This window comes from Amphibalanus amphitrite, unplaced genomic scaffold, assembly GCF_019059575.1.
Source record: "Amphibalanus amphitrite isolate SeventyFive unplaced genomic scaffold, NRLGWU_Aamphi_draft 000746F_arrow, whole genome shotgun sequence".
NCBI lineage: Eukaryota > Metazoa > Arthropoda > Thecostraca > Balanomorpha > Balanidae > Amphibalanus > Amphibalanus amphitrite.
Genome location: NW_024882240.1, coordinates 263,233 through 334,637, shown reverse-complemented (window position 1 = coordinate 334,637; position 71,405 = coordinate 263,233). Strand labels below are relative to the sequence as shown.

The window sequence follows — 71,405 nt, the reverse complement described above, 5'->3', positions numbered from 1 at the left end:
AGCATTGGTTATAGCCAACGCTATAGCTGTAATATTTTTCAATTCCCTCATCGGTTTTTGTGACTTCCAATGCTGGCAGCCCTCTAGCTGAGAGATGTTCATCTTGGTGACTGTCACGTCGCTGTTGACACGCAGGCATGTTCCATATGTAAATAATACATCATCTAAAAAAATACATAATCTCCATATGCGCAGATTCGCATCAGATGCCTTTTTATCGGCTGCGGTCTCTACCTGTGGGTTCCACTATCATTCAATGCTTCCGTCAGTCCGCACCAGGTGGCGGTAGCTCTCCACACCAGACCTCAGGTCCATCAATTGCGGTGAGCTGCAGCGGCCCGCCAATCTGATCCCGGTTCGCGGTAACGGAACGACGGACCGGTTCCCACGCGTAGATGGCGTGGTCCAGGAGTGGGTGGGGAGTGGCAAAGCAGGGTGCTTCCTCTGGCCAGTGTCGTCCCCGCGGAGAACTAATTTGCGTAGATGGCGCTGGTGGGGACAGGACTTTCAGACCCATCGAAGATGCCTAAACGATACCTGGATTGGATAACTATGTCAATGTATGAGTGTGAGATATTAGATAACTGCTGCTGGTGCTGCTTATGCATGATAAGTCTATGTTCGCCGAGGAAAAAGGTTTGCATTTACTTTAACCCGCGCCCCGCTGGGGATCTTCGATTTCCACCGCCCTGCTGGTTGGGGGGGGGGGGGGTCCCTTCGTGCTGGCTGTAGTCCGCGAGGAGAGGGATAGGTAAGTCCGATGGATAAAAATTATACCAGAGGATTTCTACAATTATGCTAAAATATACAATTCGTCAATGCAATATTGCGAAACATTACCCATATCGAGGGGGTACCGGACTGTGCACAGCTCGGTCCCCTATACACCCTAGCCCTTTATCAGCCCCGGCGGACCACGCCTCGACTGTCGAGAGTGACGACCAACCCGTGCCGGGCGGAGCACCGCTGCACGTGCATGTAGCACACCGCTACACGGATGCACGTGGTAGTAGCGACGGCGCGGAGCAGACTGAGCTCAGTCGGTGTGTATAGGGTTTCGCTGGCGGCTGCTTGTCTCTTGCGACGGACCTCGCAGGCGCCGGTGTAGACGTCTCAGACTGGAGCGGAGGAGCTGAAAGTGGTGGTATAAAGAGACGGAGGTAGAGGGAGAGGAAAATCGTCCGGAGTCAGAGCTAAGGCCGAAACAATGGAGACTATGCGGCTGGAGCCGTATGCGTCAATTGTCAGGTTAGTCTGCCGCTCTCAAATAGGCACAACATGGTTTTGCGTGAATATTTGGGAAAGCTCTAAAACCAGCGTGCTTCACTTTTGCTTCCTCATCATCATTTAGCATTTTTATTGTACCTATCACTACCAAATGCCATGGTGTCAGCACGTTTATTTCTCGAGATGTATAGCGGCAGCGCAATAAGAAGATGTGATTAGAACTTTGTCAAATTGTACCTAGGTAGAGCGCTAGGGATTGGTGTTGGAATGAAATCCGCGCATGAATTTGAATTGATTGTAAAAAAAAATGGCAAAGAATGTGAAGCTCAAGACATTAAAAATGATTTTTTATAACGAATACCCGCAGTATTCGACAATCATCACAGAGTCCGATATTCAGTTCAACCTTTCCTATCCTTTCGACGTAGCTATAGCTAAGACACGGAGCGAGGAAGTCGTAGACGCATACATCTAACGGGTGTCTACTAAATAATGAGAAAAAGTTATGGTGGTTAATACGAACCTTTAATGGTAATACATAATCTGCATATCTCACATGCTGAAAAACATGTCTGCGAACGTTGATCAAGCAAAACGAGAACTTTACATCCCATGGCCAGTCGCCATGAGGACGTTAAGCAAACAATGGTTCCGAGAAATCCTCGCCAATTTTAAGAAAAATTGCCTTTCTACAGTGGAAATGGCACTTATGACTCTCCTAGTGCAAGTTAACCCTCGCCCGCACATGGCGGGGGGGGGGGGGTGGTTGCCACCCCCCCAGGCAGTCTTTCTGCTCTGCACTCAACATTTTTAGAGCTAGAAGGCTGATTTTTCGTATAGCTGCTCGTCTATCCTTTCTTGATGTCCACTGAAAATTTCAAGTTTCTGTGATTTTCGGTTTCGGAGATATGACCTTGTTTTTCAGGTCATGTCATGACCCAAATGGCCAATTCTCAACATCTCGCGTTTGCCATGGGCCTTGTGAGCTTTTGACACCCTGATTTCGGCCTTTTTTGCCAGTCTTACCTCCCACCTATCATGGAACATGCTGTTCGACGATGTACAGGGGTCAAGGTCAGGGTCAAGGTCAACCTAGGTCATCTAAGATAATTGCGTTTTAGGCAAGCTGAATTTACTTTTTGTGAAGTTTTTTGACTGCATTTTTGGTAAAAGCTTCTCAGATCATGATTTCATGTGATATTGACCCAAAAACAATCGGTGCACACATCAGTATACACACAGACACACACAAACATACAAACACATATAATTGACCTTGACCTAACTTGACCTGAAATGACCTCAGCAGCAAAATTCTGGTCGGATAGTGTGACAAAGAGGTTCTAGCTGGCTTGGCACCAGAAAACAGCATCGTCATCGGTATTTGATAAGCAGCGCACTTGATATCCAACGGTGACCCAAAACAGCAACATTTTTTAGTTTGATCTGACCTGGAAGGTCAATGACTGACCTGAGAAGGTAAAACTGGGTATCATTGGATTCGTCTCTTCCCGAAGAATCTTTTTGTTCTTTACTGCTAAGCTCTATCTCCAACAGGAACGAAATGGCGCGGGGGGGGGTGGCAACCCCCCCCCCCCATGTGCGTTCTAGGATGGGAAAATGGCATGTGCGGGCGAGGGTTAAAGGTATTTAGTCAAGTGCCAATCGCATGCTTATGATACTTGAGTTACGGCTTCATACCCGCCCGTTCTTATCACCGTGCGGCGCTACCGCCGACTTGAAATGCCCTGCAGGCTGGGTCACGGGGTCAGTGCAGTCTTCCTTTCTGGCTGCCGATGGCGAATGGTGGAGAAAGGCTAAATGTACCGCGAGAGAACCGCGCAGCGAAACTGAAGGGATATGGCGAACCGCAAAATGGCGATGGCTTCCACACCGAGACACGAGCAGTCTTTACATGGAGGCAGTTTTAAATGTTATACCGACAGGGTCTCCGGCCAACTGTTAGAAGGAAAGTTTGCTAGGTCCCTTTGGGACTCGTGTCCGATGGTATCAGGTAACGGCCAAGATGTGCAACTGAGAAACCCAATCGTTCAGTGCCTACTCCGTGCTGAATTCTAGCTCCAAGACTTCGCCGATACTTTGGGATGGCTATGCTTCCGGCCTCGGGCCGGTGCCTTATGGTCAGCACTCAGAAGTCACTCATTCATTGATCTCACACAATAATTGGCGCTCATCTGAATCGTTCCTGGTAGCTATTTTGCCCTCGGCGGCGCGGGAGGATTTGACGTGATTCCAGTTCCTTGGTATTTAGTCCTAATGAAGCCTGCCGCGCAAAAGGGAAACGAGCGGGCCGTCGAATGCGAGACGAGACGAAGACAACGGTGTTCAAAGTTTATTATATGTTTCCTAGACATAAAACACATCTTATCCTACTCATTAGCTCTCGCTCACTTGACCATAATCTCAAAAAATAAAAATAGATAGTATCGGCTTCGGTAAGCCCAATACGCATCAGATTATTGCGTCGGGTTCTAAAAGCTATGGAGACTGCATCTACGCACAGAAACGTAACTTGCTTTTCGATGGTGACTTCAATTTGGCACATAACACTATAGTCCATTTTTTTTTCTTCAAAAGGCTCATGGCCCGAAGTATTATTTTGGAGTTGGCACGTGCGAGACGCTAGAAAATAACGCAAGCTGAGATGAATTTCTCGGCCATTTTTGAAAGATAAGCACAGTGCAACGGAGCAAGTTGTTCAATTTAGCTTATAAATCGTGTTATATTGCAGAATGTTAGTAAATTCATATATTTGAGCGGTTGAGCCATTCTGTTGAATTGGCATGCTAATCTAACGTCACTCCTAGATTAACCTTGATTCCACAGCCAGGCCATCACTTGAGAAATAACAAGCGGCAAATCCTTAAAGGTAGTGTGCCACCTTTGAAAGATTTCCCATTTTATTTTTCCTAGGATAAGAAGCTTCTGTTTTTACCTAAAATCGCAAAAAAAAAAATCAAAAATGGGCCTGGAATAGTGCCTTTTTCGCCTAAAAGTTTTTCGGTTTTTAGATATGTATAACAACTGTAGTGGGCTCACCTGCAAACAGGCGTCGGGCAACAATCGCGAATGCGGCGCACTTGTGACAATAAGCAAAGGTCATTATAGTGTTACGACCATACGACGTACGGGAATGAGTTATCAGCTGTCTAATCGTAGACAACACAATGTCGAGCCTTAAACTGTAAGCCCGTATTGGTATTGTTTCTTTTATTTGGCTGTCGAACATTATTTATGGTTTGAAATATGATTTTATGTAAAATAATTGATATGAAAAAGCCGTCTTATAAGTTATGACCCCATTTCACCACACGCAAGTGGCAGAAATGACAATGATCAGCTGACGCATTTTTATTGGCCGAAGTCAGAGCGCGCGGCCCGAGCACCACGCGTATTTGGAAATTCCGACCTCGACGAGCATCAGAAGCCACCTAACAGGCGTGTTCGAAACCGCAGGAGATGATGATGAACGGGTTTATCGAAACTTGATTGGATGAGCATATCGGTAATAGCGATTTCAGTGTGTGCATTTATTGTTCATAGTGGTGTGAAATGTGGTTGGGGTACGACCGACAACCCGTCGGGGCGAATTTCGCACTGGGGTACTCAAAATTTGAAGAATTTAAGACGTTTCCATGAGTTTTGAAGGTATGGATAAGTTCTAAAAATCCGGTTCTCCTTATCTGGGCCATTAACTCCATACGGTCCAAGAAAGCTGGCACACTACCGATAGTATCGGCTTCGGTAAGCCCAATACGCATCAGATTATTGCGTCGGGTTCTAAAAGCCACGGTGACTATAAATACGGTGATCTCATCTGGATTTGGTCACGTGATCATTTTCGAGCGCAGCGCACGTGCAGTTGTGGCGAGGGCACTTCCAGAAATTCTGGATCCATGCGATTTTGGAGCCAATGTAAAGTCTATGGGGAAATGGTTCATTTTTATTTGTTTTTCTTATCACACCTAAACTTTCAAGTTTTTCTCAAAGATACACCCTGATTCATGTGTAGAATTGATTGGTCTTTCATATGGTATCAATTTTAGATTTTTATCGGATAATTTCAAAAACTACTTACCATTTAAACAACAAAAAGAGGTGATTGCGGCTAAGCATTGCGACAGCCATGTCATGTCATTGGGAAATTACGATTTCTTGTGCATCTTCATTTTAACTGTTCTCGAAGCCAGTACCTACTGGATGATTCATGCGTAGAATTTGTTGAACTTTTGTCTTTTGTCACTGTTAATGCCTTTATGAAATAATTCATCAAATCATTTCGCCTCGGCCGACATGAACGCCGCTGTGAGCCGGTTTTGGCGTCGGGGGGGAGAGAGAGAGAGAGGGAGAGAGAGAGAGAGAGAGAGAGAGAGAGAGAGAGAGAGAGAGAGAGAGAGAGAGAGAGAGAAGAGAGAGAGGGACGGGGACGGGGACGGGGACGGGGACGGGGACGGGGACGGGGACGGGGACGGGGACGGGGACGGGGACGGGGACGGGGACGGGGACGGGGACGGGGACGGGGACGGGGACGGGGACGGGGACGGGGACGGGGACGGGGACGGGGACGGGGACGGGGACGGGGACGGGGACGGGGACGGGGACGGGGACGGGGACGGGGACGGGGACGGGACGAGAGAGAGAGAGAGAGAGAGAGAGAGAGAGAGAGAGAGAGAGAGAGAGAGAGAGAGAGAGAGAGAGAGAGAGAGAGAGAGAGAGAAGACCAGGGGCCATCGGTGAGGCGGCGTACCCGCGCGGGAGCTCCACGCCAGGTACTGGGAGCGGGCTCGCCTTTTCCTCGTAGTGACCCATCAAGGCTGGGCGGCGGCGGTACTAGTTTCGCAAGGGACAGACATGGAGCGACTCGGGACTCGTCTCAGTCCGGCCGCTACCCAGCCGCCCGCCGCGCCTGGCCGGGCTGCTGCTTCGCCGGCCGGGTGGCGCAGGCGGCCCTCCCGGCTCCCGCCCGTCTGGGATGCGCTCCCCAACCGCAGGGCGTCGGCGGCGCCCAAGAGGCACAAGAATAACGGCGGTGCTGCGGGCGGCTTGTGGGGTGACGGTGCCGCGCTCCTTCCCCGGCCCCTCGCCGTCCGTCCCCCCTCCCCGGTGCCGTTTTCTTCCAGGGGAGGCGCCCCGGCCGCCGTGCTGGGGCGTAGCGCAGTCTGTGCTTTAAGTACAGCAAGATATTCACCCAGGCTAGATTAAGGCCACAACAACCTAGGATTAAGGGTGGCTACAGACTTCAGACTTAATGCAGGCATTATATATGCAACTAAATGACACACATGGTATTTGTTCTAACCTTCTCAACAGAAAGTGAACATGTCAGGACAGCACCCCTCGGTGACCATTATACTCAAGGGGTGTAGGCACTGATTCCCCAGGGGTGAAGTGATAGGAGCACAAACATGAGTCACTAGTTGGCTCTGTGTCTTTCCTCCTGCAGGAAAAAATATATGTGTGATGCCCAATGTGAGGTAACTGCATATTATAAAGCTGGAAATATTGTACAAAGTTATGACAACACAAGCAAACTATGCATGTTACTGCTCTTGTTATTGCTATATTGATATGAGACCTCACAAGACACAAAAATATGCATGGTAAAAAAGGGAGCAACAATACATTTCAAATGTAGCTTGACATTAAAATGATCATGAATTTCACTACATAAAAAGTGAATGAAATTAAGTGATAATCAAAGACTGGAAAAGAAGATCAGCATAACTACATAATATGTCTTGTTTCCAAAGCTAAAGTATGATCCTCAATGTTGCAAAAGTTGGTTGACTTTTACAATAACTTTGAATAAAAAACAACATATGGTAAACAGTCACACTTCAAGGAAATCGCAAGATCCATCCAACCTTTGACATGCCCTGTTTGGAATGCTGTTAACATGCTATGATCTTCACAGAATAGGTAAAATCAACTCAAAATATTACATTCTTTTATTGCAAATAATATCTTCCCATGAACTTCATTATGGTGACTGCAGAGCTCATTCAGTCAATCAGAGACTGTGCAGAGACTTCATCATTCAAACAATCAGAGAATCAATGTGCAGAGACTAACACTTTAAAATCTAGTGACATTTCACAAACATCTTTTATGCTACAAGCTTATGCTTACCAAACACTTTTTCATGACTCAAATATGGTGGTGTTTATTTTAAGTGAAAACATTCATCCAGCACTAAGCAGATTATTTCTAAGCTCCACGAAGTCCCAATTTCTGTTGGATTTTGCTTGGAGTCACTTCATAGTTTGAACTCAAAGTGCCTTGTGGATTTACCTCAGTTATGTAGGTAAATCCACAAGGATTGATGGGCTTTACCTCAGTTATGTAGCTGCTCCCTCAATTTAAGTTTCTCGTTAAATTTCATTGAGGCGTTGCAAGATGGGCTGTAGCCAAATTCTCTTCCCTGTTTGGCTGATGCTCATAATACCTGAACATTTTTAATTCCAATTTTTGTAGCTGTTAACAATTGATGAAGGTCCAAGTACCTAGACAACAATGACGTTACAGAGGAAACCCCTGGCTGTGTTTCACGAGCGCGCTGGCGCTGCCAGCGCATTCTGTGAGCTAGCGTCAACCTCTGGTAGTGTTGGAGGTATAGGCTTGTTGATGTCTCTATGGAAGTCAAAAGTGGCTGGCAAGTGTCGCGAAACACCACCCTTATTTTTGCACAATAACAATAATGGTGTGATAACTGTTGCTGCAAGAAAATATAAGGTGAAGTGAAGACGTGAAGTAAAATCAGGTCAGACATTAATATATACCCGAAAATAGCAGTGTATGGAGTACCTATATTCACATTACCAATAATATGATGCGCAACAGGCCATAGAAAAACAGGTGAATGTTGAATTGTAACCAAATTTCAATATCAACATGGCACTTGGCATTAACAGTAAAACACAAAGTTTTTGATGTTAAATCAACAGAGAAAACTCCTGAACATAAACAAAATGATCAGAATGTATAATAAGGATAATAGTATAAATAAAAATCGACGAATCAGCCTATCACCGCCCTTACACATTCACCACTCCCCATTCCACGCACAGATTGTTTAAAATCGACGAATCAGCCTATCACCGCCCTTACACATTCACCACTCCCCATTCCACGCACAGATTGTTTATGGCTTACCCCGTGTTCGCAGTCTCCCGGACGACGAAGATTGTATACGCCGTCGGACCAATCACGTTCAAGATCAGCGGGGCTTGGCCGCGGTTCTCGAACGCCATTGGCCAGATTACGCAGAATCTTCGTCTTCAGGAAAGCTGTGAACACGGGGCTACATTTTTCGCTATGGTAACAAAAGCGCCAGAATTGACTACCAGAATTGGATCCGAAGGTCAAATGGGTCACGTGACTGTGCAGTTCAGATGGACAACACCTGCTAAAAGCTATGGAGACTGCATCTACGCACAGAAACGTAACTTGCTTTTCGATGGTGACTTCAATTTGGCACATAACACTATATAGTTCGTTTTTCTTAAGTTTGCCCCTCACTGTAAACGTCTTTTTGAACACAGCACGAGAATTGCTAGCTGAATTACTGAGAAAACTGATTGGCGCACATTGATTTCACCAGATTTCACAGACGATCAATTTTATCAAATTTGTTTACTATTTCACAGACACATAGCTCGTAGTTGCCCATACCTACAGTTCCACAGTGATAGACGACTTCTCAGGAATTATGTCTGAACTAATTAATAAATTGCACGGCGTTTAACATTAACGTTACATCGTTTGTGCTCAAAACTTATTTTGAAAATATTGTTCATATATCCAATACATTGTGCGCCAACCAGTTTTCTCAGTAATTCAGCTAGCAATTCTCGTGCTGTGTTCAAGAAGACGTTTACAGTGAGGGGCAAACTTAAGAAAAACGAACTATAGTCCATTTTTTTTTTCAAAAGGCTCATGGCCCGAAGTATTATTTTGGAGTTGGCACGTGCGAGACGCTAGAAAATAACGCAAGCTGAGATGAATTTCTCGGCCATTTTTGAAAGATAAGCACAGTGCAACGGAGCAAGTTGTTCAATTTAGCTTATAAATCGTGTTATATTGCAGAATGTTAGTAAATTCATATATTTGAGCGGTTGAGCCATTCTGTTGAATTGGCATGCTAATCTAACGTCACTCCTAGATTAACCTTGATTCCACAGCCAGGCCATCACTTGAGAAATAACAAGCGGCAAATCCTTAAATAATCAAGACAGAACAATATTTTTTGCTACAAGGCTCTGTCGGGCGCCAGAATTCTGAACGGCAGGCTCACTCATCATGTCATTGTTAGCTGCTGAAGCTGGTGACGTTCCATATTGTTGTCTTACATTGTGTTCTCGCATGCTACGTACAAACTTCAGTAGTCTTTTTATGAGTCTTTCCAGATTTAGTAGGCGCTTACCCGACTTCTTCCCAATGCAGGAATCGATCGATCAACATTGTACTAGATCGACAGATATGCTGGCTCATGTTTCTTTTTGTACTCAACAGAAATAAACGTAAAACAAAATGCCAATCCGTGTGTTACTTTTGTAGGTCTGCAAACAAGTCATCCACGTAATCATCTTAATCATTTGTTTAGTGCCTATGGCTAGACCCCGTGTGGAAGCATTTTCGATTCACGGTTCCTCATTATGAGTCGTATGTCTATACTTCTCTCAAAACTATCGCAAATCAGAGACCAGCCGGCAGCCGACCAGTCTGATTTCGAAACGTGCCAAGCCGGTGTTCATTGATTTCTGTCAAAGCCATCACTTTGCACGTGACAATTCTAAAATCGATTTTCGGGCCGTGCGCCTTTTGAAATAAAATGGACTATAACTTTGGTGATGATCGAGCGTTTAGATACTAGACAGCGAACTCAGGTGTTGCCTCGGAATGACGGGGAATTTTTCGGCATTTTTTTTTAGGGCAGGTCAAAGGTCAGGTCACTAGAGGTCATCAAAGGTCATACAATTTGTCTATTTCAACATTTTTCAACAAACACCCGACGCATAACTCGGGAACCAAGAGAGCTACAGTGCCACGGAAAAGCGCATCGGTAGCTCTTTTACATGCCCTTCTGAGCACTGTTCTCAGATTTGACCTTAGGTAAACACTAAACAGTTAAGCCTCCAGAAGGCAAAAACTAAAATTAAACGTTTTTACAATGTTTTTATAAATATTCGCGAAAAAAAAAACTTTTGGGGGGGGGACGTGAAAACGCTCTCTTCCCAGCACGGCGCGGGCTAACATTCTGGCTGTGGCTAGTGCCCACATAGTCCCGGTCCCCATTGGGACATTACCCATGAGACCCACAGCGCGAGACCCTGAGGAATGCACCACGCCCTGGGAAGTGACCTGCTTCCTCTACGGGTGTGGTTGCTCGTAGTCGTATCGACAGATCGACAGAGAACCCCGGAAGGAATATCTCCTCTCCCTCTCTCTCTCTCTCTCTCTCTCTCTCTCTCTCTCTCTCTCTCTCTCTCTCTCTCTCTCTCTCTCTCTCTCCTCTCTCTCTCTCTTTCCCCCCTCTCTCTCTCTCCCCCTCTCTCTCTCCCTCTCCCTCTTCTCTCTCTCATATCTGTAGCGGCGCGTAGCGGTGCACCACCCCGCTGTCCCGGACGGCGCGGCTGCAGCCTCCTCTCCTCACCGTGGGTGGGAGGGTCACCGGCCGACGCTCTGCAGTTCGCGGGTCACAGCACGACCTGCTCGTGGCACTTGCACGGTCGTTCTCACCCGCACCCAGCGCTATTGAGAGCAGCGCCCGACCGCCGCCCATACCCCGCCTTCCAGCTGACCTCAATTGTTAGTTGCTATGTTGATGGTGCCCGGCTGCATTGCAAAGGGAAGAGAGACGAGGTTAGGTTATCGAATGTCCACCGTCCAGTTACCCTGTTGGGCTCATGTGACACGCCACTGTCTGTTCATCGTATGCTCTTAGGCCATAACTTATATGCGCTAGCCTTATAGTGATTATAATCACTATTCAACCCAATTAAAATGATTTTAAGTATGATTAATTGAGAGCATGAATCATTCGCGATTCATTAAAAGTGCTTGAGGGAATGGCTACCTTTATGGTCTCCACACGGGTTGCTGTGTGCAACTGGTATAGATGCCACCGTGCTACGATTACCAGACGTCACAATCAAATCAAAATATGCACTCTGACTCGTTAGTTGTCATTGTGCTGATTCTCGAGAAGGGGACAGGTCCGGGAGGAGGAGGGGGCGAAGAACCCCCGTCGCACCGGCTCGGGTCAGTGGTACCACCCTCCCCCCCCCCTTCACAGCGGGGGGCTTGTTTTTGCGGCCTCACCACGGACAGAGCCGGTCGGTGGGACGGCGAGATGACCCAATTAGCCTCATTCGCCCGTAACACGGTGCCCAAGTCATGCCTCTCATTTTTAAATTGGTGTAAATTAGCTAGTTCCGTAGTGAATGAGTGACGACTGTGGGGAATGCCGCTCTTTGTTACGGGAAGGGTAAAAAAGACTGTCAATTGGTCGTACCCTACCCAAGATTACTTTACTACTCGTACCCTACCTATAAGTAATAAGTATGTATTTCCACCGAACGTTATGCACGTTTATCGTGCCGCGCCGCGCTTTTGCAGATCGGACCACGAAGCATGCGGTATAACATGGCCGATGAACTGTAATATTAATAACAAGTTTGATACCAATAGCACGGGGAATTACGCTGTCTTCTCTGCGGACGCTTCTGTCAGCGAATTGGGCACCGGTCGACGATCGGACGGAAGATTGATTATCGCTCTTCAGCTCAAAGGTGCAGCGTAAAAGCAAGATATAATAAGATTTACAGTAAGCCTTACTAGCACAACTGTGCATTACGATAACTAACATACACCTGCACAACTTTAAAAATGTAATGCTGTGCAGTGTGCTCTTGCACACATGCATATGTTGATCCACTTTCTTTACATCCGCGTTTGCTTTGAATAGCTCACGTTCAGGAGATGCATCTGATACTGCCGGCCAGCGAAATACTGTCATGTTTTCGATTAGGCGAGCGATAAAAGTTAACCTCCTTAGTGGATGGGCTGGGTCGTGATCAGCGGTATGCAATAAAGGCTCAGCGAGGGCGAGGTCCGAGTCGGTCCGACAGCTGGTCCTACATTCTCCTGAGTCGGCTGATCCGTGACCGGACAGAGTGAGGCGCCGTGTCGTGGAACGAGAAAAAAATGTTGCTAATGTGCTCAGTGTTGTGCGGAGAGAGCCGGTGTAGACTCGACCCCATAAACTCTTTCGGGCCTCAGAGCGCAATAAAAATGAAGATGGCAGTGAATTTTACATTGCATCGTAATATATAAAGAATTAGCAATCGCACTGTGCCTAAGAAAGGTACTAAAAAATAATAATAAGGAGCAGCACTCAGTCGATCATCATCTATTTACGAGATCAGTTACCTACAATAGTTGTATGTAGTCGTTTGGGTGGTGGTCCCACGTCTTTTTGCTGTAGTATTTGTCCTGGTGTACATACGCTGACCCCGAAAAGCATCGGCCGACGTGACCCACCGCATAAAAATAGCAGGGGACGCATGAAAACGTTTAAATGGCAGGTGAATGCCGATTTTGGGTCAGTCACCACTCACCAGTAAATTCCTATCCCAGCAGGATGCCTTTTGAAAGAAGGCAACGCTTCCCGGAAAACAGCTTTGTTTGTCAGTAAGTGCTGAATCCTTCCCGAATAGCCTTTCCCACGGGAGGGGTATGGTTCCGGGGTACGGGGAGTTTAATTTATGCGGCCCAATCGGCGCAGGTGTCGCATTGGTAGGAGAGGTAACATTGAACTGGGCGGAGCGTTTGAGGGTCAGCAGGGCGGGACATTCACGGATCCCCTTGAGCCGACTAGAAACGCCAGTGTGAGAAGCCAGGTCGGCGGTATCATATAGGCAGTGTATTGCGGGGGACAAGATGGAGTAAATTTGGCCGATCAGTCGTCCGATCTGTTTCAGGAGTGGAGCGGGCCGCAAGATGTCATGGTGGGGCGTGCTTGTTCTTCTCATCATATTGGTGTTCGCTGGACAGACATGCAGTGCCTTGGAAGGTGAGGCGTATGATTAATATCTATGTATGACTGGGATGGCAACTGCTTGATAGTCATATTTTGAGGCATAGGGCTTGGATGGCATCGCATTTTTTACAGTCCGTTCCTATAAGGATATTTGGAGTTTGTCGTCATTCAATTGTAACATCTCTTTCGCTTTTTTGGCCCACGTTTTTAAAGTAACATTTTTTATTGTCCATATATTTTTATTTTGTTGACCCGTGCCGTGCTTGGGGGTCGTTTTTACGCCCCCCCCCAGTTTTTTTAGAATATGCCACTGTTTCTAGCACACCTGTTTATAAATCTATCTGCACATGTTGTGAAAATCTTAGACCCGGGTCGTCCAAGCCTCAAGGTCAGGTCACCAGGTCACGTCAAGTGACCTTACCTCATAAAAAGTTAGAATGCTCGCTATACCTAAACCGACTGAACGATCGCTAGCCTTCGGCGATTGATAAAAGTAACAGTATGTATAAAATATATATCTCGGAATTTTGATATCTGTGACCTAAGGTCAGGTAAAGTTTGCGACCTCTCTTTTACCTGTATATCAATGGGAGAAAATTGAAATGCGCCCCTTTTGGATGAACTTCGTTCTAAACACTCTCAAACATTAGTTTATGGGTAAAAATGACACACTGAATCGGAAAATTGCACCCGTGACCCCTCTTTGTGCCCCTGAGGTCATCTCAGGTCATGAAAGGTCCTTAGCAGTTTTTTGACAATAAAATAACTTTTGATAGAGACATGCTAGAGCGGCGAAAACACCTCATATGTGTCCAGCTCGAAGCTACGGATCGACTGATATGCAACATTACCTTTCCCGGTCAGGTCATAACCTTGACCTGAGGTCATATTTCAGAGTGACCTTTCAAAGTTTTGTTTTTGTTCATTCGACGCGTCTCGACGAGAGAAACACGATGCTGGCAAAAGTAATGTTGTGACTCTCTTGAGTCAAAAGTTATAATGGGGAAAAATGTTTTTCGTAAGAACGTTTTTTTTTTTAGTTTTTGTCCTCTGGAGGCTAAACCGTTGACCTGAGGTCAAATCTGAGGACATGTAGGCGAAAGAGAATTGAAAGAGCTATCGAATCCGGTTTTGCGCGGCGCTCTAGCTCTATTGGTTCCCGAGTTATGCGCCGGGTTTTCGAAAATTGTTGAAATAGGCAAAATTTGACCATTGATAACCTCTGGCGACCTGACCTTTGACCTGACCTAAACAATGGCCGAATTGTTTTCCTCATTATTTTTTAGGCTCTTTCGAATGCCGCTTACCGCGTGTCTCTACGTGGCCCAGGAGCCGATTTAGACGGGGGGGGGGGGCGTGAAAACGCCCCTTCCACCACCCCACCCCCCAGCACGACACGGAAAACTCGGACCACCAGTATGGCGGGGGTTAATCATCAGCATATTCACAAACAACGTTTATTGTCTTGCCTTTTCTAGCAGAGTAAGGAAAACAGAACATAGACATTACCCACTCCGTGATATACTCATTATTCTACTCGGTGATTTACCCCGCGTTCGATGTCTCTCGGACGACGAAGATTCTACGTCGTCCGGCCAATCACGTTCCATAACCGCAGCCGAGCCCCCGCTGACCTTGAACGGGATTGGTTGGACGGCGTAGAATCTCCGTCGTCCGAGAGACATCGAACGCGGGGCTAGTCATTATTTCTCCATGTTTCGTCCATTCCTTACGAACCTTCGGGACCGGTTGTGTTTTACGTTTTGGCTCATATTTCGGCACGTATGTCCGTCTGGCACATCTCTAACTCTGTACTCTCCGCCAGGTGACCTCGGTGGCCCGGCTGACCTCGGCTGCCCCGCTGCTGACCCGGCGCTCACCCTCCAGTACCGCGCTGCGCTGCTCTACTTGCACTCGGAGGGCGTCCGCCGGGTGATCCAGCTCCAGCGCCATCCCGCGCGCTGCCCCGCTGTCTCTGATGACCTGACGACCTCTCTTCTGCGAGTGACGGGTCTGAGGAGGCTGGGTGAGCCTCTAGTGGTGGCGGGAGGGGAGGACTGGATCCGGCTGCACCGCTGGATGAAGCAGGCTGGAGAGGATGTGGCCGTACTGGCACAGGACGCTCAACTGCTGGAGGAGGGAGTTCGGAGGAAGGAAGCAGAGGGATGGAGGAAGGCCATCTGGTTTGCGCCGGGAATAGATGTGAGAAGTTCAGCCGATAAACGGTTCGGTCGTAAATTCAAAATAATTACCACCAGTATTGCGGTGTCGGGAAGAAATCTGCTTTCGCATGAGATGGAGACCTCAGAGGCGTCTAATTTGTTTTTCGACCCTGGCATAAACGGCTTCGGCTACAACATCAGCAACAGCTGGGACGTGTTGTCGCAGAAAATCCACCAGTCTCCGACCACCGGCGGCGGAGGGTCTGCGGAGGCCCCTGCCGGCCCCGTCTCAGTCCTGGTGGCGCGCTGGGCGCCGGCGCCGCCGACTCCGGCTCCACAACTGCTGGTGCTGCGCGCCTCTCCGTGGCTGCTGACCGGCGTGTACCGTCCTGGACAGACCTCTGTCGAGCCGCCGCCGGCGCTGATTGTCCAGCGCAGTGAGCTGCGGAGCCGTCTGTCGGCCGCCGGCTGCGCCACCTGGCGGGCGGAGCTGACCGGAGCCGACCCGCTGACCGGGGAGCCGGTGAGACGCTCCTACACCGAGCGCTCTCTGCCGGCGGTGGCGGCACTGCAGGGCGCCGGGCCGCTGACGGTCGCCGTGCGCTGTCCCCGGATTGGCACCACGCTCCGCTGCACGGTGGAGGCGCGCCGGCAGAGCTGCGCCTGGGGCAGGGGCGGCGCCAGGCGGCGGAGTCGGGAGGTGCGTCCGAGCTACCACCGCCCTGGGCCGGCCCGTTGGGCTCCGCGGAGTCGGTCTCTGAGAGCTCAGCGCTGGATTGGCGGACGGCGAGTCTCTGCTACTGGCCCGCACCGGCCTGGGACAGTTATTGCGCGCCGATCGGGGAATGCTCACCAGTTCAGCCCAGCCGACCGACCTCATCCGTCTCAGCGTGTCCACCGGTCCGGAGAAGCCAGCTCCGTCGACAGCAGCGCCACCTACCCCGAAACCCCCGATCCTGCCGTCTACCCTGCCGAGAACAGATACTCAGCCGGCCGTAGCCACCCGCGTCCCGTGGCGCACCCTAGCGTCCACCGCAGCGCCACCTACCCCGTGCGGCGCAGCAGCAGAGGCTTCCTCAGTCACTTCCACCGGCGTCACCGGATCACCAACGACATCATGCTGGCGGTATCTCCAAACTTCATCTCCTGCGGTGGGGCGTTCGGGGGCTGTCTGATATGCGCCGTACTGCTGGAAACCTCCAACTCCAAGGTGCCGAAGGAGGCGTGTATCGGTCCGTGTGCGGTGGGCTCAGCTATCTCCTGTACCGGTGCCATGGCGAGCCTGCATAAAGAGATGGTGAAAGCGCGTCAGAAGATGTCCCGTCGGCGCGGCAGACTGTATTAAGGATCGTTACGTTCAACGCTGACGTGATGTTACTCAATCCAATCGGTGACGTTACTTGTTCCGTGTTCGTCGATCGTTTTGGTGTTTCTTTACGGGATCGAGTGGCCTTCAAGTAGCAGGTGAAGCGAGACTGTAGTTCCTTGTCATTTCTCCAGCGTACTAGGGCTGTTCTGCAGCTAATTTCTTTCGAATTGCAAGATCGGCATTCGGCAGGACTTGCTGTCATACACGATGGACGGTGGCGTTTGTTCTTCGTGCTACGTTTGGACGAGAGTATGGACACATCGTGTGTGCTCTGTGACTGTGTTGTCGGTAATGTAATAAATGATCTGAGCGTCATTTTGATATCCATAGTTTATCCCATAATCAGTCATCAGGGAAGACATGCTAAAACGATGAAAATCCATCTCAGATTTGTTCGTCAACAATGCGGATCGATTGCTGTGCAGGATTACTGTTACCCTGACTGTTTCCGTCAGGTTATGACCTTGAACCTAGGTCAGATTTTCAAGCTGACCTTTTATTTCAAGAGTCTCATCAGATCAAGGTTATTTACAGATTAAATGATAACATATGCGACAAATTTCGATGAGACGGACACAGTGCTGTGTGCAGTGATTGTAGAAGCGTTTTTTAACCCGCGCCCCGTAGGGGGGGGGCCGAAACGGCCCCCCCTGTCCTTTTCGGTCGATATCTCCTAAACGGCTGGAGATATCGCCACCAAACTTGCAGGACCCCTCCGGGCATCAATTTTACACATTGTGACCAAAAATTTTACCAGAGGCTATGATAGGTTTGCCACAAATGACGTCAGAGTGACGTCATGTTCTGTCATTTTCGACCGAAAAAAGACCTTCGCGAGAAGACCTGTCAGGACTACAGCTTTGAAGATACAGAAAAATGATCAAGACATAAAAGGTGTAGAATTGACAGGGCTACAAAACTGCTATCTCGAATTTTTGAAATTTTTGAGTTTTGACCCCCAAAAATCAAAAAAGCATTTTTTTTGGATATACTCGCCAAAAAATCCAAAAAGTTTTTTGAGTTTCGAAAAAACCGGAATATATGTGATAGTGCCTTTCGTCTTCTATCTACATACCAAATTTCAGATCGATACCTCGTTTTTTGGCCAAGTTATAGCGTAAAAACTGTTCAAAAATGATGACGTCAAATTTTCAAACTCAATTTTTGGCAATTCTAGAACTCGTAGAGCAAAACAAAGACCACCATTAGACTCCCCGTGACGAGCTGCATCGAATCAATACCCATTTTATGCAAAAATATCAACTTTGAAATTTGACCTAATTTGACCTGACCTTGACCTGACCTTCACCAAAACGTGACCTAGGCTGGCCCCAAAGGCTGCCTAACCCACATAATCGCATTTGTCATGTAAAATGGACCATAAAACATGTATCACACGACACATTCATATTGTGACCCCCGGTGACCTGACCTCGCTGTGACCTGACCTGGTATCAGTGACCTCAGATAGCAAAGTATGTGTTTGACGAACAATGTACCATCGATGGTTTTCAATAAATTACCAATTTACTCGCTTTCACAGCACATTTCTTGAATTGCCTGTGAACGGTGAAAATCTGACCTTTGACCTGACCTGTGACGTCATCGGTTTGACCTAGGTCAATGAAATTTGGTCACAAGGTAGTTCCCGGGTGGGGCTATCGAACGCCGTTTGAATTTTGAAAATCGGCCGGTAACTTTCCGAGATCTTAGGGGGGGGGCCGAAACGGCCCCCCCCCTACGGGTGGTAGGGTCCGCCGGTAGCCCTACGGGGCGCGGGTTAATGATGTCCATGTTGACGGTATTTGTCCTCTGGAGGCTTAGCCGATAACCTTAGGTGAAATTTGAACATAGAGGGTATTTATCGCAAGAGAGCCATGGAATGCTTGATTCTCAATGTTTTATCATCCAAATGTTGTATGGTCAGACACGTGCGCTATTGAATTTCAAAATACCAGTGACGTCATTATTATGGTTTTATTTGTAGACTTGCTTTCTCATTTCGAAACCTTGAGTATTTGTCCTCAATTCGGCGCCGCCACACAAAACATAGCAAGCACGGCGTGTTGTGAGTGTTTTGGAGGTTATATGTTATTACGGCCTCTTTTTGGCAATTTATATGGTTTGTATTTATTTAAGGTCCTTTGCTTTGCATATTTCATGTTCTTTATGATCATACATTGCTCTCTAACTTTTGGAGCTTGGTTAAGAGAAAATTGTGATGTCTATCCAAATTCCAAACATAACAATTAGGTTGTTTTCAATGCTATTTAGCTATTCATTGGTTGAAAATAATTATTTACAACATTCATAACTAGGGCATTTGATATAAACTTCAACTATGTCAAACCTGGTCATCATGTGCCTTTATACTGATGCTGATACGCTTTGAAGTAAGTAACGTAAATTTTCAGCCCAATTTGTTTTGTCCTGCATCAGTTGAATCAACACATTTACTGAATCCTTGGCCTGGCACCCATGCAATCAAGGTTTGTGTTTGTGTTTTGTAGGTCATAGAAGACAGCTGGTTTAGTTGTGGTTGTCATGGCCACATCTTCCAGTGTCAGTTCGGACATCAGCAGAAGAAACCCACAGGACGACTATGAAATAATTCAGCGTATTGGAAGTGGAACTTATGGAGATGTCTATAAGGTATTTTAACTTTATTTTTATGTGTGAATACTTAACAGTATGAAACCCTTTTCCTATTTGTACCTAATGAAGCCATTGATTTAGCTCAAGTTTATGTGGTTTTAGGGCTTATCATTATTTTTTTCTTTTAAATGTTATTGCCACTCCAATATGGGTGCTGCACATCTACAATATGGGCTCTACACATCCAATACTTTGCGCCTGGGTGTTGGGGAGTATTACCTTTACCTATTTTGTCCTTCCCCTGACCTGGCCATTGCCCTCAGGCTACGAGACTGTCCACCAATGAGCCGGCCGCCATCAAGGTCATCAAGCTGCAGCCAGGTGAGTGCTGGTTCTGACCTGCCTTGGTCCCAGCTAAACTCTGATTAACTGGGCACAGGTGACCTCAGAAGCATGGGTGCCCTAAGATCACATCAGACTTTAATTAGCAATTGGGTCCTGTGAACTGTTGAGTGTTGGGCTGTCTCCATGAAGAGTCTGGTGATGTGGACCAAATGGCTACATTTTCTAGTTTTATGTGTCCACTGTCTCAGCACATATGCAGATGTGCCATGACAAGCTCACGAAAAATAGGGTCATCTTTTGAAGCACTCCTGCCACATGGTGTTCTCTACATCTGTGTCACATGTGACTGCTATTTGCTAACAAGGTTCCATCAAATTATTAGCATTATCATCTGGTCTTGCTCTGCTGGGTGCCTCAATTGCCAGTTGACTGACACTTGCTTCGATCTCGTACACGGGACAGTCATTCACCTTAGCGTTGCTAATTCATCTTTCATAATTTCACTCATTTTGCTCTCGTAGACATCGAGAAATCATTTAAACGTGGTTTTGGGGAATTTGCTCGGCTCACACAGATCGCAATGGTAGCCACTTTTGTAGATGTTTCCCGGCGCGGTGCGTCGTAGCCTCTCAAGGACACCGGTTTGCATGCTGCTCCTGACGCGTGTACGGCCGCGTGGCGTGGCGGTGGCTTTAGCCGCAGATCGACATTCTGATCTCGAGTTTTGCCGGCTCGAGGTTCGGTCTGGGGCAACGTGGTGGCACCACGTGCACGTAATTTGGAATGCTGGTAGTCAGTCCAACACAAAGTCCATCCGTGCTATTTTAGCTTTCGCATGATCGTTGTCAAAAATCGTGATGTGACATCGTCCCGTATCACGACATTTGGAACGGAAGCGGACGCAGTCATTTTCCGCCCGTAGCTGGACCTTGCCCTAACTTACGCTAAGTTTGTGACACATGCGGATCGACTGACTTGTCACGATCGAAACCCGGGCCGTAGCTGATGCCCGTGGATGAGCCTGGCTTTTGGTGAACGACGTTGCATTATTCGGTTATTGTTCTCTTTAGTCACTTTCTTTAGTCACTGTTCGTCGAGGATTTAACCCTCGCCCATGTAGGGGGGGTGGTGGTGCAACCCCCCCCCCCCCTGAGGCTTTTCGGAAATAGTGCAAAAACGGCGGCGCGCAGCGCCGCCAAATTTTGGGTACCTTATGGGGCAAACCTTGCGCATCTTTTGATTAAAAAAAATTTGACCGGGTCATGTCAGGTCACGGAGTTATGACGTCACAAAGGGAACAGCCTCCGGCCGGATTTTCACAAACTGAGTGCCAACGCCCGAGGTTTCCTGCCGGTGGTACGGACATCGGTTGATGGATCGTGATGAAACTTCCCATGCATGTTGGGGCAAGTATTGGCTATCATATGGTATAAGAAACTTGACCGGGTCAGGTCAGGTCACGGAGCTATGACGTCACAAGAGGAACAGCGTCCGGTACTATTTTTGAAAAGCGCCCGAACCACTATTTTGCTAATTCTTGTCACCTCAATGGGAATATGCAGCAATATTAGCTTCTATAGGGAGCAAATGGACCTCCCAAATCCAAAAATACAATCAGATTTCAAAAATTTAAATTTTGATTTTTCGAATTTCTGCCGCCGACTGTGACCTTGCCGACTTCCGGCGCTCCCAACGCGCCATTTTTAGAGCTAGGGAAACGAAATACATACCAAACGATAGAGAATTGATCAAGGAACACGATAGTGAAGGTTTCAAGTCGATATCCTCCCACCGTTCTGCCGCAATCGCCGCGGAAAGTTGAAAAAAGTCTATTTTTCCGAAAATTTGACCTTTGACCGGTCAAAAGTAGGTCAAATGTTGACCTAGGACCAAAAAATATACCACCAATCGCGAGATCTCGGCGAGAGCAATCCGTTGGTCTTTTCCGCTAAGCTCTACGACGCTCCGTTTTCAAACGCCAAGGGGGGGTCGCACCAACCCCCCCCCCCCCCTGCATGGGCGAAGGTGGCAGATCGCCGTTTACGGGCGAGGGTTAAGGAGGTCACCGTGGTTCAGATTTTCTTTTGCATGGCTTGTAAAGCACACCTTTGGGACTTGCGTGTCATCAAAGCTTCGTTATCTTCTCTCACCATTGGATATCGTGCAGTCGCTGCACTTTTGAAAATCCTAGGTATTGAATGTTCATCATTTGTAAGTACTTTTTAGCGGTTCACTGTTCATTGATTGACGTTTCCATCTTCCGGTAACGAAGGTATAATGCCATCATTATAACACCGTAGCTGGGGGGCTAGCCTTATTATCATTATCGATATAATACTGAATTTCCTGATATCCATATATGGAAAGATATCTACCTAAATCACTCTGTTTAGGTGCAGATTCACTGGATCGTCTTATGCTGTCTCCACGTTCCTCGCCCTTTCTTCCTCTCCTCCACCCTGCCTCTCTGTCTCCGTGCTGTGTTCTGCTCTGACCCACCTTCTGCCCGGGTGCAGAGACGTGGACCCGACTGTCGTGGGGGCCGGTCGCCGGGGCGCCCAGACCGGGTGAGCAGGCCGGGGCGCCCGTGGGCTGCCTCGGATACTGTGTGATAGCCCCGCCCCCCCCCCTCCCCTAGCGTGCCGCGTCGCCCCGTCAGCGGCGCGACCAAGCCGGATTTTCGTGTGTCCAGTGTGGCGCTTTGTCCCGTGATCGTCTTCCCCTTGTATTTAGACACCCCGGAGGGTTTTTTTTTACGGTCAGATTAGGGAATGGGCCGTAAAGAGCAGCTCATCGTGCTGATAGTTTTGATAAAGAGCGTTACTTTTCGAGCGTCTGACCTCGCGGGTTTTGGAAGATTTATGCGTTTGCAATAAACACCTAGATGCGATTCACCTAGCTTGCGCGTAGCCCCGTTGGTTTTGTGCTAGCAACTTTTTTAGGCAGATTCATTTACGAGCTTGCCGCGTATGACTAACAGGGTTATTCGTAACATATGACTACGCAGTTATGGTCATCTCGTTAAACAATAACAGCTTAGCTTTGTTTATGTCGGTTCATTAGGGATGCCTGAGCTTTGACTTGTCAGCCATGTGCATTGTGCATTGTGCATGACATAATTGCTGTGTAACATCTCATGCCATACCGATATCTTAAATATATTCCGCCTGTGTTGTGGCCTGCATAATGCATATTGCATGATCACTCGAGCGGCTGTTGTTTCATTTATCCAGCTCGTTAACACCGGAAATGAGTTTCTTCATGCAAAAGTTTCTTCATTTTTATTCCTCTTCCATTTTTATTCTTCTTAGAATGCACTTCCGATTTTCGACTGTCCATGGCATCGACATAGGGATTATGCTCGACGCACCTAAGTAAACTCTCAATAACGACTCCCGCTTGCCATTTTCCAAATGCAGCTCATATCGTCTGCTACCGACCGTTGTGTTTCTATCCCAGCCCGCTTGACTCCGCCAATACCTACTATCGTGAGTATGACCAGAGGTCGGTGTAAATGCGGCTGGTGACTAACACGCTGTGGCGACTAACAGCTGTGAAACCGATTGACGCTAAGGTGTGGCTCGACGGAGGGCGAGCCACCCTAGAACTAATGACGAGTCAACTAGAACTAACGGCGTGCTGCCTAGCTAGCCGTACCACTGTCATGCATTTCAGACGAGCTGATTCAGTTTGAATGCCATGTTGCACGCGAGTGGCGCCTGTCCTGTTATGTTCTTCCGAGCCCGCCGAAGGTTCAGCAGAGCCGCCTCACAGATGAACGTAACGAACCCCAGCACACGTTCAGACACGGGGCGGACTGACGAGCAAAGTGGGAGTGCTGTCCGGCGTCCGCCCCTCCAGCCGCTTCCGTGCATCGACGGAGTTCTCAGATCCTGCCGCGTGGTGACATCAGCCAGAGAAGGTCGACGCTAGTACACAGGGAGTTAGTCGTCACAGAAGACGGCGCCGGTGGATTTGGGATTCAATCATTGACCACCTAATACGCTCCAATATATCGGATACCGAATAGTGGTAGTGACGAGTAACCTGACTTTAACCTCTGTAAAGCGTTTATGATATTGATCTTTTTTATGTCGGCCATATTTACTGCCGGGCGCGTTGTTGGGTGACAATACTGATCGTTAAAATCCGTCCGCTGTGTGTCGCGTTATCGGGCCTCAGTGTCGCCGGCGCCTCTGTGGCCGCTGTGTGGCTGGTCGGTCTGTGTACAGAGGCGTGTGACGCAGAATAAAACAGTACCGGGATGGGGGGGGGGGGGGGGTGACGGACACTGACAATGACACTGACGGCTGCCCTCCGAGCCTGTGACGTCACGGCTCAATTGACGGTCGGCGCTGAGTGACACCGCGTGACGGGATGGGAGGGGGGGAGGGACGTTATTGCAAAGAAGGCTGCGGGTTGACATAGCCTCGTCGCACGCTGACACAACGACCAGCTAATGTAAATTAATGGATTTATTTTTAGTTCATTAACTTAGCAAAGCTGGTTCCCTGCCGAAGCCAAAACACCGCCATTAATTCAATTAGCAATCATTATTTTTATGTATCATCTATTTATTCACAATGTTATCCAATTACACCCGTTCCGACCTTTCACTCTTTTTGCTCGCCCGTCAGGTGACGACTTCAGCATCATCCAGCAGGAGATAGTGATGATGAAGGACTGCCGGCACGCCAACATCGTGCAGTACTTTGGCTCCTACCTCCGCCGCGACAAACTCTGGATCTGTATGGAGTACTGTGGCGGCGGATCGCTGCAAGACATTTATCACAGTAAGTTATAAACGGGATCCGACTAAACGAACGGGTAGTAATGTAGAGCGGCTGACACCTACATTTGGGGGTAGAGAAACGAAACATAGGCTAAGGACGTTGGTTCTGAGCGGGCTAACGTTTATCGAAAGACCCTAAAACTAAATGTGACTGACGTTTTCGGTGTACTGAACCTGGGTACTGAATAGCCGCGATTTTTCCGTCGAGTTGGTGGACAACCGTTTCTGGCTGTCGATCTGTGATCATCCTGTATGTCTGGCTGTATTGACCCTGCTCCTTTCTGTGTGTTTGTTTCAGTCACCGGTCCCCTGACGGAGCTGCAGATCGCCTGCGTCTGTCGAGAGACGCTCAGTGGCCTCTCCTACCTCCACTCCATGGGCAAGATGCACAGGGACGTCAAGGTAGGATGGAAACGTGACGACGTGCCACGTGGTAGAATGTTCACATGGTAGTCTGTTACTGGCTGGGATTTTTTTTTGGACTTGCAGCATGAAATGGAAATGAGAATTGAATGAGGCTGCTTGGATGTAGTCATTTGGAGTGAGATAATCCAAACCCGGGATAATTTGCAATACCCAGACTGACAGATCGATGTATTGCAAGCACCTAATGAATGTCTCATGCATATGATTTGACTTGCAATTGACCTGATTTTCTCCGTTGCTATGCATGCAGCATTTCCCTCCATCGGGCTCTCAGCAGTCTATCCCGTTCTGACCTCGGTTTGGGCCGCCAGGGAGCCAACATTCTACTGACTGAGAGTGGGGGAGTGAAGCTGGCAGATTTTGGCGTCTCGGCTCAGATCACCGCCACCATCGGCAAACGGCAGTCGTTCATCGGGACGCCGTACTGGATGGCGCCAGAGGTATGATACGGCGCTGGGGTACGGTGGGACCACAACCGGGGATGGTGCTCAGTCAGTGTCTTAGCTGTGTGGTGCTTGGCTAGTAGACATAAAACTCATAATGCACCAGCCCATGAGTTTTCTTTAAAGTTAGTTGTGGGAAATAAGCCATTTGAACGAGAGCAATATTTGACATGCAAGCTACATCAATATCAGATCCCAATCAGGGGCGTAGGCAGGGGGGGGGGGCCACTGGGCCATGCCCCCCCCCCCTTGGGCGCCGAAGGCGCCCTTTGCGATTGGAGGGCGCCGAAGGCGCCCTCCAATCGCAAATGCAATTGTGATATAATCGAATCGAAAAACAATCGCGACTGGAGGGCGCCCTCCAATCGCGAATGTGTTTACAGGGAAAATACGGATGGAGGGCGCCCTCGGAGGACGCCCATTCCAAATACGCCCTCCAAATACGGTTGGAGGGCTCCCTCGGGCGCCCTCCAACCACATTTGTAGGCTGTAGCTCTCTAAGCGTAACGGTGGTCGCCTATGTAAGCCGCTGTCCCGTAAATAAGCGCCCTCTCACCCGAAGGCGCCCTCCTGTAGGTCGCCACCCTGCTACACATTGCCGCCCTAATTCTGCTGATCGGCGTCCTCATAATTATTGGCGCTCTCCTACCTATTGAGCCCTCATGTGAAATTTTGAAGGCCGCCTTGCTCCCTTTTGGCACCCTCTTGTTCAGTGCCGCCCTCCTACCTATTGGTTCCTAGTCCTTCCTGTTGAATGTTAATCGGGGCCCTTCTCCTATTGGCGCCCTCGTGTAGATCGCCGCCCTCCTAACCACTGGCACCCTCCTGTTGATCACCGCCCTCCTATCCACTGGCACCTTCCTGTTGACCAGCGCCCTCCGCACAGACGCCCTCCTGTTCGTGTCATCCTCTTGAGCAAAGGCGCCCTCCATTGCCACCCCCATTTTAATCGTCACCCTTCCGCTCATTGGCGACTTCCAGTTGATGACCGCCCTCCCACCTATTGGCGACCTCTTGTTGATCGCCACCCTCCTATTGGTGCTCTCCTGTTCCTCGCCACCCTCTTACCTGGTGGCGCCCTCCTGTTGATTGTTGATCGGCGCCCTCCTACCTATTGGTGCCCTCCTGTTGATCGCTGCCCTTCTATCCATTGGCGCCCTCCTGCTGCTCGCCAACTTCCTACCTATCGGTGCCCTACTGTCGAAACTCGGGATGTTGATCGGGGCTCTTCTACCTATTAGTGCCCTCCTGTGGATCACAGCCCTTCTACCTATTGGCAACATCCGTTGATCGCTGCCCTCCTATCATTTATTTACTCCTTTGGCATGTTTTTCAACTTAGTCGTTTCAACTTATTGCACATAGTTGATGTCTTGCCTGTGAAAACTGCCACAAATGAACGTGCATTCAGCACAATGAATGAAGTATCTATACCTATCAAAACTATCTACGCTCTACGATGCATAAAACACGTCTTTGGTCTTAACGGATTGATCCTACTTTACGTGCATCATGGCATCTATATGGATTACGATTAAGTATTGTCAACAGGTTCGGGCGCAACAGCAGGCATCTGAAGTTTCGGTGATTGAAACTGGTTATGTGGGTACAGTGTACACTGTATGCATCTGTGAGAAGGCTATGAAGGCTGGTCTGAGGTAATTTGGATGATGTTTACGCATCTCGCGCTCCGGTATCAATCCGATACGGTGATCTGGTGCGTAGATATGCCACCGCCAATAAACTTTTATACATCGACACCCATGAGCCAAGCTTTCTGTACAGTTTGTGTGGCAGCGGCCCGACCAAACCTTAGGTATTTTTTACACCTTCAAATTTGGTAAAAGAGCGAGAGGAGCTTTGAACAGTGATCGTATAAAAGGCGTGCCTAAAAAGCGGAGGAAAAGGTTGTTTTCAAAAATTTCGCGCGCCTTCGGCGCAGCATTTCAAGAACACTTGACCTTTTGTGACCTGGAGTATAAAGAATACACACGATGCAAAATCAATGCAGCACGACCTATACGAGGTTACGCAAAAAAAACTGGTGGCATGGTAAAAAACGCCTCCCAACCCCCCAACCCCCACTGAGCGATTTTTTATCTCGCGACCGTATGGCGCCCTCCTTGGGTGAGGTGGCGCCCTCCAAACCCTTGGCCCCCCCCCCTTCGCGATTTTCTAAATACGCCGCTGATCCCAATGCAAGTGTGACCAGCTGCTTTTGTCTCGCTCGACCGGTCTTTGCCGAACACCAGCGGCCGTTGGGCTAACCTCAGCCTCTGACTCTATCCGCCAGGTGGCAGCCGTGGAGCGCAAGGGTGGCTACAATCAGCAGTGCGACGTCTGGGCGGTGGGTATCACGGCCATCGAGCTGGCCGAGCTGCAGCCGCCCATGTTCGACCTGCACCCCATGCGCGCCCTCTTCCTCATGTCCAAGTCGGGCTTCAAGCCGCCGCAGCTCAAGGACAAGAACAAGTGGTCGCCGACGTTCCATAGTTTCCTGAAGGTGGCGCTCACCAAGAACCCGAAGAAGCGGCCGACGGCCGATCGACTGTCACAGGTCAGTTTTGGTCAGCTGATGGTGAAATAGTTATGATCTGAAATATCGCACAAAGCAGACGTATTTGTGTAGACATGGCCGATTCAATTTCATCATTCATATTTAGTAATCGATAAAGTTTATCCGACAAATTAAAATATATTATAAAAACGGTCGAAAATCAATAAGGACAAATAACATAATGCTCGCTGCGCAGCTGCTCGTTCGAAGCTCCCCGTTGCTACACAAAAATTAACACAATCCACAATTATAAATTTCGTGGCGAACCACGCGCCACAATAAACGTTTAACACTTCTAATAAAATGAACAAATATTGAGCTGTGTTTTGCACCGCCTACATTTGCATCTGCTTTGGCATTAAAAATTATCAGGATGCTATACTGTTGATCGAAGCGCTTGTTATTTGCCTTTGCGGTCTAAACGTCCAAGCATATGGACCCTGCCAATCAAGCGTGACATTTGTTAAACAGTCAACGCCTGCTCATAGCTTTTTGTTAGATTTGTAACCGGCTTATCCACACCCCGCTTTGTCCTCGTGTCTCCGCAGCACGCGTTTGTGTGCTGCGACCAGCTGGACCGTCGCCGGTTAATGCGGGAGCTGCTGGACCGGGTCCGGAACCCCAGCGGCCACTTCCAGGAGGCCGAGCCTGATGATGAGGGGGTGAGTGACCCGCGGGAGAACGGGGTGGAGTGACCGGGGGCTGATGCTCAGTACTGGAGTGTCTTGAAGGGCGTTTGGGGTGTCAAAATTAGTAAGAACTTCGGGCTAGTGTTTGATTGTCTCATAGCCGTGGACAATGGTTGATACTTGATGCATAGACCTCTGTACACTGGTGTACTGAGGTCTATGGTCGATGGTTTCCTTAGCAAAGTCAGCTAAACTGGTCTGCTCAAATCGTTTAATGGCTACAAAATGACCCCGCCATCTTCGCACCCCTGAGCCCCAACAAGCAAATCAAATGTTAGTGTAGTCACGTTCGTTTATTACCTCCTTTCTCATTTGTTTTCATTCGTTTCCAGGCGGTGAACAACGTGCCACAGCGGATAGCGTCCCGGCAGCCCCCGACCAAACAGCGAACCAAGTCGGAGCTGCACAGTGAGTGCGCTGTGGGAACGTAGGGTTATCGTAGGAGAATCCAAAACCGTCGCCATAGGCACGCCTGGCGGGTCACGTTGCCAGGCATGCCGCGTGCGATTGGCGGGCAACCTGTATCGTGTTTCTACTATTGTTAGAGCTTGTTTTTATGCTGCCATTGTTTTCCTGGCTGGATATTGTTTCATGAGTTGTTATGAAAATTGGTGTAACGTGAGTATGTTTTTTGTTTTCTCCGCTAGCGGTGTAAAGGTATTTTCATCTGTCTGTGTCCAAGCTCTTTTAGCTGTTCCATGACCAATAGCCTGCCCGGCGTCCCACTGTGAAGCCGAAGCGTGGACCTCCAGTGTAAACGGGTTATCCCTGTTCAGCCTACTATGAGACAAAGTACCCAAACCTGCACCCTCGTCTGTCCCCAGTGAGCAGCGTCAGTTTCGAGCCGCCGCTGGTCACAGAGATGTCCTCGGCGGCCGAGCCGGCGGCGCCTCGCAAACAGTGGAGGATCGCTGGCGTGGTGGTGAGTTACGTGCTGCTAGTCTGCTCAGGTGCACCGAGGGACGCTGCGTTCCTCTGATATTTCACCCATTGTATCATTCGGGCGAAAATGCCAGTTTTTATGAAATTCCGTGTGTGCGTGTATTGTGTGTGTGTGTGCGTGTGGGGGGGGGGGGGGAGGGCGGATGGGGGCTTCAGTGTTGCCGTTCTGCAGTTATGTAAACTATCAGCTGCAGTTATGTAAACAGCTGCAGCCATTGTCATTGATTAGCTGGTTTCGCATCGCTTCATACGTCCGGGTATTGTTCAATGTTCATGTTTGATCCTCCATTATACCTTTGTATACAGCAGGCTGTGAAATTGACTGTGGAATTCCCTGACTCATCCCTTCAACCTCTGACCACCTAACCGATCTTTCAGGATGACGATGACGATGACGAAGCTGAGCCCTCTGCGTCGGACGTAGCCTCTCAGTGGGCCACGCGTGACCCCGAGGTGGAGGAGGTCAACAGGTGAGACCCCTGCCCCCCCCCCCCTCCCGCGGGGGTCAGGCGCATGTGGTGATGGCTGCTGGGGCGTGCCGGACTGTGCGATTAAGCAGCTGCAGCGTCAGTGGTGTGTACGTGTGTGTGTGTGTATGGGTGTGTTTATGGTTGCGATTGTAACTGTACATGTGACTGGTAAAATGGTGAGTGGATGAGTAACTGGGCTTCAGTGGAACGTAGGAATAAGGAAAGCAAGGAGTTCGGCTAGTCAGATCAAGGATGCTTAGCTGGCTAGCCTAGCTAATTCAAGCTTTGCTGTTGAAGCGTTGGAGGGTGGTTGTTTCCCTGTTGGGTAGGCCTAATCACCCTCCGCTCGAGCAGCTGTCGTGCTACCCTGCTGTCGTACCGCGTGCTATCCGGCTTCTGGCGGTACCAGGAGCTCCCCACCGGTACGGGGAGGAACAATGCGCTGCGGGAGTGGACACAGATTGTATCCCAGCCGTGTGCGGGCCGGAAGTGGTATGATAGACTCTCTACGAGGTGTTCCTTGGAAGAAAAGACGGATGTCGAAAACAGACCATCTTCCCATGTCCCATCCAGCCGATGGGTTCGGATTGTATTGCTGGAAATATGCGGAAGAATCCAACTTTCCCTGCGATTTATCTTTACTTCAGGCGGTGTGTTCCTATTCTTTAGCTGGTCACGACGCGTATCGGCAAATCATCCAAAATTAACCTACCCTCGCAGCAGCTGCTGTTGTGGTATATCTTAGCTCTCTTCCAGTAACCAGCGTGTCCTCTGGTCTTAAACCCTCCCTTCCTCCTGAGAGCTTCTTGCTAGCCATCCATCTCGCATAGCTCAGCGGATGCGGGGATATCCACTAACTGATGGCGGCAGGGGCTGGCGCCGAGTAGTCGGTCCGTCTCCCGATGGCCCTATCCTGTCGATCTGAGAGGCTTTCAAGTCTGGTGACGGCCGACTGACTCCCTAAGGGGAAGGGCCTCGTACGGCTTACGGTAACAAACGCTCCAGAGGTGGCGGAACTAATGCAATGGAAACTGGATAACAGAAAAAGAGACTAATTGGTGTTTGGAAGACGTGCTATGTTATGTCGTGTTTTTCACGTTTTCATTCTTCTGTTTAGTGTCTGTTACTTTAATGTAATGATTTTATTTAGAGAGCTGATGCTAGACGGATAGCAATAACATTTGTCGGCACTGTAAAATAGTTTAATTGGCTAAAATCTTACTGTATGTTAATTTGGCTGTGATTTGCATCAATTGCATCAATTAATTGTGCTAAAACTTCGCTAGTAGATGGGTTTTGTGGCGTTTGTAGGCTGACCATGGCATTGTCGGTACTTTGGTCTCGTTTGTAATTTCCTCCTCTAAATAGTCTGATGCTTATCTTTTAGCATCGTAGTACTCTATCATCAGCATTAGACATCCCCTTCCCAATAAGGTCTTTGAACTAGTGCATCCTTTGAAACTTAACCTTAGTGTCATAGTTCCAACGTCAATTCGAAAGAGTTTGAGGACTTCCCGTAAAGCGAGGTGTCCAGCGGTTACTCTCTGAACCTCCAAAGCCATCGTCCCGTCCGCTACAGCCGTCTCCTCGCTCGCAGTCTGCCAATATCCCTCCCACAATAGCCCTGTCTCGCTCGCTGCTATGTCTCCGGCTGCCTCGCCCGCCGCCTCGCCTGTCTCTCCGCCGCCCGCCGTCTTCTCGGGGCCGCGCCGCGCCTGACACCGTCGCCTCTCCAGAGCTCGCGCCGCCGGCCACACCCTCGACTCTTCGCGTCCCGTCGGCAGCGGCGGCGGGGGTGGCAGCGGCAGCGACTTACTGAGCCGCAGCCGCAGCCTGACCCGCTCCGAGCAGTCGCCCGTGGGCCGCCGGCTGCAGCGCGGCCCGCTGTCGGGCGCGGACGTGCTCAACCTGTCGCTCAAGTACGTAAGGAGCTGAACCGGAGCGAGCTGCCCCCCTCCCCCTCCCCCCCCGAACGACCTGCCGATAGACGGTGTCGAGTTGGGGGTTGGGGAGAGAAGCGGGGCCGGGTGGGGGACTGAACGGACCCGCCGCGCGGCAGGTCAGCCGGCGGACGGCCTGGGCCTCAGCGGGGGCGGAACGGCCGACTAGCAGAGCTGAATTTGTCGTAAAGACAACTGAACGTGGCCAGTCGGAGCTCTTGGCCGAAATTTGTCGGCGATTTTGCAAACAAGCTGTTAAATTTCCGTTGAGTGACAGCTGTGCAAGAGTGGCTTTATATTGTTTCCTTGTTTCAGTTGATGTAACGACGTCAATGATGTAACGACCATTTGCATACTATGTTTAAACTATTTACACTGAGACCATAAGTTTGACCTTTACCAGCACATTTACATACCGTAAAGTGGGGCTATTTGAGACAGTATTTAAAATAACTATAAAATGAAGATCGTTTGATATTTGTTGTGAAATGTTTGCTCAGGGTGGTGCTGAATCGAGCAGTGAATCGCCTGAGCAAAAAATTAAGCATGAATATCAAACGGTTTTCATTTTATTACAATTATTTTAAATGCTGTCTCAAATAGCCCCACCTTACGGTACCTTCTTTGTCGACCATTTGTTTTCTTTGTTGCATACGAATTCAGCTCAACGTGCCTTTGGACGCACGTTGCAATGGTCTTCACCTGTAGGTGACGGCAGTATGGCTCATTGTTTCAACGTTAAAAGGTCATGGATTGATATTTGCCAGGTGGATGATAAGTGTGATCTTTGGTCTCATTAATTCGATCCACTAATTGGAGTGATATTTGCTTTCCAGTCTGACCCATCATTGTGCTGATCAATTATTAAATGCTGAATACGGCTAAACATGAAATGAAAAAGTCTCCTTTCGAATTGGATAAGGGCGATACGGCTAATGTGCTAATGTCGCAAAATGTCATTCAGGCAATCAACTTGAAGCCTTACACGAGAACTTTTCACAAAAGGCCACTTTTACACCTGCTCATGATGCCAGCTGGCCGTCCTGCTGCCGCTGACCTGCCGTCTGATAGCCAAACCTCTCGGGTCCCCGGTCATCTCTGCCCGGAAATGCGCTCGGTTCTGGTCGGCCCGACTGTTTCCGCGCTGTTCCGCCGTCCCTCCCGCGGCCCTCGACTGCCGAACAGCCCCCTGCTTGGCCTCTTGTCTCGTCCTCGCATAACGCGCCCCGTAGCTCCGTGTCGCACTAAATGCTGAGACGGCGGTGGCCCGCCTCATAGCGCAGAGCTCACAAAACTACGGACCGCGGATTCGTCACCCTGCAATGCGCTCATAGCTGGCTGAACACTGCTGGCGCTAATCAGTTCGCAATTAGCGGTGACGAATTCTCGGCCTGTGGCATTGTAATGCTCTGCATCTCGCATTCAGCGAGATTGAAACATTTTTCGCTTCGCTTTAGTTTTTTAGTTAGTCTGGTTTTGTCTTTTATTTTTGCCTGTTCCGGAGCTTCTTTTGGAAGTTTGTTATATTTTTTGTAACCTAACAGTTTTTAGCTTTGTGCTGGTATGTATGATTGTATGTATGTACGTATGTATGTACGTATGTATGTGTGGATGTCTGCTTGTGCATTGGCATCTGTATGGGACTGGCTTAGATTAGTTTGCCTTGCCACTGAAAGCTCCGTGATTAGTTGCTGATTGTTGCATTCATACTGCTGTTGATAAGGTAGTTTCCTCTGATAATTTGCATTGGTGCCTTGTGAACGTAATTCCTCAGCCGATATTTTGTTTGCCAGGCGCTTATCCCATCTGGTGAAACCGACATATCTGTGGCTTATTGAACTTGTAATCCGTAAATCGCATATAAGCACCTGAAGGGATACTGATATGGCCTCATAATCAGGAGCACCGCGGGTTTTAGCGGTAGTTTTTGCGCCTAGAAAGTTTAGTGTACTTCAGGCTATATTTTCGTCGTCTTAAGCTTTTAAGTGTTGAAGATGCGATCGACTTGTTGGTTCACAAGCCGGCCATGATCGTGCAAAATGGCTTCATCGTAGATCGATTAGTTTCTGAGACATAATCGGAAATGTAAAAGTTCAAAACCTACCGCTTAATCTCGCGAGAGCCGTACTTCAGACTGGTCAAACGGACCGAGTCAGAGACGCAAACATTTAGATCAAGTTTTGAGACCATAGACTGATAATCGAAAGGATTTGAATGTGATAATACGAAAGGATTTAGATATGGTCGGCGGAGGGGTTCCAGCCACCGTGCTCCCTGAGTTCGCTAGTGGCAGCCAGAATCACTGTCCTTCTTTGATACAGGAACGGCCCATCTGAGCTCGATTTCAAAGTTGATGTGAATGTCTCGCTTTCGTGACTGATCACTCAATTGATGGCAGTTATCTGCGATTTCGTTTCACTACTTCACTCGGTGAAATGAAACGCGGAGAAACATCCAGATGCCGTCTCACCTCAAATCGCGTCTCCCTTGTGGATGCAGTGAATTGTTATATCCATGTTACCAAACCAATTCAAGTAGTTCGTGCGAAATTAAATTGAGCCATAAGGCTGATACATTCATATTCAGTTACATTTCTGTGCTAAAATACTAAATGACACTATGCACATGCCTATCTGATAGTGCGGCTTTTCAAAACCAGCGAGTTGCACCCTGTGCCGCTGGGCAGCGCTGTCGGCTTTACCTGTGGGATACTGCGCCTGGCTGGCACGGTACGCCGCGGTGGGGACCGCCTGGGGCATGAGCAGGGTGTCCTGTCGCCTGTCCCGCCCGGCCCCGCCCGGTCCGAGGCTGGCCGAGAGGTGGCGTCTCGTCCAGCCTCGGACCCTGCAGCGGCGGGCGCCCCATCGGCGCTGAGTCGTTAGACCTGCCTTCTGTCGACAGGAGCTTGTTGCAATTCATTGACGACGAGTTGCAGACCAGGTAATTGAGCTCCGCGTGGCCGCCGCTGAGGTCTGGCTGTGCTGTGTGACCCGTGTCCAGGCTAAACACGACGTCCGCACGGCGGTGTCGGTGCGCCCCCGCTTGTAGAGTCGTGTCCTGCTTGCAGTGGTCGTGCAGTTGGCTTTTAATTATACTGGCTTCAACTAGTCATTATTGGATTTGTAGCAGTTAAACTCTGCCTAACGCTACTAAACGGTACCCGGGCTGAGGTTTCACTCGGCGTAGACGCTGTCAGTTTGTGTGGTCGCGGTGTTGGCTCCGTCCCGTACCGGTCGTGTTCCGCTGCTTGCGTCCCGTGAGGTCAGTGTGCGCGCCCTTTAACGGTGACCTCTGCCGACCCGCAGGGGTCACACCGGGCGCCTCTCCGACATGGAGCTAGCGTTGTCGCAACAGTGAGTAGCTCCCTCCCCCCCCCCCCCGCTATCTTTCCAGCTCTCACACTCTTTCTGCCTGCAGCGTTCTCTGGTGGCGGATCTATGGGCTCCTTCCTGGTGGTTCCTTCTCTCTCATATGCTAGCCTGCCTGACTTGAATGGCTACCTTATTCGGGACTGGCGGCGGCTTTGGTGCTTCTGTATAAACGCTTGTCCTCGCTTTTTAGCCCTGCGGGTCATATCGCTCGATGTTACACGCTCTTTTTTGTCTCTGTACACTGTCTGTTTGTTCTGTTCTGCACAGCCTTACCACTTGTATTTCTAGTTTCTACATCACCATCTCATTTATCATTATGTCTATGTGCTGATTCTTGTTGATAATTTGTATATTGTAACATATATACCTCTATCTTCTTGTTCATAGTCTAGCCACTGTTCAGGCCATGAACTGACTGAACAGTGAGAATGCGGGCTTCAACACTCACGTCTCACACTTGCTCTATATTCTGTCAATGGTCGCACCTGAGCTGCAAATATGTTGGAATAACGCACCAACTTTTGTCTGCTGTAGCTGATGCCTTCTTCTCCTTGTTAAACTTCAATCACATTTCTCGTATTTTTTATCTACTACAGTAAACCTTCAGTGCGAATAATTGCGGTTATATTTGTAGCACCGACCTTTCAGCCACCAAACTCTAGTTGATCGTCATGTTACACCATAATATGTATACAGAGGTCCATGGTTACACCCAACCACCCCCCATACACCGATTTTTACTTTCCGTTTCCTATTCACCGAATATTCTTGCTTGATTCATTTTCAGAGCCAAGTGCAATGGGCGTGTCATGTTTTCCTGTTCAACTGGTACTTTGCAGCTCCGGGTGCTGAAATTCTTCATCACTCGGCCTCACCGTTTTCAACAAGCAATTTACTGCTCTTTGGCCATAATTTGTGCCATGGATAGTCCGCTGTTTTTTTCATGTACCGTACGCAGAGCTCGCCACCGGCAACCGACATTTGCCCCTTGGCGGCCGAGCGTCGGATCCCGCTGCGCAGACTGTCCCTATAGATATCTGACACATACATGATATAATTTCACGGCCTCCAGGGCTGGGTCAGGGTAGTCAGGCTACGTATTTTCCCCCAAGGTAGAGATCACGTCCGTTGACGCATTTTGATCCCTTGGAGAGAGGTACCGATTTCCGGGTTACTTGTATTCAGTACTGACTTTCCAGAACGCAAATACACCAGCCCACCAGTGACCGCTGTTTCGCTCCCCCAGGGCGACCCTCACTGTCGAGGAGTCACGGACGGCGCTCGAGCGGCTCTCTGCTGAACAGGAACAGAATGGAAAGGACGTCTCGGCACCGGGTGAGTGTCAGAAGACGGCCTCCTCTGGACTGGAGGGGCTGGATGATTCTGTATGAGTGTTCGTTATTAGTTGGTGGGTGGTGGTGTTTTGAGAGACCGCGGTTGATGCCGTGATTAATTTTTCTCTGAAACCTCATACTGCCTCTTTAAAGGTAGTGTGCCACCTTTCAGTGATTTCCCATTTTATTTTTCCTAGGATAAGAAGCTTCTGTTTTTACCTAATATCGAAATAAAAAAATCAAAATGGGCCTAAAATAGTGCTTTTTTCGCCTAAAAGCTTATCGGTTTTCGACATGTATAACAACTGTAGTGGGCTGACCTGCAAACAGGCGTCGGCAACAATCGCGAATGCGGCGCACATGTGACAATAAACAAAGGTCATTATAGAGTACGACGTACGGGAATGAGTTATCAGCTGTCTAATCGTAGACAACACAATGTCGAATTTAAACTGTAAGCCTGTATTGGTATTGTTTCTTTAATTTGGCTGTCGAACATTAATTTATGGTTTGAAATATTATTTTATGTAAAATAACTGATATGAAACAGCCGTCTCTAAAGTTATGACCCCATCTCACCACATGAAAGTGGCAGAACTGACAATGATCAGCTGACGCATTTTTCTTGGCCGAAGTCAGAGCGCGCGGCCCGACGCACCACCACCGCACCACAAAGTATGAGCAGAAGCCGCGCCCAAAGCCATGGCCCCGGTAACGTGAGGTAGCCGAGTCGGGGCAGCGTGCGCTGACCCAAGCCGGGGCCGCGGCTTTGGGCGCGGTCTACCGCATCCCCGCGGGCAGCCCCGGACTATCACATGACACCGGGAGGACGCGCGGCCCCGGCTTGGGTCAGCGCACGCTGCCCCGACTCGGCTACCTCACGTTACCGGTGTTATTTCTTAAAGTGTCAATTAATTATCCCTATGAGGAGGATCCGTGCAGATTTCACATGAAATCCAACAATGATGGAAAATTATGAAAATGTAGAACAGTCTGGGTGAATGATGGATGAGGTGAAACGAGGTGAAAAAGAGGTGAATTTGTATCGACACTTGGCTTATAGTTTTACGAATTTCGAATACAGTCATTTAAAGTAACTGGTCCCTTTTACGATACCCGGCAAGAACAATCGTTAACAATGTTATTGACGTAACATTATGGTCCTCCGGGCCGGATCGAGTACCGTAAAATAACTGTAACCAGTTAAGGAATTGATTGACTGCGATTCGATAGGTAACGTAACTATGAGTGTACGATCGGCTTGCGGTGATAGGTCTGCGTCTGCAAGTCTCAAAACCCGAAGTGAGGCTGAAATGAGCTCTACGTCCACCACTCGCAGTTCGGTAAGGAGGCGAGCGCTCGTATCACAGCTCAAAGCCGAACAGGCGAAGCGAGTGGCAGACGAGAAGATTAAGGCAGCTGAGGTTCGTGCGAGGCTAGCAAGAGATGAGGCTTTAGCTGAAGCACGACAGGCAGCTGACCAAGCGGAGGTAGACGCGCTGGAGCTTCAAATAATGGAAGAAGAGGTTGGATTGCGAAATTCGGTCGGCACTGCAGATGAAGATGGAATGCGACCGGGGTCCATGCACCACCAGCCGCCGTCCATGGACCGCGCTGTTGACAGGGTGAGCCCTGTGCCGCCGACCCCGATGGCTCGCGCTCAGAACGAGCAGTCTGATCAGCGGGTCCAGTGTCAACTGCTTGGTGACACGCCAGCTACAGCGTGTCAAAGTATTGCCGGAGCGCAGTCTGGAAATGCGGGAGGGAGTAACCCGACTCGTCCACCCGATCAAGAGAACAACCCGGCAAACAGATCGCCCGATCGAAGCCATCGCACAAGACGATGGGTTGAAGCCAACACAAACTTCGCTCCTGTTCATGCCTCGCTGCCCAAGATACAGCTTGGGATGTTTGATGGGTCTCCGTTAGAGTGGCCCCGGTGGATCTCGCTCTTTCGAGCCCTGGTTCATGATAATGCGTCACTGACTGACACAGAGCGCATGATTCACCTCCAGTCGTTCCTGACGGGAGACGCTCGTGAAGCCGTGCGTGGTCTGCTCTGTGACATGTCGCTCTATGAAGTGGCGCTGAGCGAGCTGGAGACTCAATTTGGAAACCCGACTGCTGTCGTCCAGAGCACACTCAGCAGCATTCTTCAGCACCCGGTAGTGAAGCACAACGATATCGCTGGCCTGACAAGTCTGTCGCGAGCCCTGCACACGGCCGTGTGCGTACTAAAGAGCATGGGCTACCAAGCGGATTTGGCCGCGACCTCTTCAATGCAGCAGGTGATAGCCAAGCTACCAAGCACGCTGGCCTGGCAGTGGGGCCAGTTAGAGTTGGAAATGATGCCACACGTACCCACTCTGGAGGACATTGATTCTTGGCTCGGGAAAGTAGTGCTGGCGGGCCGCCGCGTTCAGCCTGCGCTCTGCTCAAGGGTACAGGACAGTGTCGCCAGATCAGCGCATACACCGGCACCGCTGAACAGGCGCCGGGGCGACACAAGAGGGAACACAAGTTCAGCTCAGCGCACAACTTTAGCGACTGCTTCAGGAGCGGCTGTCAGTGCTGAATGTGTTGTGTGCCAAAGTGGCGCCCACGCACTCGCCGAATGCCCATCTTTTCTGGAGAAAACACCGGAGGAGCGCGGTCACATCGTGCGCAGTGGCCGTCGCTGTTTCCGATGTCTCAGTACTGGCCACTGGCTGAGCAAATGTTCGAGCAGGACAGTTTGTGGAGAGCGGGGCTGCAAGGGGAGACACCATCGCCTTCTCCATATACCGTCGGCGCAATCTCCTCATCCCGCACAAACAAGACCGACGGCGACGACAGACGCCCGTGACGTAATGGCAATGACGCAGACGGAGACGCATACAAGTCAGCGCACCTTGCTACAAATTGTTCCAATCCGGATTCATGGAACTGAAGGACGCTACAAGGATACCCTTGCACTGTTGGACTCCGGTGCCGATACGAGTCTGTGCGAGGAGCACGTGCTAAAGGAACTGGGGATTGACGGAGACAGGAGGGAGCTACAACTGGCCAATGTTGAAGGAAGCGGAGACAACAGACTCGCGATCAGAACGAGTCTACAAGTGTCCTCCTTGTCCCCAGGAAGTAACGCCAAGACGGTCACAGTACCAGAGGTGTTCTCCGTCGTCCGACTCAATGTGCGTCCTCAAAGCGTGGACTGGAAGCAAAGGAAGGCCTGGAAGCATCTGGATGACATAGTGATTCCAGACAACAATGGAAAGGCCGTTGAACTGCTGCTGGGGGCCAATGTTCTGGAGGCCATGCTGCAGCAGGAGGTCAGAGTCGGCAAGCCAGGACAACCAGTGGCAGTACGAACCCACTTCGGCTGGTGTCTGACCGGAAATGTGGCTCAGCTGGTGACCCATGGCCAGCGAGAGGTGATGCACATTTCCAAGCACCGCTCAGCTGATGACGAGCTGGTGACTATGCTGAAGGACTGGTGGTCAACGGAGGCATTTGGTACGGCGTACAACATGAAAGAGCCGACATCACAGGAAGACCGGCGAGCTGAAGACATCATGGCAAGGACTACCACGTGGCGCGGCGATCGCTACGAGACAGGGCTGCTGTGGTGTGATGAAAATGTCAAGCTGCCTGACAACTACCCCATGGCCATGCGCCGGCTGGAAAACACAGAGAGGGCTCTGCGCCGAGCTCCTGAGAAAGCGACAGCGTACCAACAGAGTATGGAGGAAAATGTGAAGAAAGGATATGCGCGGAAGCTTGATGATGAGGAACTGCTGGTACAACATGACCGCACCTGGTATTTGCCTCATCACGCAGTCACCAGCAAGCCAGGCAAATTCCGCGTGGTCTTCGACGCAGCGAGCAGCTATGGAGGTAGCTCTCTCAACGGGCATCTGCTGTCTGGACCGGACCTCCTAAGATCCCTCCCAGGGGTGCTGCTACGTTTCCGTCTAGGTTCCGTTGGTCTCTGCGCCGACATAGAGAAGATGTTCATGCAGGTGGCTGTGAGAGCTGAGGACCAGGCCTCACTCCGCTATCTCTGGCGCGATCTGGATAGCACCCGTCCGCCAGATATATACCAAATGGACAGGGTAATATTCGGCGCTCGGAGCTCTCCAGCATCAGCCAGCTATGTACTACGCCGAACAGCCCAGGAGAAGAGTGATGACACTGTAGCTGGACGCAGAGCACGTGAAATTGTCGAAAGAGACTTCTATATGGACGATTTGGCCACCTCTGAACCAGACAACGATACAGCACAAGAAACGGCGGCAGAGGTGACGGCGCTGCTCTCCAGGGGAGGCTTCAGACTCTGCAAATGGAACAGCAACTCCAGGGAGGTGCTTGCGAGAATTTCGATTGAAGACAGAGCAGTTGGTGCCGTAGATCTAAGCGCGTCACTCCCGACACAGAAGGTCCTGGGTGTGCAGTGGGATGCAGAGCTAGATGAGCTGAGTCCCAGTGCTCCGTCAGTCACGAATGTCGGGCCGACAGCACCAACTACAAGGCGCGAGATCCTACGGGTTATCGCTGGTATTTTTGACCCACTGGGGCTGGCGAGCCCTTTCCTGGTCATGGGGAAGATGATACTGCAGACACTCTGGTCGACTGAACACACCTGGGACAGCCCTCTCTCTGACGAGGAGTGCAGCGAAGTGGCAGCTTGGATCTCAGAGTTGCAGTCAATAGAGAAGATTCGAGTCCCAAGATGCTACGCGTATCAGCAACACACCAAGAAAACAGTCACGAAGACGTTACACGTCTTCTGTGACGCCTCTGAGCGAGCCTTTGGGGCAGTCGCTTACCTCAGGCACGAATATGCAGACGGTGCTATCCACTGCTCCTTGATTATGAGCCGATGTAGGGTGGCGCCGCTAAAAAGGTTGACGATCGTCCGCCTAGAGATGCAAGCGGCGGTGCTGGCTGTGCGCTTGGCGGCCCAAGTAGCTCAGGAGCTGAACTTGAATGAAAGTGACACGGTCTTTTGGAGCGACAGCAAAGTCGTCCTCAGCTACATCGAGAACAACAGCAGGCGCTTCCACACGTTCGTTGCTAATCGTGTGGCCGAGATCCGTGACGTGTCTGAGCCCAGACAGTGGCGTCATGTGCCGTCCGAGCTCAACCCAGCAGACGACTGCTCGCGGGGATCGAAAGCCTCCGACCTGAAGAGAGACAGCCGATGGATAAGGGGACCCGACTTCTTGTGGCAGTCAGAAGATGCCTGGCCACCAGACCAGCAGCTGTCACTGAAAGATGAGGATCCAGAGCTTAAGACAGTGATGGTCACACAACACAGCACCCGGCTGGCCACCCTTACCCTGCCTGACCCACAACGGTTCTCTAAATGGGTCCGCTACCAAAGAACTGTCGCCTGGATTCTGCGATTCACGAGGAACATGTTGAGAGTGCTGAAGTCTCAGGTCGCACAGCCAAACGCCCTCGAGCGGGAGCCACTATCTGCCGAGGAGCTACATGAAGCTGAAAACATGGCGGTGCGAAGTGCCCAACGGCAGGCATTCGCCCAAGAGATTGAGGCACTGAACGAAGGTAAGGAGCTCCCTTCGTCAAGCAGTCTTCTGCAGCTGACTCCAATGCTAGACTCAGAGGGGCTGTTACGAGTCGGCGGACGGCTATCTAATGCTCCTGTGCCAGAAGAGACCCGCCACCCTGTTATCCTCCCGAGAAGTAGCTGCATCTCGAGGCTCATCATCGACGCAGTTCATCGACGACTGATGCACGCGGGAACCGAACATGTCCTAAATGAGCTCCGTCAGGCCTACTGGGTGCCGCGCGCCCGGCAAGAAGTCAAGAAGGTAGTGGCTGACTGCCCTCTTTGCCGACGACGCCGAGCTAAGCCGTGTCAGCCCCGCATGGCCGACTTGCCGACCGCACGTTTCGACACGAAGTACGCCTTCAGTTCAATTGGGCTCGACTTCTTCGGTCCTCTAAAGATCAAGGTGCATGGAGGACGAATCGAGAAGAAGTGGTGTATGCTGGTCACGTGCCTCTCCACGCGCGGGGTCCATCTGGAGCTGACATCCTCCCTGAGTACCGACAGCTTCCTGATGGCCTTCCGCAGGTATATCGCACGACGTGGACCGCCATCAGACGTCTTCTGTGACAACGGATCGTGTCTGCGGGCTGGAGAGAAAGAGCTACGCCAGCTGCTGCGACAATGGAACCAGCAGACTATCAGCGATGAGCTCACTCAACGCGATATCCGGTGGCATTTTAACCCACCGGCTGCCTGTGATATGGGCGGCGCCTGGGAACGGATGGTGGGGACTGTCAAACGCGCGCTGAGAGCTGTCCTCGGGCGGCTGCTTGTCTCCGAGGAAGTACTGCACACTGTTCTGACTGAAGTGGAAGCAGTCGTCAACAGCCGCCCACTCACGCACGTGTCGACAGACCCGAACAGTTTGGAGGCACTGACGCCCAATCATCTGCTGTTGGGGCGTCCGGTCAGGCGTCTGCCTCCAGGATTGTTCCGAGACGAAGAGAGCTGCTCTACACGAGTTTGGCGGCAGAGCCAGGCGCTAACAGACCAGTTCTGGCGGAGATGGCTTCGAGAGTATCTACCAGGACTGGCATGCCGACCGAAGTGGAGATCGGAAAGTCGCAGCCTGGCAGTGGGGGATCTCGTCCTCATCGTGGAGAACGGCAGCCCGCGCGGCCAGTGGCCCCTGGGACGCGTGACCGAGACAGTTCCTGGGCCTGATGGCCGCGTCCGGTCGGCGCGCGTACTGGTCCGTGGAGGAGAAGTGCACCGCCCCGCCCGGCGGCTCTGCCTGCTGGAGGAGGCGCTCGGATCATGAGCTCGTGTGCGCCTGGTCCGCTCCGTTGGCGGGGGGAGGGTGTTATTTCTTAAAGTGTCAATTAATTATCCCTATGAGGAGGATCCGTGCAGATTTCACATGAAATCCAACAATGATGGAAAATTATGAAAATGTAGAACAGTCTGGGTGAATGATGGATGAGGTGAAACGAGGTGAAAAAGAGGTGAATTTGTATCGACACTTGGCTTATAGTTTTACGAATTTCGAATACAGTCATTTAAAGTAACTGGTCCCTTTTACGATACCCGGCAAGAACAATCGTTAACAATGTTATTGACGTAACAACCGGGGCCCTGGCTTTGGGCGCGGTCTACCGCACCACCTATCAGGCGTGTTCGAAACCGCAGGAGATGATGATGAACGGTTTTATCGAAACTTGATTGGATGATCATGAGCCTATCGGTAATAGCGATTTCAGTGCGTGCATTTATTGTTAATAGTGGTGTGAAATGTGGTTGGGGTACGACCGACAACCCGTCGGGGCGAATTTCGCACTGGGGTACTCAAAATTTGAAGAATTTAAGACGTTTCCATGAGTTTTTAAGGTATGGATAAGTTCTAAAAATCCGGTTCTCCTTATCTGGGCCATTAACTCCATACGGTCCAGGAAAGCTGGCACACTACCTTTAAGCGGTAGAAGACCACCCGACTACTATTGGTGTATTATACGCCAATCATTGATACCGTTGGCTCGCTACCTAAAACCCAAACGTTTAACATTTTGTCCCATTCATGACTCAAGTAGGTACCGATCGATGTTTGATTATGAGCTTTGCGCTGTGTACCTAGAGTGTGGTGTAAATGTGTGTACGATAAGACTATAATATGTGTCCGTGACGGGTTCGCTAACGACCAAGTATCACGTCATCAGTCACTGCCGCCTCCCCTCCCTCTCCTCCCCTCCCTGACCGTCGGCGGGGTGGCACTCTGTGCCAGGCGCGGCTGACGGTCCCTCACGTCAGACCCGGGGTGGTGACCCTCGCTTTGTCGATACGAACCTGCGTGGCAGTCTAATGTGAAAATCGCTACCGTTGCGGCTCACGTTAGGCCGGGGAAGGGGAACGCTAGATATTGCGGTCCATGAACGGCGTGGATTATCGGGGACATTGGATTTATTTTGGCACCAGGTGGTTGTAAATGTGTATCACCGAATAGTAGTGAATAGCTTACCTAATAGTGTACCATTCAATCGGAAAATGGTGAATCGCCTCGGACAAAGCCACCTACGCTCATGTTCGTATGGCTACTGATGCATAAGCTTAATAATGTGGGTGCACAAATGACATCAATCATTGCGTAATATTGTATCATAAGAATTTCGTTTCTCGTGCTTTCTTTGTAGCGGTAATAGCTAGGCATTGATCCAACTAAAAAAGGATCCGGCTCGACGCGCACTATTTTGTATTCTGCTACGTGGGAGGTTCTGGTAGCGTCATCACTCATTGTCGTAGGCCTGATCGTTACATTATTGCCCCTTTAACACCGCCTCATTTTGCGTCAGAAGTGTGTTTTGTCTGTTGCTAGATGTATTTCGCTATTTGGAGCCACAGGGTGAATGAATATGCACTTTTAACCCGCGCACCGACGGGGGGGGGGGGGCGGATATCCGCCCCCCCCCCCCGAGGTTTTTTTTTGTACGAAATTTGGTACGACTATTCCCTCATCAATTTTACACATGGTGTGCAAGTTTGAACCTCCTACCTTTTAAGGTCAGGTCACCAGGTCACTTTGAATGACCCAACCTCAAGTCACTTTTTTGCAACTTTGTCACCGTGCCAGAGCTACAGTAGATGTCGGAGGCCTTTGAAAGTCGCAGGATGTTATTAGGTCATTAGTAGCTACAATTGTATATCTCGGAATTTTGATATCGGTGACCTAAGGTCAGGTCAATTTCGCGACCTCCCCATTATAAGTCAATGGGGAAAAATCAACTCCCTGTTTTTACCACTAAAACGGGTCGGAATGGCCCCATATACCATACATGACTTCATATACGATCAACCTTCACTACCTTGAGGTCTGTTTTGCTGTTGGGCAGCTGTGAGGTCATGTGACGTCATCAAAGGTCACCAAAGGTTTTTGGCCAATAACTCCGTACAGGAACAAGATACAGACGCGTGGATGGTCTCATTGTGTTCAGCTCGTCAAGACGCATCGAATGATATACATGATGACCTCGAGGTCACGTGACCTGAGGTCAACCTTTGACCTTGACCTTTCGAGGTCAACATATATATCATTCGATGCGGATTGACGAGAGGATCACGATGCTGCCCTTAGTTTGTTCCTATCTTGACTAATTCGAAAGTTATTCGAGAAAAACTCTCCATATCCAGCGCCGCCATTTTGACTTTTTAGACCCCTGTGACGTCATCTTTGACCTGACCTGAAAATGACCTTAGTAAAAATTGTAGATCTTGACCGTGCGTATCCGATGCCGTTTACCGCTTGTCGCTATCTTGCTTCGTTCTTGAGATCTCAGGGGGGGGGGCGGTCATCCGCCCCCCCCCCCGTCGGTGCGAAGTTGGCGCAGACCCCCGTCGGTGCGCGGGTTAACAACAGTGCAGCGACGTGTTGATCAAATGGTAATCGGTCCCTTGCGGACCTCGCTGCTATAGTGCGGCCAAGTCGGCTGGATAGTGTGTTCTGCTACGTGTGTTACAACTTTTCGCTGATGTTTTATTCACGCTCTTTCGGTAAAATTGCAACCAATCCGAACTCCGACAACGCAGAACGCCGGTACTTTCAGAAAGAAAGGTGGTTTAGCGATCGCAGTCCGACTTTATGGGCGTCGATGACCTTTAACCCTCGCCGGCCGAGGGGGGGGACGGGTGCCGCCGCCCCCCCATAGGGTTTTTTTTTTTCGCGATAGCTCCGAACACGCTAGCGATAGAGAGCTGAAACTTGGCATACCTGACCTTTGATACAAGCCGAATCTTTTGACACCAACCGCATTTTTGGGTCAGGTCAGGTCACTGACCTATGACGTCATAAGTGAACCTCTGCACGGTCTTCAGATGTCGCAACTTCGCAACGCCCTCACTGCCACAGGAGATGTCACAGGGAAATAAAACTTGCAGGATCTAGTATCCATTATGAGTCTCACAACTTGTATATCTCGGATTTTTCCTAAGGGTCATATCAGATCAGGTCATTTTCGTGACCTCACCATTATAAGTCAATGGGGAAAAATGAAAACTGCTATTCTGGCGCCGGGAACGATCTCTAACTATATCAAACACACAGAATCGTGATTTGATGCACTCCTTGCAAGGTTAGATGCGTCACTTTTGCAATGTTGACCTTACGTGATGTCATTTATGACGTCATCAAGGTCATATTAGTTTTTCGTCAATAACTCTTGATCAAATTGAGCTAGCGAGGCGGGAAAGCCACCAATGGACTCAGGAAGACCTGCCGAATCGAATGATATGCGACATGACCTTTTTCGACCATCTTCGTGACCTGGAGGTGCTGACCTGACCTTGACCTGAGGTCAACACCCTAAGTTGACCTGACCAGAACAAAAAGTATATTATTCAACGCGCCTGAGCGAGGCGAACACGATGCTGCCAAAATCGTGGCCCTGCGGCCGTTTATTGCGAAGTTATTCACCAAAAACTGAACCGTACCTTGGGGCACTTGAGCTGACCTCGAAGGTCACCGGTTGACCTAGGACCTTAAAATTGGGTACCAATATCTGCGTCTCGTAACGGCGCACACGCTCGTTTTTCCGCGACGCGCTAGCTCCACCAGGGGCGAAACGGCGAGGGGGGGGGGTCGTACCCCCCCCCCCCCCTCGGCCGGCGCGTATGTAGAAAACCAATAGGTCCGGCGAGGGTTAAAGTCCGAGCGTCCTTAAATCATAAAGCATAATTCAGTTGTGAAATTTGTTATAATTGAGCGGTTGTCCGTATAATTACCCCTTACGTATGGCGTCACTTCCCGCAGCTAGCTGCATTAGCTGATTGCAGACGCTCCACACGGACTCTTTGCGGGGACTCGGCTGACCTGACCCGGCGATGCCCTCAGGCGACTCGACCCTGCGGCGGCGGCACAGCCTCTCCGGTCGGGACGAGCCGGCCACTGATCCGACGGGCACTCTGACCGCGGGCCACCGTACCCGGTCACTCTCCGACAGCGAGGCCACAGGTGGGACAGCACGGGGTGGGACAGACTGTAGGTGGGACAGCCCGGGGTGGGACAGACCGGGGTGGGACAGCCCACAGGTGGGACAGCCCACAGGTGGGACAGACTGTAGGTGGGACAGCCCGCGGTGGGACAGACTGTAGGTGGGACAGCCCGGGTTGGGACAGCTCACACCTGTGGGACAGCCCGAGGTGGGACAGCACGGGGTGGGACAGACTGAAGGTGGGACAGACTGTAGGTGGGACAGACTGTAGGTGGAACAGACTGTAGGTGGGACAGCCCGGGGTGGGACAGCCCACAGGTGGGACAGTCCGGGGTGGGACATACTGTAGGTGGGACAGACTGTAGGTGGGACAGCCCGGGGTGGGACAGCTCACACCTGTGGGACAGCCCGAGGTGGAACAGCACGGGGTGAGACAGCATGGGGTGGGACAGACTGTAGGTGGGACAGCCCACAGGTGGGACGGCGCTGACCAGACTCGGCTCTGACCTGACTCAGTTTTAACCTGACTCCGACGCCACCCCGACCGGACTCGGTGCCTGCTCTTGTCTTGGGTTTACCCTGTCGGTGACAATTTATCATCGCTCCAGTAGCTGCCAAGCTGGTCAAGGAATGGTAGTCTCCCAACACATATGATCTACATAACAAATGACCATTTAAGATTGAGTTTAAAATTTCGTAAGCCTGTTTCATATGAAATTTAAAAGCCTTGAACTATTCCGGTAATTTATTTGATTCTGAAAACAACGTAAGATAATATAAACGTCGTGAAACACCCATGGAAGTGTGACCCATATGACCTGTCACAACTCCATGACCCCCTCCCTCTGCAGCAGCGAACGGGGCCGACGCGGCAGCCGCCGACGGCGAGGCGGGCCCCTCTTCACCGGTGCCGCCGCCGCGCCGACGAGAGAAGTTCCGCAAGGCGACGCCACCGCGGCCCGTGTCCAACGGGCTGCCTCCCACTCCCAAAGTGCACATGGGCGCCTGCTTCTCAAAGGTGGGTCACAATCAACGGCCCGATATGGGCGCCCGCTTCTCAAAGGTGGGTGATGCGTTACCGCATGGACTCTTGCCTTTCACAGTTGTCTCGTTAGTCACCACGTGGGCACCTGCTTATCAAAAATAAGTCAATAGGCTATGTCACGTCATGTATGCTCACGAGGGAAGAACTGTTTGTTACATAATCCGACTGGGCTATTAGGTATGCACGAATTGATTGCTCAGTTGTGTTGTTGTCGAGAGTTTAGCTCTGATAGCTCGGCTCACCGAGTGGTGAAACCCGCTCAGACCCCGTGCTCTGTGGACACAGCGTTCAGTAGGTGATACTTGTATCAGTTACCACGTGGATGAAACTGCCATGTTTTAATGATTGTCATAAACCTAAATCCTGAGAGCCGCACCTACATTCGATAACGCTGTCTGACTTATCGATATGGCTCAAAGCGCAGAGTGACCCAGCGTCCAACCGCTAGCCGTGCCTGCTATAAATGTAACCCCTAACCTAGCGGCTACCGTCTACAGGTGTTTAACGGCTGTCCGCTGCACATTCTGTGCACCACCACCTGGGTGCACCCGCTCACCCACGACCAGCACATCCTGCTGGGTGCCGCCGAGGGTGTCTACACGCTCAACCTGAACCAGCTACACGAAGCCACCATGGAGCAGCTGTTCAACCGGCGCACCACCTGGATGGTCGTGGTGAAAGACACCCTGATGAGCGTCTCAGGTCGGTGTCCCCTACCCTCCCCTCCCTCCGCGGGGATGAGGGATGAGGGGAGTCGGGCGCTGGTTTGGGGGGGGGGGGGGGAATAGGTGAATATTGGGTGTATTGGGGATTATTGGTGTGCCACGCTGTCCTCAGGGCAGGACACTTTTTGATATCGACCTCGGTTTACCGCTTTGTTTCGTGCGTCCGTATTTGTCCCCATTTGAAGTTGTTTGTTTGGACAGGAATTTATATTTTTAAGCATTTTTATTACTTTTTTGACCTACATAAATGAACCGGAAGTTTGATGACAACCACATGCTTGAAACATGATGGCTTCACTGATGAGGTAATTGTGGGTGGTGGCTCGCAGGGTCCCAACCAACAATGGCGAGTCAGCACAAGTCCTAATTAAACGCGAATAAAAGTGCTGATGGCACTGTCCACTGGTGCGCTGTGTATGTTCAATGTGTGTGCCCGTCTGTCTGCAATTTTGCACATGAGTATTTGCTCCGTTTCACAGGTCTGAAGAACCCGTGTCTCTACCGTCACGACCTGCTAGCGCTCCATTCGCGGCAGCTGAACCGGTTTTCACTGAACGTGAACAAAATCCCGGAGAAGCTGGTACCGAGGAAGTTCGCCATGACGACAAAGGTGAGCTCTGCCAGCAGCCTGGCGCCGCAAACTCACCATGGCGTCTGTCGCTGTGCAGGGATGACGTATTGTGTGCTTAAGTGCTTAGACGTTCTCTTTGCCCTCGTGTCAAAAAGTTGAATTGATCAAACAGTGACATAAGACCAAACCTTTGTTACTCGTTGATCCTGATAAATATCGAGTGGAATAGCCCGGTATCTCCCGACCCACCGTGGACGTTGGCGGCTACTGACGTGTCGCTATGGGTCGATATGCTGCTCCCACTGCCATCACTCAGGGCCCGCCGTGTCCCACTGCGTGTCACATTCAATATTCACAACACTACCCATACGGTGTGTGACCGTGCTATGTCACGTGACTCTTTACCTACCCACGGCGGTGTGACCTAGAGTATCGGCTCACATGGTCACGTGTTCGATTGCCTGTACTGTGATCGGTTGTTCCTGGATCACCATGGTGCAGCACAAGAGTTGTTGTTGGGGGCCTGGTCAGGTGTTTCGGCTCGTCTAGGCTGTAATGAGCTGAGTTCTTAAGTTTATTGCATGGTTAGCAGTTGATTTAGTTTTTTTTTCGCTGACTCTGGACTCTACCCAGATATCAGACTGTAAAAATTTCATCAACAATTTCGCCACGTCCGAAGCGGGTGGCTTATCATCGCTCTAGTACAGAGTAAACAAGCTAAGCTGAGCTGTGGTTCCCCGTAGACGAGCCTCCAATTACGCTCCCCTGCACACCAGCCTCCATTGCCCCCACCCCTCCTCACACCAGCCTCCAATTACCCTCCCCTGCACACCAGCCTCCATTGCCCCCACCCCTCCTCACACCAGCCCCCATTGACCCCCACCTCCCTCTCCGTGCTGACAGGTACCGGATACCAAAGGCTGTGAGCGCTGCTGCATGGGTCGTAACCCGTTCAACGGCTACAAGTACCTGTGTGGCGCGGTGCCGTCGGGAATTTTCCTGATGCAGTGGTACGATCCGCTCAACAAGTTTCTGCTTCTGAAGGTGAGAGAGAGAGAGGGAGAGAGAGAGAGAGAGAGAGAGAGAGAGAGAGAGAGAGAGAGAGAGAGAGAGAGAGAGAGAGAGAGAGAGAGAGAGAGAGAGAGAGGGGGAGGTAGGGGGCTGGGGAAACGGATGGTAAGAGATTGAAAAGATGAGGGCTGCCGAAGGAAGGTTTGGAAGAGAGGAAGACATCGGAGAGTTAGTGAAGAGGGGGAGGGAGGGATGTATTGTCGGTAGTCGGCAGGGAGATTTATAGAGTTTGTATCTAGGGGTTGTTCGATGTTATTGGGGTAACCGTATGCTCGTGCTTAGTTGAATGTCAGAAAAATACTGACTCATTCTTGGCTGGCGATGATCACATCATTCATGGTGCAGTGAAGTCCAAACTCCGAATCATAATCGTCGTGTTTGAAATTCTGGCCCGATAGCATTAATAAGAATATTACCCGGGCTGCTTTTCGAAACGCTGCTTCTTTGTTTGCTAAACAATCATTGTGTTTCAGTATGCTAGATAAATACTATGTAGCCATTTACTGTTCATGCGGAGCCAACACTGGTCAAGAGTATTTGATATAACCGATTAGATTCTAACAAAAGGCTTGCTGTCCTGATGTCGGGGTGGCATGACTGTGTCTTGTATTGAGTGATTCGCTGAAAAAAGGTGGGGCATGCTCCTTGCACGTGTGCCTTGTTGCTAAGTGGCTCGTTTGAAACGAGATCTGTTAGTTGACTCATGTGATATTGGTTTTGAATTAGGAATGTATCTTAGTAAAGTGCTGTTTTCAACGCAAAAATTACTTTTGAACTCTCCTTTCAAGTAACCGAGCGTACACAATTCGTACCTTTCCTTTCTTTCTCTGTCCCGTCGGCAGCTGATTTTAGAGCTAACAACAAACACGAACTTTGCATAGTGTTTATTTCCGCGCAATCACAAACCCAGTACCTACATGAGTTTGTGGGCCCGATTTCTACCGGCACTGTCCGTGATCCCATTTTGACTCCTCCCGGCGATCGACGTACGTACGTGGTTCTCAGTCGACTAGCGGACACCCCATGACTGCTGAGCGGGCGCCCTGCGTGGACTGAGCGGACGTCCTGTGAAGACTGAGCGGAAGCCCTGTGCCTTGCCTAAGGGCATAAAGGGACTGTGCCCTTTGCCAGTCTACCGGTTGCGCCATGTGCGTGTCTTCTGAGCGGGGGTCCTTCGCTAACTGACCCCCCCCCCCGTGTTGCCAGCACCACGAGTGTTACGTACCCAGTGAGCTGCGAGTGTTCGAGATGGTCATCACCCCCGACATGGAGTACCCGCTCATCTGCGTGGACGTTCGCCGCGGCTACGAGCCCGGCACGCTGCAGCTCGATATGATTAACCTGGTGAGTGGGACGGCGGGCCGGCGGCTATGGCTCAGAGGTGTGCTCCGTAGGCTTTGTAACACCTTGTGTTTGTTTTTGGGAGGGGGGGGGCGGTTCTGCAATATTATTTTGACTGTGCAATGAGCTATAGATCGCAGCGTGGAGTTTTCGACTACAATCGTGACGAGTTTTGCTTCATGGGCGCGAATGTTTGTTCATAACGGTGGTGACCTATTTGCTAGTGAGGAGATTGTCCCGCTCAGCGTGCTATGTACCGTGACTTCAGTGCACAGTTAGGTCGTCACGTTGTAATCAGAGATGCAGCGCCTCACATAAAAGACCATTATTGATTTCACGCCGGCACAGCCCTACTGATAGTAAGCCAGTGATTACCATAGTTCTGATGACCGTCATGGTCCGTCAGACCGTTAGACCGTCACGGTCCCCAGGCTGCAAACGTTTGATAATCCCCGGAACGGAACCGTTTTATCTTTACAGACAGTCTTTTGTTTATTACCTGCTTACGTAATGCTTGCATAATGGCGGTATACAGTACACATTACATAATGCACACCTATCCCATCGCATCCGTTGTCATTGAAAGAATGCCCCCACGGGGCGATTCAACTTCCGGAAGAACAAAAAATGTTGTGGTGGTGGGCGGGGGTGATGTGCTATGTTTGACAAGTGCGGATACGCGAACACATCCAAACTGCGCGTAGTTGTACTGGCATGACTGGCGTGACTGATAAACCGGAGGCCTGCCCGAATGACGGGTGACCTTTACTGTTCCGGTCCATTTCGTCTGACAATGAATATCACGCTGTACAGTCATGCAATATCCAAATGGTGTGGTTATTGAAGTTTCGCTTGCTGTCACACGTATGCAGTTATATCAGCTCTGTTATTGCACCGATGTCGTAACATCGGTGTGATCGTACGTGTAATGTGTTCCGTTAAGTGACAGAGAGTGACTTGGGTTTCGAGCACGTTTTAATTTGTCCCTCGTAAAAGGCATTATCGCTGACATGAATGTCAACATTTCATACCACAATTATCACTTTAGACTTCTATTTCAAGCGGACCTGTCAATCTGTTAAGTATTTCGAACCACATTGATAAAAATCCCCCAAACACTGTTCAGACGACTCCCTCCCTGTCTATCTGTCTGTCTGTCTGTTTATCAGCCTGTCTGTGACGCCGCCCGCTCCCCCAGAACACGGCCAGCTCGTGGTTCCTCCAGCCTGTCTGTGACGCCGCGTCCTCCCCCAGAACTTGGGGACACAGAGGGACCGCTCCCAGACGACCCCAGCCTGTCTTTGACGCCGCGCGCTCCCCCAGAACACGGCCAGCTCGTGGTTCCTCCAGCCTGTCTCTGACGCCGCGCGCTCCCCCAGAACACGGCCAGCTCGTGGTTCCCCGGCTGTGAGTTGGAGGACATGGACGGCACGGCCACCGTGGTGCGCGCCGCCGAGAGGCTGAACGTGCAGGCCGTCACGCAGCTGGAGCGGGATGCTGTGCTCGTGGCGTACGATAACATCGTCCAGGTGGGTGGCCGAGGGGAGCGGAGGTTGGCCGGACGCTGCCGTGATACGCCGGGAGAGAGATACTAGGGTCAGAAAATCGGGCCGGCCTGGTGATACAATTAGATGCCGATCTGGCTTTCTCCCTTTCTCCCTATGTGCATATGAAAGGGTGCCTGACACTGCCTATCGCCGGGGCAGCATTACTTTTATGTGTTATACACTTTTCACTTCCTAGTTGCATTGCCATTAGAGCAGGTGCGTTGAATAGTTTAGGAACAAGGGATCACCTCCATCCAGTGTTTCATTTTTCAGCCTTTTTGGTGGCAAATCACACCTAATGGGGAAAATATTTTCATCTCTAAAATATGAATGACCAACTTTACTTCATCTCTGAAAAGAGTTTCATGTATTCCCAACAGCCAGTTCACTTGTCACTTGACAGTTGATGCACCCACATCCTTTTGTTCCACACCCTGTCAAGATCCTGACATGAAATCCTGGTTTATCAGTTAGCATAAAAATTGGCATTAAACCATTTTGCAAAAATACTGCAGCTATTTACTTTCTTTTTTTTTTCATCCTAAGATTTTTTTTCTTCATCGGCACACCCAACCAATATCCAATTTTAGAACACTGCCTCCATCATATTATGGCATTCACTTATCGCACATATGCATATGCTGGTGAGCCACTAGCCCGGTCCCGTAAGGCTTTACAGGACACACTACGCCACCACAGCATTTCCAGCAGCTCAGTCTGCCACCCCCCCCCCCCCCCCTCCCGAGGGTAGAGGGAACGGTCTGCTGTTCGTGACGGTTGATCCCCGGCCGGCTGACGACTGTCAGACTGCCGACAGGACTCTGTCAAACTGTGGGTGACGGATGTCTGGCCGGCCGGCAGGCACTGTGTTAGGTGTGGGACGAACGGGGTCAGGCGCTGAGGTGGAACGAGGCGTAAATTCCGCCGACTCTCTCTCTCTCTCTCTCTCTCTCTCTCTCTCTCTCTCTCTCTCTCTCTCTCTCTCTCTCTCTCTCTCTCTCTCTCTCTCTCTCTCTCTCTCTCTCTCTCTCTCTCCCTGCCTCCCTAGTCCCTCATACCCTTTCCTCATCAAATTTACAGGATTCGCGGACAGGCAGCGTCTCTGCTATCGCCCAGATAATATGCATGTTTGGTCGATAGCCGATAAGCGTGTCTACCGACGTGGCTTATGACCTCAGTTACAAAGCCGATATTCGTCCTATGGGGCGGAATATGAAGGAAACGGATGCCGCCCGCCCCGACATACAGCAAGCGGTGCATGTCGCAAGCAAGTCCAGTAGTAAATGGAATGCAATTAGCAAAAGCGTTGAGCCATTTCCTACATTCGCTATAGTGAATGCGTGAACTACTACGGCCATGGCTTCTGCCGTTACGGCAAAGCGGCAACGGTTGATGGTAAAGAGCCAGCTTATCATTCTGTTGGCGGCTCAGACTGCGACGTAGTATGCCAACCCACATCCATTGCTGAAGGAGGTCGGACCGTCGTTACTGCGACATAAGTACCAAACGGCCCCGCTGGAGCCCCGCTGACCGGGGCTGGGGCATCGCTCCGTCTACCGAAGAGGGTATGCAGGACGAGCAGCGGCTCAACAGGTGGCGACCGCTACATCGCCTCAATCGTTCCTGAAGTGACACTACAACATACACAATAACATTGTCCGGTCATAGCGTCATGACCACCTGTGGCGTCACGGTCTGAGGTCACAGCCGCGTCACGCTACGGGCGTCACGTGACGGACAGGCGGCTCGGCGCCGGAGGTTTTGTGCCCCGCGGAGGAACGGCCTGGTGCTGAGCGTTTTTCCGGGATTGATACTCCCGGATGTTTGTGCATACCGATGGTGGCTAGTTTTGTTTTGTCGATGTGTCGTTGTGGGTGCGGCGAGGTGCTGGCTGTGGAAGAGTAATGCATTACAGAGTTGGTAGTTGCCGAGAACACAATTGGAAGACAGCGACGTGTAAACGCTTTCCGGGCGTGTTGGTGCGATACACTTTGGTATCGCGTACTGTTGTATTATAGAATATTATATTATAGATTCTACCATGTTTTATATTATACAGCCATATTGTGTATTATTTAGCCGGTCCCGTAGCTCAGTCGGCAGAGCGTTGGTCTCCGCGTGGTGAGAGCACGTGTTCCCGGTTATAACAGTCCGGGTTCGAAGCGCGACGGGCGCTCGATGTTTATGAGCCTCCTGGCGGGTATGGTTGCGGCAGTAAGTACAGGCGCTACCTCATGCACATTATAGACGATTTCAAAGTGAACTCAAAACGCTTTTGGTCTCTGCTAAAATCTGTAAAGAAGAGCAGTTCCATCTCTACCCTGAAAGACGGTGATCGAATCATATGTGACGATTTTGAGCGGGCACAGTGTTTCTCGCGTGCTTTTGCGGCAAAATTCTCAAGCCCAATAGCGAATGTTTTTCCTGAGACACCATCGTATGACATTGACAGTTGTTCTCAGTTTACCGTTACTCACGAGCATGTGTTACGTGTACTTCTGTCTATTGACGTCCATAAAGCCTGTGGACCGGATGGACTGAGCGGACGGATTTTGTCAGAATGCGCCCACGAACTCTCTGTTCCGCTGACAAAGATTTGTCGCTTGTCCCTGAGTACTGGCCAGTTTCCTCGTATTTGGCGGCGGAGTCACGTAGTTCCTGTACATAAAAAAGGTAGCCGTCAAGATGCCAACAATTACCGTCCTGTCTCGCTCTTGTCCATCTGTTCCAAGGTATTGGAGCGCGTGGTGTGTGATCAGCTGATTCAGCACGTGTCGCCGGTGCTGTCAACCGATCAGCATGGCTTCCTCGCTGGTCGTTCGTGTGAATCGAACTTAACATGTCATATGTATCAGCTGTGGGGGTCAGTCGCGAGTGGTCATCAGACAGATGTTATTTACACGGACTATTCTTCCGCTTTTACCTCTGTTAATCATGAGCTGTTGCTGCACAAACTTAAAAACTCTTATCATCTGACTGGTGCCGCCCTAAGCTGGTTTCGATCGTACCTTTATGATAGAGAACAGTGCGTTGTACTGAATGGTAAAAAATCTGACTGGACCCCAGTCGTATCTGGGGTGCCCGAAGGCAGTATCTGCGGACCGATCCTGTTTGTCTTGTATTGCAATGACGTAGCTGAGCACCTCAGCTCAACATGTCTTTTGTATGCCGATGATATGAAGCTCAGTCGGTGCATTCGCTCTCCCTGTGACGCTGCACTTCTTCAACGCGATTTGGACAAATTTTTTGAGTGGTCTTCGGTCTGAAAATTACATCTGAACCCAGCTAAATGCAAGGTCATTACTTTCACTCTTCGGAAAAAGCCAATTGTTTCTACCTATCACATTAACCATTTAGCATTAGAGCGCGTCTCTGAGATGCGAGATCTAGGTGTTATTCTCGATTCAAAATTGACATTTGGTTCACACATTGACAGCGTTCTGGGGAGGGCGAATCTTGCCCTGGGTATGTATTTACGCTCCCTGTCATCCCATCGTGTGCATGGGGAAAGGAAGTTTCCACCATTCCCCTTGATAGCCGGTTTCAATGCTCACATCCGCTCCGTTATAGAATTCGGCAGTGTAATTTGGGCGGGAGCTGCGAAAACGCATCTTAGACGCATTGAAAGGATTCAACACAAGTTTCTAATGTGGCTTGCGGTACATTCAACCAGACCTTGCGAATCCTTGGACTATGGTGCTCTGCTACAGCATTTTGGTGTTTTAAGCATTGGTAGACGACTTGCGCTGAACGATTTTAACTTCATACACAATGTTTTCTCTGGACGCGTTAGCTCACTCAATGTTCTGAGCATGTTCTCCATTGCCGTTCCCAGCGGTCAGACTCGATCTCGGGCTGTTTTGCATGAGCCCACAGCTAGGGTGGACACTATCAGAAATGGTATGTTTTGTCGTCTTCCACGCCTTGTGAATGACCTGTGCGCCAGACAGCCTACTGCTGACTTGTTTGACAGGAAAGTTGCGTTCAAGGCCGAGGCTCGCGCATATGTTCGAACATGTTCCTTATGAACTTGTGTTTTTAACTTTTAACTTTTAACCTGATATGATGTCTATTTATGCATAAGGTGATCTCTATTTGACTCCGTCTTTAACCCGCGCCCTGCTGGGGGGTGTTTGAACACCCCCCCCCCTTGTGGTTTTTCGCGAGTATCTCAAAAACGGCGGCGCGGAGCGCCGCCGTTTTTGGTACACCTTATCATACATCAATTCTACACATGTTGTGAAAATTTCAGACCACGGTCATTCAAGGTCAGGTCACCAGGTCACTTGAAGTGACCTCACCTCATAAAAAGTTTCAATGTCTGTCATAGCTACACCGAGTGACCGATCGCTTTGAAACTTTCAGCGATTGCTAAGAGCAATAGCATGTACAAAATGTATATCTCAGAATTTTGATATCGATGACCTAAGGTCAGGTCAATTTTGCGACCTCCCCATTATAAGTCAATGGGAGAAAATTGAAATGCGCCTCTTTTGGACGAAAGACATTATAAACACTCCCAAACACCAAATTACAAGTGGTTTAGACACACTGAACATGAAAATGGTGTCCGTGACCCTTGTTTGTGCCCTGAGGTCATCTTAGGTCACGAATGGTATCTAACAGTTTTTCGCAAATAACTTTTGATAGAGGCATGCTAGAGCGATGAAAACGCCTTATATGTGTTCAGCTCGACTATACGGATCGACTGATATGCAACATGACCCTTTCCGGTCAGGTCATGACCTTGACCTGAGGTCAAATTTTCAAGTTGACCTTTCAAGGTCAAGCTATAGTTCATTCGATGCGTCTTGACGAGAGGAACACGATGCCGGTAAAAGTAAGCTCGTACAAGGCTTGGGTCAAAAGTTATTGCAGAAAAACTGTTTCCGAAAAAAATCGGCTATTTTCGCAGTTTTTGCCCCCTGCAGGCAAAACCGTTGACGTTAGGTCAAATCTGAGAGAATTACTCAGAAAGGGCGTTAATAGGGCTATCGAATGCACTTTTCTGCGGCGCTGTAGCTCTATTGGTTCTCGAGTTATGCGTTAGCTTCTTGGAAATTTTCGACATTCGACCTGGAAATCGGCGCAATTTTGCCTTCAATGACCTCTGGTGACCTGACCTTTGACCTGACCAAAAAATTGACCGAAGTGATTTCGTCATTATTTTTTACGCTCTTTCGAACGCCGCCTTCCGCGTATCGCTACGTGGCCCAGGAGCCGAGTTACAAGGGGGGGTGTTCAAACACCCCCCCCCCCCCAGCAGGGCGTGGAAATCCAGGACCCCCAGCCGGGCGCGGGTTAATTGGGCATGTCCTGTTGACGGTTATACCAAATACACACAAATACACACAATACACACAGTGGGGGGGGGGGGCGTCCGTATGCGTTAAACTTCGGACTCTAAATTCTGCCATAGAGAGAAATTGCGCGATCGGAGGGTGGAGGGCAGGGCCAACGCAACAAGCTCAGCTTAACGGAGGCTCTGTCCTTGTGAATACCTACCTCCATTCAAAAGGTTCGGACAAAAAAAGAAAAGGGAAAAAAGCATATTGTTGCGCGTTGCACGCACTGCGTTCTCGTGGAGTTTGAGATTTGAAAGCGATGAATTTCGTGTTTCCGCACTAGTAATTAGGGTAGGGTGGGGTAATTTGAACATGTGGGGCAATTTGAACATAGTGTGAATAACACAAAATTACGGAAAATCCATAAGTGGCATGACAATAAGACCAATGAGAGAAATTATCGTAACTAAAAGGGCTGTCATATGACCGGGGTTTAAAGTTTCAGGGAATGAAGATGTTGACGCACAGTGTAAAAAATCAATTTCGCAAGGAAAAACGCTTAACAACACTTCATTGCAACTTCATTGCAGCCATAGGCGGCGGAACGGGGGGGGGGCACCGGGGCACCGTGCCCCCCCCCTTGAATTCTGAATGGGGGGCACCAATAGCAAGGTGCCCCCCCCCCCCTTAAATTTGATGCATTAGTACCAGGGGCGGATTCGGGAAAACTCCAAGGGGAGGGTCATGAATCGAAGTGGTGCCCCTACCTATACCCAAAATTAAAACCTCAACGGATTTCGGCCACTTAATTTTGGTGGTGCCCTATTTTCAGTTTTTTATTTTCTTTATTTTTGGTTAGTCGTGTGATGACTGGTGCCCCTGCTAGGCCGCTGGTGCCCCTGGAAAGACTGTGGTACCTACCTACCCTGCCCCCTGACAAGCCTACGGTGGGCCCTGCACATGACTTAGGTGCCCGTGGGCCCTGACAGGCCCGTGGTGCCCCTGACAGGCCTGTGGTGTCCTTGCTAGGCCTGTGGTGTCCCTGGGCCTTGGCAGGTCTGTGGTGCCCCTGGCGAGCCTGCGGTGCCACTGTTAGGACGCAGGTGCCCTTGACAGGTTTGTGGTGCCCCTGACAATCCTAAAGTGCCAACGACAGGCTTGTGGTGCCCTTGACAGGCCCATGGTGCCCTTGCGAGGCCGGTGGTTCCCCTGCGAAGGCGATAGTGCCCCCGGCAGGCCTCTGGTGCCCCTGGCAGGCCTCTGGTGCCCCTGGCAGGTCTGTGATGCCCCTGGAAGACCTGTAGTGCTTTTGCTAGGCCGATGGTGCTCCTGACAAGCCCCTGGTGCCCCTGCTAGGCCTGTGGTACCCCTGGCGGGCCTGTGGTGCTCCTGGCAGGCATGTGGTGACCCCAGGCCCAAAGTCATGACCCATGTGACCTCCCCCCTGGGATTCGCCACTGATTAGTACTGCGATGGCTTCTTGGTAATTGATACATGTAGGATTAATGGAATTTATCAAACGAGAATAAGGAAGAGACAAACACATAGGTACTTGAGGATCAGATCAGCTTAAAGTTAACCACACATACGGGGGTGAACTGCCATTTTCGTTGAGTAAAAAAAAAAATAAAAAATAAAAAATCATCGTGTCAGGGCTGTGACGAAAAACAAGTGGCCTAAATCCGATGAGAAAACAGGATTTGGGGGTACCCTAGGTTTGGCTCCTTGAGCTGGTGCCCCCCCTTGTCTCAAATCGTTCCGCCGCCTATGATTGCAGCGCAAAATCTTGCATTGCTAGCGCCTAATACGCAACGGCTTTTGTTGTACAATGACCTAAGCAGTGCCTTCAATCCAATAAATTTGCTTTTGAACCCTGTTTTTAAGAATGGCAAAATAACTTTTAGCGTGGGGTAATTTGAACATAGTGTGAGAATTTCAATGAAAACAGGGATAGCTCCGAAAAAAAAAAACGCTCCCAGTTTTTTTTTGCCAATATTTTGGACCCAAAGCAGTAGCAGATAAGCGATGCCAGTTTTAGAAAATTTACGTCTAATATCCGTCTAATGTCCGGCATTTTCGCTGATTTTCCGTCCCAAAATGTTCAAGTCAACTATTTGTCCAAATATGTCCCAAAATTATGCAGCTATCAACACTCAAAACCGTCATTTATATTGCTTATCATGTAATTTTACCAGCCGAAGTGTTCATTATATTGAGAGCTTAACAGCTTTCCATTCGCCAATCAATGCTACGCACGATTACCTGATAAAAATGCTTAAGTGTGGCAGGCCATCGTCCAATGTTGTCCAGACTACTATACCTTTGTGCAATCAATTCCGAATTGGACATTTTAACGAATCGGAACTCCGAATGTCCAGGTTCCGATTGGCACCACTATAACAGATGAAGTAAGGTTTGGTAGAGTTTATATCGAACGGAGATGATAGACGTTCTGTTAATTGAAAAGAGGCGAATTCTGTCAACTGACCGGTGTGCAGCGTGCAGATATTGATACTCTGCATCTGCTATTTTTGTTGTTGTGTTGATTTTTCAAATGAAGGTATGTTTAGAATTGCTCTGCCTATTCGTTTATGGGTCAAACAACATCGGTGCTGGCGAGACTATCGTTTTTACGGCAGGTAAAGACAGTATGTTCAAATTACCCCACGGTGGGGCAATTTGAACACACCGTGACTTGGTGGAGAAGTGATGCTATGCTATTCAAGGTATGCTCGGCTCGTCCAAAAATGAGGCTTGCATGGTGAAAGCAAGTGACACATGCGCTACTGAAACAGTTTTTCTTCATCCAGGGTTGAGCTGGAATTTGGCACAACGGAAAAGACGTAAAAATGTGTTCAAATTACCCCACACTACCCTATGCAATCAATGGGCAGCGTTGGGGATCTATTGTAGGTAATTTGATGATAAATGAGGTCTAGGTGGGTTATTTGGCGAGTGTTCAGGCGTCCTAACGTTGATTTCAACTCTTCCTCAGGTGGTGGACCTCAACGGAAAACCGAAAACCTCGCGAAAACAAATATCCGAGCTACGTTTTGACTTCAACGTAGAAAGTGTCGGTAAGTTGGGCCGTGCATGATGACAGCGTGACACGTATATGTAAGGCGGGCGCTGCGTTTTCCTTAACGGCGGAAAAATACGCCTACACCTTTGTTACGAACCGGATGGATCAATTCCAAGGTCCCTAGGCTCAACGATGTTTTGGAAGCCGGTCTTAATGGAACCCATCTTAATTTAAAACATCCAAACATGTCGTCGCGTTATTGCTTGTTTACGTTTTGGAGGAGTCGTTAAACGACACTCATATATCGTGGCAGGCGTGACCGCACTGTCTGTCCTGAATTGATTTTTTATCGTTACCGAATGTATTACCAATCGGCTGCACATCCTGCTATCTGACCTGACCTGACCTGACCCTGACCTGACCTGACCTGACTTGACCCTGTGTACCCAGTGTGCCTGACGGACAGCGTGCTGGCGTTTCACAAGCACGGCATGCAGGGACGCAGCTTCGTCAACAACGAGGTCACCCAGGAAATCACCGATCCTTCGCGCGTGTTCCGGCTTCTGGGCAACGACAGGTGAGGCTGGTTCCATTCCATGTAACTCGCCCCTGTCCCACTGCTGGGTGGGAATTCACCTGTGTGCGATACGGCCACGCGCCGGTCACTGCCCGAGTGGTGCACCTGCCGCACCTGCCATGCTCTGTGCCAGCTGCCGAACCGGGCGTGAAATGGACTTTATATGCGCCCGGCATCGGTAGTTGCCTATCCGTTTTGCACGAACCCCCCAGCATTGGTTTCCCGTACCGTTGTCCGTTGTGCATTATCGTTCAAGTCAGCGACGAAGCTATACTTCATACATGCATGCATGCATACAGCGACGTTGCATTTTTCATCTGTGGAGACTTCCACTGGCGTCCAACTGGCGTCCAACTGAGCAGACGTCCAAGTTGGCGTCTAAGTTGGTGGCTAACTGTTGGACGGAGACTTCCAAGCTAGAAGCGTCTAAAGTTAGCTGTCGTCAGATAGATGCAGCCGCGGTCCAGCTAGACGTGTCTAAGACTTGATGCGTCTAGCTAGACGCGAAATGGAAGGCTCCACCCCATGTTACATAGCTTCATGCCTACATGAAGCTATGTAACATGGCGATGGGATGGGCTTTGAAGCAAATTTACTCCGTATAGCCCTTTCGATCAATATTTGTTAGCTCGAAGAAAAATCTGCACTTCTAACTCCAACGGCAACAGTTGCCATATAATCCTACGTCCATCATTCTTGTAAACCCGTCTGTAATATTTTGCACACTATACGTGACATGATAACCCATTTGCCACATATCGCTAACTGGGAATCCCCTGGTGCCCTGGCAGTGCGTCCATTTCAGACCAGACAGCGGCCGTCCCCAGTGCCCGCACAGACGTGTAATTACGCCCCCAGCGCGTCACGTCACGGATCGTCACACGGTCGCGTGACGCCGCTGGGGGGGGGGGGGGGGGCGCGTGCCGCGCGGTGGACGGGTCGATTGATAGGGAGGGGGGCTCTGGTCCAGGCTCCCCGGTCGCGGATGGCCGGCCGCAGTGGTGCGGTCCGCCCGCGCTATGTGGGATCATTGTTGCTGAGACGCAGTTGCATGTTACATTTTAAACCAAATTTTGCTCAAGAGTCTCATTCAGAGAACTGTTGCAAATAACTGCTGAGCTAAGGAGGGAGCTGTAGCGAGTTACCTATTCAAATGATTTATTAGACGTTTTATGAAGAAAAAACTACGGTACATACCTACATATCCTGTAATGGAAAATTTCAAGAAACTAAAATGCGCAATACAACTTTCATTCCCCTCTCGATATTTGTAACCGTCAAATCTTAACCACCATCATATCGTTTGGTGCACAAAATGCCTGCATTAAGCATGAGCTCAAGATTTGCAAAAAGCCGATTACCCATGAGCATGACCCGTGCCAGTACCAGGGAAACTAATTTGGGCCGCCCTGGTAGGCATGAAAGTCACGAAACTTTTCCAGAACGTTCTGATAATATGGTCAATGGTCATTTGTGTGTTTTATGCATCTGTCATAAAAGTGCCCGCTTTAAAGGGACCCTCCCACCTTCAAAAAAGTTAATGAACTGGCATAAAAGTGATGTAGCGTGAATCACAAAGAGCGAAAATGAGCATCTACCAAATTTTACCGGAAAATATTCACCCGTTTTCGAGATATAAGACTTTTATTTTTGTTTACTTTTTGGGAACTCCGTTGTTTCTATGACGTCACGTAAAGGTTTTCTTTACGTCGGCATTTGGAAGCAATAGTTTGGTATCAAAGTGCGACAAATATTGCGCGAATGATGCGTTTATCTTATCAAGGTCAATATATGATGGCCAATAAAGGATTCCAGGACAATTCTTCTTATGGCATTTCTTCGTATCGCAATTCTTCGTCTGCAAATCTTCGTCAGGGCATTTATTCGTATCGCATTACTTTGTCTCGCATCAGGGTATATGAAAATCGGCTCGCATTTCTTCTTCAACGCAAATACCTATATGCAAAAGTAAGCATTGAGGGACAAATAAATGCACCGACGAAGATTTGTAGACGAAGAAATGCGGACGAAAAATTGTGCTACGAAGAAATATCATGCGAGGATTCGTTCGGGTACCATGACATTTATGTGATTTCAAAGTCAAGGTTCACAGCTGATCTGCTAAATCAAGCCAAGAATCCAAACTATCAAAAAACTATAAATATTTGTTTGTCTGTCACAGAGGTCTCAAGCAATATAAGGTTGACATATGTTGAATCAAAAATCTACTGCCACAACTCACATCTCCTGCCTTAGTTTATCATTGTTGTTTTAACTTTCTTTCAAGAGAAACAGAAGCCAGTAGATGATATCACTTCAGATGATTGTTTCAAGATCTGAGTTCAAATGGAAATAAACGCAAGATCAAGATGAAACAGGGATTATTGCTTTTAAAGTAGTTTGGCCATGATACAACAAGCACATAAATCATTAGCCAAATCAAATACTGGTTGGTTTGTCAAGTTTGTTGTCTGTCGTCTGTCGAGCTGCTATGAACACTGAACGCTCTCACTCTTACTTTAAAGATAGTAGTTTAAGTTGAATGGTAGTGAGCTGTAATTAGACAGAGCAGCTATTCAGTGCTCACATCAAGCCAGGCTAGGAAATGGCATCAACTGTGGTGGGAGGAAGCAGGTTCGGCAGCCCTATGTTGTAAACTTCTGTTGTGTCTTGTGTTTGATCAACTGATGTTTTCTGCTCTGTTTTGTGCAGTGATAGTAGCAGGTAACTGCATGCTTGTCAAATTATGTGAATAAACGAATTCATAACATTGCATTTTTCTCTCCATGCAAGGAACAAGTAAGATGTTGTAGAAAATGTAATAGAGGGCTGCATTGCTGATTTTGCACTTTATCAGAGCTTTATTAAGAATTGCTTTCCTGAAAGCTACACACAGGCCACAGCACTGAAATTCACAATGTCATAGCTTTTGGCAGAAAAAAAGAAAAGACTTACCTAGGTAAAATTGGCTGAAAGTATGGCAGAGCAGGTCTTGATGCGTATGCCCATCCATGTGCTTGCCGAAGCCGAACTGACTGCAACACATTAACTCTGACCCACCATGGTGGCTGGCATATCCTGAACTTTCACCACTCTAAACAAGACAACTTTCAGCCCTCAGCATTGTATTAAAACACTGTACATGACACTCAAAATTTGTTTCAGTGCCATCCACGAACATCAGTCGCCATTCACCAGGCCAGTAAAAACAGAATAGATAATAGTTTCAAACCCATGTAGTCAGAGTTACAAGGTCTGCACCTCAAAACAAAATCCAGGTGACATTCACCACGCCAGTAAAAAACAGGTACTTAGGTAACGTAACAGCTTCAAATCTGGTAACATGTTGGTCGGACTTAACCTTACCTTACCTTACAGTATCGGGATTTTTAGGCTTAGAGCCTGTCGTACACTACCATATTACATGGAATAACATGATACCAAACAATAGTGCAACCATTCTGGACAACAAAAGTGTATGATGAAATTAATTTAGAATACTTTGGCACCATGTGATTTACGAGCACAGGCAGGTGTTACCTACCAGCCTTCTCAATGCTCGTAAAACCAACATTGTAGTTTTGATTTTACCTTATATGATAACACACTTGGCTGCAATGGCACATTTCATTTAATACTGTGAAAAGACCAGTTATAACCACTTCACAAGCACAATTGCACCTCATGCCGACATCCTTTTCCAAAGACAGTCAGCAGCGTCTTTCGTCAAAACTGGAAGATCAAATCATCAATCCCCTTTCAACTGTTAACATCAAACATATTTCTTCATGGTGTGATTTCCATATGGAAACCTTACAGGAAAAGAATTAATGTCAATTGTCAGCTCTTCAAATTTCTTTGGACTTTCACTTGCAGTACCATATCCATTATCCAGTTTGCTTTGATATTTTGTTTTTTATTCCATGTTGAAGTTGAACACCAAGCTCCAGATATAGCAGGCAGCTTGATCATATTCGGCCTTGGTATAATATCAGTCCAAGTTCCAGTGGTGGGTATCTTCTAATATTCAAATTAAAATGAAAAGCAATAGGCTTTCTCAGCGCCGACGACGGATTTCACGTTGATAAAAAAGGAAGCTCAAGGTCAGCAAAACTCGGGTTCAAGGAATGGCGGGCGTTGAAATGACTGCTGACGTCATCGAAAAACCGCTAATGGTTAAGAGATAGGGACTAAGCTGGTCCCACCCTGCAAGTAAAGGGAAGAAATTTATTGAACACCATAAACCTGCGGGGGTTGCGACCAGGATAAATGGTGGTTTCTGAGCCTGGCCGCAAACTTGGCTATCTCAACTCAAAACTAATGTTAAGGTGGGATGGTCCCTTTAACGTTGTTACGCTACGCCATGACCCTACAGCACGTGACGCCGCTGAATGTTACGCGGTGTGACACCGTGTGACGCTGTGTGACGCCGTGTGACGCTGTGTGACGCTGTCCGTTACAGGGTGATCACCCTACAGAGCGTGCCGACGGTAGCCCCGGAGGAGTCGGCCGGCGACCACCGCAATCTCTACATCCTCACCGGCCACGAGGCCATGTACTGAGACGGGGACGGTCAGCGGGCATGAGCATCTGTACATAACCATCATCGAAGGGAGGGGAGGGGTCGCTAGGCCCCTGTATACCTTATACAGAGGCCTACAGAGGTGGGGAGGGATGGGACATGCAATCAACAGTCTACACGACAGTGATATTATTTGGTCCGCACCAGGCGGACTGTGTGTTGTGTTTGAATCGGTTTATTCGCCAGTGGCGGCGACGCGCTGCTGTCGCCTTTCTGTGATGGTTTGTTGGAAAAACCGTCTGCTGGGCCCCTGACGCTCGCTAATGCTATATATGTTTTTGTTTTTGCTTGTTTGCGTGCTTACGTAAGATGAGCAATAAGCGAGTACAGAGGCTGGGCTCAAGGTGAAATGTTGACAGGTATTCCAGGATCTGAGTGCGTTAGATTGTTACGGATGCTTGTGAGTGCTTGTGTCAGTCCGTTTTGCTCACCATGGGGCGAATTTTGTTAGCTACCATCGTAAGTAGCCGAGGTTCAGTCTTCACGAATCATTATGTAAGGGCAGCCGGCAGGCATCATGGCCTACAGGCTTACATAAGTGTGTCTGGTCCCCTCGAATCTGCACACCACGCACCAGTCCACGGAATTTGGTGGATGACATACGACCGCAATTATATTCATCTTGCCATGTCAACCAACAGATGTTGCTATTTTTATTTCGAGAATTAGATTAAATGGGGTTATGAGTGTTACCATTTACCGACAGTTTGTGGATTTCGGGATATTCTGCAGTCAGGCGTCACCCTAGAAATGTGAGCGATTATTTTGCATGCGTTTGTGTTAGGTATGTTGCGATGCTTTAATATATTTTCTTCGCTCTTATCAGCACCTCAGTGAAGCACATCTCATTGCCTGTCAATATTTTACTTGAACAACTACGTTCTCCACCTGTTACGGTTTAGGCTGACCTAGGGGGACGATATTTTTCAAGCTATTCTTTTTTCCGCTCTGAATCTCGGTTTGAAGGCAGCGGTGTTTCGGGGAGCCATCGCGGCAGGCCATGGGGTCCATCTACCTCCTTAGCTAGCCGTGAGGTACTGCTGCGTCCCCGGGGCCGGCTGCCGGAGGTCTGCCAACGTACCCGGTTTGCCGCGGAGGTGCGGGTAGGCCCTCTGTACCGCTATTCTGGCGCGCGCCCCAGTATGGGTCCGCGGTGCGACGTCTTTCCAACATGGCGCCGAGTGTTACCGGCGCTACTGGCATGCGAGGCTACCAAATACCGTGTGTGTCGTGCGTTGGACCGGCGAAATGTTACGCGGTTACCATGGCAACATATTCGCGAATTGTGTGCATTGTACATATGTGGCGTGTTGGAGGTGTTTTGTAATAAAACTGCAGTCGTATTGCCTGCGTTTTAATGGCCACTTCAATGGGAGGAAAGGTTTATTAAACTGAATAGTCTGCATTCTATGACCGCTGCCCATGGTCTCACAATTCACAAATGGGACATTAACCCGCACGCAATGCTAGAAACGCGCTCGCTGTGCTCGCTGACAAACGAGGATCGGGCATGTATGGTCTAGAAATGGATCGGAGAGTTGAGGCGTGGCTGAAGAATGCGAGTCGTACCAAATACCTCGGAATCTACGGGAATCGGCATATAAGGCATTCGAAATATTTTAGAACTTGCACCAGAACGTGGCGTCCCGGTTTAACCCTATTAGTGGCAGGCTCCTGGCTACCCCTATTAGTGGCAGGGGGGGGGGCTGTTTACGACCCCCCCCCCTTGATATCTCGAGATCTAATGGGCCGATTTTCAAAATTCAAACGTCATTCGATTTCGCTCAACGTGATCTACATTTCTAAAAAATAAAAATTAAAAAATGGCAATAGGGGGGTAGAGGGGGGGGGGGGGGGTAAAAACGGGCAAATTGCAGATACATTTTAGACTGTTTGTCACGGCCAGGTTTCTGAATCAATCTTAACGCAACTTTTGCCGATCGATAGAGAATGAACCAGGAATTCACATGAATCCTAAAAATATGCATTTTCAAAAATCATAGGCGGATACAGATCATTGAGATTGGGGGTACACAAAAAGTATAGTAAATAAGGTTTTTGTTGGTACTTTTTCTAAAAAGGGTGGCAATGGTCTTGTTATGTTACAATTTTCTTATGAGAGAACGACTACAATTGTATTGGTCATGCATAGGCGGTGTCAGGGCACTTTGTTGGGAGGTAAAACATAACCCCCCTTTTTGGACGCCTGGATCCGCCTATTATAGCAAAAACGTGTCAAAAGAGGATGCACAATAACTTTGTATATGTTATCACATGATACCTTTCATTCATTCATCATAATGCATCAGCATCGTGATCTTCGCCCAAATGACTCGCTTCACGAATAGGACCCCCCACTTCCCAGTGCCCTGGAGCCGCCCCTGGTAAAGGTATGAACTTGAAATTTTCAGGGAATGTGCCCAATTTAGTTTTAGGAAAAGTCAGAAAATTTCAGCATCGTAGCTTCAGCGGTTTCGGAGATATTCCCGAAAAACCTGAGGGGTGGATGAAAACAACCCCCCCCCCCCTGCCACTAATAGGGTTAAAGTGTGATGCCACAAATTGGCTAGGTTCCAGGTTGAAGTTGAGACCATAACTTGGGATTATTTGGAGATGGAAATATTTACATCACATGGCACACCAACTGCAACAAAACACATTTATCGAACATGAAATGAAAAAGCCAACAACATGAAAAAGCTAGCTTATGGTCCACGTGACGTGGTGGTGCAAAAGCTGATGTTTAACTCGAGGCAACACCACCTGGTAGGTAACCTAAGCGAAATAAATGACTGTGGCCCCGTCCCAGGCTGAGGAAAGATGGGTCGGTTGTCGCGGTGGTGAGTGGTGATGAGCGGTCGGGACCCCTGAGCACTGCAGGCTCCCCTGATGACACTACCGCCGTTGAAATGCCCTGTTCAACAGACTTGGTCCAGTTCCCCGGAGTCGGTCTCGTTTCCATGCAAGCTCAAGGCCGCAGACGATCGGTTTGACAAGTGCCCCGGGTACTTTCTCCCCTGAATAGCTGAGTGACGCGTCTGCGACCGGCACGGGATACTTGTTGGGTCTGTTTTGGACGATATACCGGCTCAAGTGACCGACGCCATTGTTTGGTGCATGTGACACATTCACTCTCAACTGGAACAATACCTACCATACCTACGTGTCGGGTCGCGGCCGGCCGGCCGCGGACCATTTTCAGAAGTGGCGGGCAGACCGTGCGTCGAGTACTTGCTTTCTCGCGCGGCGGTACTGGGGTTCACTAGCATTGTTTAAAATATTTTCATTTGCCATGAACTTGAAATAATACACTGTATTTAACGATCATTTGTCAATTATTACAAGTTCTTCAAAATTCTTCTTTGAAAGCAAATGATTTCATTTCACTCAAGAATTGTCTTGTCCACCACTACAACCGCCACCCAGCCGCCATCCATTGGAAGAGATAGGCTCTGCGGCACAAAGTGTCGTTTTAAACTGGACTGGGAACCAATGTGTGATGACATTTCGAGCTAAATTTATGCTCATTCTGTACCTAGAAGCATTGGGAACAACGCTCTGACTGTACATTTTTAGATTTTTGCCTCTAAATGAAAATATTTACAATCAAGTACTTCGCGAGCGCAGTTTAGAAGCTCCCGTAATGTTAAAGTCCTATCTCCTACAAGTATGTAAATACTGCTCTAGGGAACCAACAGTTCGCATCGTACTAGCTTTAAATTATATCCATATTGTTCCCAGTACTTTGCTGAACACTGTGGTGAGTGTACATTTTTCGTTATTTGCTTTACAAGCGTAAAATTCGTCTGGTTTTACACCACTTCATTCGCCTCCATAGCCCGGTAACGTCGCCGCGCGGCGCGGCCGGCCGGCGCCCGCTGTAGTTTCAAACACTGCCCGATAGATGGCAGGCGCAGAAGTGGTCCCAGCCGTCCCGGTACGTATT

At 49.5% G+C, this 71,405-nt stretch overlaps 2 protein-coding genes across 11 annotated transcripts; both read left to right on the top strand.

Moving 5' to 3' along the window:
• Nucleotides 1-13,103: 13,103 nt before the first annotated feature.
• LOC122365518 lies at nucleotides 13,104-17,140 on the top strand. The gene is made up of 2 exons (XM_043336784.1): nucleotides 13,104-13,321; nucleotides 15,114-17,140. The coding sequence occupies exons 1-2, from the start codon at nucleotides 13,249-13,251 to the stop codon at nucleotides 16,793-16,795; spliced, it is 1,755 nt and encodes a 584-aa protein (XP_043192719.1). The 5' UTR covers nucleotides 13,104-13,248; the 3' UTR covers nucleotides 16,796-17,140.
• Nucleotides 17,141-18,854: 1,714 nt separating this feature from the next.
• Nucleotides 18,855-68,802, top strand: LOC122365529 (mitogen-activated protein kinase kinase kinase kinase 5-like). 10 transcript variants are annotated; one of them, XM_043336801.1, is made up of 25 exons: nucleotides 18,855-18,887; nucleotides 19,330-19,471; nucleotides 19,738-19,795; nucleotides 24,397-24,552; nucleotides 24,850-24,953; nucleotides 25,289-25,417; nucleotides 27,713-27,976; nucleotides 28,525-28,638; nucleotides 28,998-29,073; nucleotides 29,490-29,587; nucleotides 29,986-30,077; nucleotides 31,814-31,996; nucleotides 34,919-34,957; nucleotides 35,323-35,370; nucleotides 36,635-36,723; nucleotides 47,594-47,713; nucleotides 48,545-48,711; nucleotides 49,236-49,440; nucleotides 49,943-50,073; nucleotides 50,938-51,078; nucleotides 52,312-52,449; nucleotides 53,826-53,975; nucleotides 62,274-62,355; nucleotides 62,751-62,877; nucleotides 67,340-68,802. In XM_043336801.1, exons 2-25 carry the CDS (start codon nucleotides 19,364-19,366, stop codon nucleotides 67,437-67,439), a joined length of 2,919 nt encoding a protein of 972 aa, XP_043192736.1. In that variant the 5' UTR covers nucleotides 18,855-18,887; nucleotides 19,330-19,363; the 3' UTR covers nucleotides 67,440-68,802. The 10 variants fall into 10 exon arrangements, with proteins under 10 accessions (XP_043192736.1, XP_043192741.1, XP_043192739.1 ...); XM_043336803.1 differs by having other exon boundaries at nucleotides 18,865-18,941; XM_043336806.1 differs by lacking the exon at nucleotides 31,814-31,996.
• Nucleotides 68,803-71,405: the final 2,603 nt, after the last annotated feature.

Excerpts from the sequence above, each read along its gene's own strand:
- LOC122365518 (XM_043336784.1), top strand. The coding sequence starts at position 13,249 with ATGTCATGGTGGGGCGTGCTTGTTCTTCTCATCATATTGGTGTTCGCT. Across the intron at positions 13,322-15,113 it reads GACATGCAGTGCCTTGGAAG|GTGACCTCGGTGGCCCGGCT; the intron begins GTGAGGCGTATG and ends ACTCTCCGCCAG.
- LOC122365529 (XM_043336801.1), top strand. The coding sequence starts at position 19,364 with ATGGCCACATCTTCCAGTGTCAGTTCGGACATCAGCAGAAGAAACCCA. Across the intron at positions 19,796-24,396 it reads GGTCATCAAGCTGCAGCCAG|GTGACGACTTCAGCATCATC; the intron begins GTGAGTGCTGGT and ends CTCGCCCGTCAG. Across the intron at positions 52,450-53,825 it reads AGCTCGATATGATTAACCTG|AACACGGCCAGCTCGTGGTT; the intron begins GTGAGTGGGACG and ends GCGCTCCCCCAG.